This window comes from Hemicordylus capensis, chromosome 13 (assembly GCF_027244095.1).
Source record: "Hemicordylus capensis ecotype Gifberg chromosome 13, rHemCap1.1.pri, whole genome shotgun sequence".
Lineage (NCBI taxonomy): Eukaryota > Metazoa > Chordata > Lepidosauria > Squamata > Cordylidae > Hemicordylus > Hemicordylus capensis.
This window is the reverse complement of record NC_069669.1, coordinates 10501344-10562291: the sequence shown is the minus strand read 5'-3', so window position 1 is coordinate 10562291 and position 60948 is coordinate 10501344. Positions and strand designations below refer to the sequence as shown.

The 60948-nt window shown below is 47.7% G+C and overlaps 3 protein-coding genes across 13 annotated transcripts; 2 read left to right on the top strand and 1 right to left on the bottom strand.

Annotated features, from left to right (window-relative positions):
• The first annotated feature begins 272 nt into the window (after nucleotides 1-272).
• Nucleotides 273-35183, top strand: GLYR1 (glyoxylate reductase 1 homolog). Of its 10 annotated transcripts, none has more exons than XM_053275776.1 (17): nucleotides 1587-1629; nucleotides 3957-4092; nucleotides 5729-5765; nucleotides 7304-7383; nucleotides 13861-13999; nucleotides 14444-14665; nucleotides 16530-16616; nucleotides 18709-18765; nucleotides 20283-20333; nucleotides 20437-20510; nucleotides 23338-23437; nucleotides 25063-25173; nucleotides 27933-28034; nucleotides 28844-29006; nucleotides 30533-30712; nucleotides 31612-31736; nucleotides 32164-35183. In XM_053275776.1, the coding sequence occupies exons 1-17, from the start codon at nucleotides 1602-1604 to the stop codon at nucleotides 32236-32238; spliced, it is 1767 nt and encodes a 588-aa protein (XP_053131751.1). In that variant the 5' UTR covers nucleotides 1587-1601; the 3' UTR covers nucleotides 32239-35183. The 10 variants fall into 10 exon arrangements, with proteins under 10 accessions (XP_053131754.1, XP_053131758.1, XP_053131757.1 ...); XM_053275774.1 differs by having other exon boundaries at nucleotides 3891-4092; XM_053275779.1 differs by lacking the exons at nucleotides 1587-1629; nucleotides 3957-4092 and adding an exon at nucleotides 273-550 and having other exon boundaries at nucleotides 25081-25173.
• Nucleotides 35184-37814: 2631 nt separating this feature from the next.
• ROGDI (rogdi atypical leucine zipper) lies at nucleotides 37815-54834 on the top strand. The gene is made up of 11 exons (XM_053275785.1): nucleotides 37815-38102; nucleotides 43036-43107; nucleotides 44209-44291; nucleotides 47205-47259; nucleotides 48516-48596; nucleotides 49742-49837; nucleotides 50221-50319; nucleotides 51142-51255; nucleotides 53188-53237; nucleotides 53366-53492; nucleotides 54095-54834. Exons 1-11 carry the CDS (start codon nucleotides 37929-37931, stop codon nucleotides 54134-54136), a joined length of 993 nt encoding a protein of 330 aa, XP_053131760.1. The 5' UTR covers nucleotides 37815-37928; the 3' UTR covers nucleotides 54137-54834.
• A 2190-nt stretch (nucleotides 54835-57024) lies between these two features.
• SMIM22 (small integral membrane protein 22) lies at nucleotides 57025-60854 on the bottom strand. Of its 2 annotated transcripts, none has more exons than XM_053276576.1 (4): nucleotides 60704-60854; nucleotides 58772-58931; nucleotides 58379-58464; nucleotides 57025-57521 (listed from the first exon to the last, which is right to left on the bottom strand). In XM_053276576.1, exons 2-4 carry the CDS (start codon nucleotides 58905-58907, stop codon nucleotides 57468-57470), a joined length of 276 nt encoding a protein of 91 aa, XP_053132551.1. In that variant the 5' UTR covers nucleotides 58908-58931; nucleotides 60704-60854; the 3' UTR covers nucleotides 57025-57467. The 2 variants fall into 2 exon arrangements, with proteins under 2 accessions (XP_053132551.1, XP_053132552.1); XM_053276577.1 differs by lacking the exon at nucleotides 60704-60854 and adding an exon at nucleotides 60114-60644.
• Between the last annotated feature and the right edge of the window lie 94 nt (nucleotides 60855-60948).

Genomic DNA, 60948 nt, shown 5'->3' with positions numbered 1-60948 from the left:
GGCCTGCATTAAGCTGCTGCTTATCATCATCCTATATCTAAGGGTCGTTGGACTTCAACCCCCATAAGCCCCAGCGGCAAGGTCCTGAGCGTCGCTGAAGCCCGACGACGTCGCGGAGGGAGGGAACCCAAATCCGAGAAGCCCATGAGGTCCTAAAAGGACCGGAAGTTACGCCTACTAGGCGCGAACTCCACGAGCCAGCGCCGTCGTTGTCCGTCACGAGGTGGCCCGCCTCACGTGCGGGGGCCCGGCCTATCGGCGCGCAGGTTGGGCGGCTCCCCTGGGTCTCCTCCTCCAATCGCGTCGCCGTCGCTGCTGCTGGGGCCGCCGCCGTTGCGGGGTGGGGGCGCTTTGGCTGGGTGGTGCGCGAGCCCGTTTCCCGGCAGCCTCCGCGCGGTCGAGAGGGAGGAGGTGGGGGGGCGGGCGACGCCGGAGGAGGGGCGTGGCGGGGCGGCGACGGTGCCGGCTGGGTGGGGAAAATGGCGGCGGCGGCGGCGGCTCCTGCTCCTCCTCCTCCGCCCGTGAACCTGCGGCTCGGAGACTTGGTGTGGTGAGTCTGAGGAGGAGGAGGAGGGAAGAGGAGGAAGAAGAGGGGCCCCACTGAGGCCCAGCGGAGGAGGAGGAGGCCCGAGGCCTGGGCGGCGCCCTTCCCCCTCCTGGGCCGTGGGGGGGTTGGGAAGGAAAAAGAAGGGGCTGGCTGTGGGTGGGCGGGCGGGGGGTCGCCCAAGAGTCGTGGGAGAGGAGATCCTGCTGAAGGGGGGGTGGGGGTGAGGGTGAGGTGGGGTAGCGGTCCCCTGAGAAAGTGGGGTGGGAAGAACTTGTAGAACAGGGCTGCACAACAACAGCTTTCCAACTGTTTGTTGTTGTTGTTGTTGTTACTACAATGCCCATCACCCCCAGCCAGCCACATTGGCCAGTAGTCAGGGAGGATGGGAATTGTAGTCCAATATCTGCAGCGGGGGCGAAGTTGTAGAAGGAGACAACTTTTTTTCTTTGTTTCATAGCTTACTGCCGAATTTCTTAACCTTGGGTGCCAAGAAGCTATTGGAACTACAACACATGGCCCCCCACCAGCCATGTCCTCTGTGGCTGGGGGTGATGGGCATTGTGGTCCAGCCGCATCTGGGGACCCAATGTTAAGAAACACTGGTTTACTGGGTGTACCTGAATTTGGGAGTGCTGTTCCTTTTGAGCATAACCTGTATTTAAGCTCTGCCTTTTAAGGGGTGGGGGTTGTCTTAGGTTTATGGGCATCTTCTATTGGGGCAAATACAGGTAATTTCTATGCTGCCTTTCGTAAAGCTCATCCCAAGGCAAAATTTAAAATGCAGGAAAACTCCCTAAACATGATAATAAAGCATTAACATCAGTTAAAACAATAAGAACCATGAGAAAAAATGGATAGAAGAAGAGGGTTTTTAAAAAGCTTTTGGGGGTGGAGGGCACGTAGAGGGATTTGGGGTCACTGGCAGTCTTGGGGAGGAGGAAGCAGAGGTCTTTCTCCTGGTGGGGAGGAGAGGGTTGGGGCCAGCCTGTGATGATGGGAAAGGAACCAAGGGCAGTTTCCTGCCAGTGGGACAGTCCTAAAGGAGACCTTTAACATGTATACCACCAGCCTTATGCATGAAGGTAAGGTTTCTTTCCCCCACCCTGGCTGAATTTGTTGGGGCTTTTTTTGGAAGTAAATGTGCATAGGATTGCAGCTTAACAGTGTGATCCTTTGCAATTTCACACAGAAGTCCCTTTGTGTTCAATAGGGCTTTCTTCCTCAGAAGTGTGTTTTAGGTTTGCAGATCTTTGTAGTCGGTATGGCAGTGAACCAGATTCAAATCTGAATGGAGAAGAATAACTGCTGTAGGAGCAAGTGTGTTGAAGTTGTTCAGTTGTTCAGAGGGTGGTAGGTAAGAATGAGCTGGGACCCAGGAAGGTCCTCGTTCAAAACTCACCTTGGCCACAGACTTACTAGTTGGTTGTAAACAACCCACTTTTGCTTAACTTCAGCCTCCTCTCTCAACCCACCCTCCCACTTTTGCATTCCAAGGATGATACTGTTTTTTTTTAACTGGGTGGTTGTAAGAATTGCCATGATGTATCCAAAGCACACTGGATGTTCAAAAAGTGTGTCCATGTGTGAAGGAGTGTTGTTAAACAGAATTGCAGGTTGGAGCCAGGGTGAAGTTTTTATAGGGCCAGCTAACTTCAAGATAAGTTCTGGGAGTTGTTGTTGTGTTTACTGTTATTATCTGGATTTTAGCATGACATTTTCTATTATTGCAAGTCTCAATGAGTAATTGAAGCACAACAATCCTGTGACATACACAAAGCTATGAAAAATTATAGCACATTTAATGCACAATTTTTGCCATATTTATTTTCCACAACACTCCTCTGAGTCAAGTTGCTATTCCTGTTTTGAGGATCTGAAGTTGAGATGCAGTGACTTAGCCAAGGCCATCCAGTGAGTCTATAGCTGATTTAAACTCAACTCCAACACTCAGTCCACCAGTCCTCATGGGCTCTCTTTTCTCATCACCAACAATTTTGTGAGGTAGGTCACAGAATGCAACCATTTAATGGATAGGAAACTTAGATGCATTGCATTTTCTCTGTCAAAAGAACTGTGCAAGTCAGAAGTTCGTGACTTTTAAAATACAAATATGGAAAGTGCCACTTCTATGGAGGTTCATGTCACCCCCATTAAAACCAGTATGGCAGTTACTCCAGGTCAGATTCTAAAGGAAATAAAGCAGTTACTCTTAAGAGCAGGTGTGCCTTCCTAAGTTTGGAGCACTTCCAGCACATTAGTGGCACAAAGGGGTGTGTGGTTATTGCTACTTTAGGAGAGGGAATATAAATTGGGCTACATTAGACTCTCCTGAATGAGTGGATGGCATGATCTCACTCAATTATGACCTGACCTCATCAGGTCAGACTGCAACTTCTTTGAAAGTCAGCATGCAAGGCAGGTTCTTTACCTAGGTTTTGCCAAGGTTAGAGATTCAGAGGGCCATCTCTTTCTGATTTTCTGACTTCTTGCAGTCTTATTGTGACTAAGAACCACACAGAAGCTGATCCATCAAAAGGTGTGACATGTAGTAATACCTTTATAGCTGACCCATAACAAAGGTTCTCTTGGCACTTGCAAAACAAAGCCCCCGACAAAACCAAACAACTCTGTACACTTAGAACACAAATAAAACTTCAAAATATCAAAGCTATGAACTTAAGTTTTAAAAAGCCTGGGTGAATAAAAAAGTCTTCAGTTGGAACCTTGAAGACCATTATGATGGCGCCAGACGAACCTCGCGGGGGTAAGGCTATTCCATAATGGGGTGTTGCTGCTGAAAGATGTCATCTTCCAGTAGCCAACTGACTTGCTTCATTTGGTGGAGGTCCTTGGAGCAGGGTCTCAGAAGAGGTTCTTAAGATCTGGGCAGGGATGTTTGGGGCAAGGCACTCGTTTAGGCCCCCAGGCCCCAATGTTAAGGGCTTTAAAAGCTAAAATCAGTGCTTTGAATTGGGCCTAGAAATGGACTGGGAGCCAGCACCGGTGACAAATCGCTAGTGTCATATTATCAAAATGCCTAGTCCCAGCTAATAATCTAGCAGCCCTATTTTGGACCAGTTTTCCGAGCCCTTTTCAAATCCAACCCCATATACAGCAACATATTGACCACCTCATCGCTATGTACCTAACAAGGCTCAAGAATCTCAAATCTTGTTCTTATGTGAGGCCATTGCAGAGGGATCTAGTCCTTATCTATGAAGTTAGTAGAGTTGGAGAGCAAGTCCAGAGCTAGAAGCGGAAGAGTTACTAATGTAATGAGAGCATCAGTGGAACAGGGTTGTCAGCTGATACCAGTGCTACAAAAGTGGGATTTCTTTAGCAGGTTTGAGTGTCTTGGTTGGAACTGTCAAAAGTCAGATGTGCTTCTTGGTCTCCTCTTTGAGTACAGCCACTGTTGGGGCCTTTGTAATGAGACATTCTGTGGCTGTGATTGGCAACACGAGGCTCATGGTCTGCATCTATCCCACAAGGTCTTCCAGTTCTGCAAGCAGGGCGCCCGAAGGGACTACACGAGCAGTGGGTGGGTGAGTAGTCAGTACTAGCTTAACTGTGGCTAGAAGGAGCTGGGACTTGCGAGTTTCAGATGCAGTGTGACAAAATCCTAATTTTTGCTCAGTCACAAGCGGCAGCTACAAATTTTCTCCTCTCGTGCATGAGCTCCAGGCTCACGCTGTGGCATAACCATGATTTAGCAGGATCTCTGAGCTTGGCTTTAGCCAGGGCCAATGAATTCTTTTGTGTTGAACACAAAAACCAGTCTTAGGCAAAGTCAAGTTGCATGGCCATCTTACGCGAGGCATTGAAAGATAAGTTATACTTGGGAGAATGTGAATCCAAGCAATATCTTGATCTGCGATGTTTACAATAAAATGCTTCTGTCATGTTGTCTTGGGTGTGTTGTCTATAGAATCTTCTCTTGAAGCTATTTCTGTTCTGAATTCTGAGGAGATAAATGATTATTTATATAGTGCCAGCTGCAGACAAATTCTCTGCTTTCATGTAAAACCATGCTGGTTATGTAAGCATTGGGTTTGCTGACTCTGTGTGATTAGGTGACAAATCTCTCCCCCCCCCCTTCCTGTGAGGAAGGGACGTGATGGTTTTCGCAACAAAAGAATTTGATAGGGCGTGAATTGAACATTTCTTGATCTCTAAATGAATCTTCACATGAAGTGTGAGCAAAACTTGTGTACGGCTTTTGCCTTGGAAATTACATGTCTGTTTCGCCATGATTGCGTGTTTGAGTGCTACTTTGTGTTGCAGCTTGGGGACACCTGTAATTGGGCCAGAATATGCCTGTGTGATTTCTTTCATGTGTGATGATGTACACAGGTTTAAATATTTTTCCCTACATAGCAATGCTCTTTATATGAAAATTGTGGCCTGCTCCTTAGCTTTGGGCATTGCAGCCGTTGCTATTGAGAGGTACTGTGCTAGATTGACCCAGGAGATAATTATTTTAATCTGAAAAGTAGTTCATTGAAGGAGTTGCCACTCTCTGCCCAGGGAATACATGTGTAGTTCAATTAGTAGATTCAAGATTGTTTAGTCCTGAAGCCATTTGTACTAATTTGAAGTTAAAAATGAAAGCAATGAATGGTCTTGCTAGGAAGACTGGAAAAGGACCACTACCCAAATGAGGTTGGTTAGGAACAGTGTTGCCTCGAGCAGGGACTCCCAGATGTTGTTGACTACAATTCCCAGAATCCCCAGCTGCAATGGCTTTTGCTTGAGGATTATGGGAGTTGTAATCAACAGCATCTGGGAATCCATGTTAGAGGGAACTCTGGTTAAGAAGCTTTACTAAAGTCAGTTGGATCTGTGTATGTGGTTTTACTGTAAGGCCTCAAATGACTAACAGGTGGGCAGGTGGTCTCCTTGGATGGTGTGGGGGCTAATAACCGTTTCTGGGCTACTTTGCAAGACTTCTTATCCCAGGGAGGAACTGTATCCATGCAGGTGTTAGCGAGAGTCCACCTCGGCTCAGGGAAGGAGATCTGATTGTATGTTCTTCATTGAGAGGAGTGATGTCTTGGGTCCCACTTTTCTTTCACTAAATAGTTCTTGGTTTTTTCTTCTAGTAGTACTGTGTAGTGGAAAGATGTTGAAGAGTTGCTCCTTTGTTTGATAACCATTAGCTGACTTCTGGTTTTTCCATAGGGGGAAGCTGGGCCGATATCCTCCTTGGCCAGGAAAGGTGAGTTTCTTCAGTGGATTCTCGTGTTCGCTTGGGTTATCTTGTGGGATCTTCCTCTTCATGTTGAGGGAAGATATTTCTGTTAATACCTAATCCAAAATGTGCATCAAAGCCCTTGTGCATTTCTCAGTTCAGTAGCTTGGATTAAGAAAAAGCAATGTAGGCAAATTTAGGTGGTCTTGCTACTCTTTCCATGAAACAGGCACTCATTCTCCCCCCCCCCCCTTATCTGTAAGTAAGTCCTGGCACTTTTTAAAAAAATGAGAGGTAGAGCCTGATCCTATGAATTGACCATGCTAGGTTATGCCACATTGGTACAAACCTTTGTGCTTGGCCTTTTGTATCAAAACTATTATGTGGGTGGTTGAGGAGCTTGCGGTGATCAATCTGTCCAGCCAAATTTACTTTAAAGGGGGGAAGGTCCCCAAAGTGGTGTTTGTGCCTTGGAGATGCATGTTCCTGCATCTTACGTCATTATTTGGCTTTGATTGTCCTTCAGCAGAGCTGTCAGCTCATCTTCTCAGTCACTGTAGCAGCACATCTTGGTAGAAACAAAATTGCAGTAACCATGGCATTGATTCTCGCACATAGCCCTTGAGTGGGAATCCAACAGTCGAAGCCCTCCCCCTTAATCTCTTGGTAAAATCCTCTGCTTCATTACTGAAATAGGGTCTCTAGCGCAGGATTTCCAGGTCCTTGCTCTGAGAGAAACCCAAGAAATGGTTGGTGGCTGCGACACACGGCTGGATTTACTTCCAGTGATTCTGTTAAGTTTTTGCTGCATTTTCCTTGGAATAAATTGGTTACTCTGGAGAGAGATGCATTCTATTCTGATGCTGGGGAAGGGAAGCTGAGCTTATTTGCAGAACTACCAACTAAGCTTAGCGTCGAAGTGATTGATATGACTCCAGATGATACAAACGGCACAGTGCACACACACATATTGCAAACTGCAGTATCAAAAATGTTGGGGTACTTCCTGAGGAACCAGAACCTTTAAAATCTGGTATGTACATAGTTTGAGGCACTCTGAATACTAGAAAAATTAGAAAGAGGACATTTGTACTCCTTTCTGTTCAAATGGGGAATTCGGGAGTGCACCCCCAAACATGTACCTTTGAGACCCAGAACCTTGAAGCCATGACACACTGAATACTTGTAAGTCTGAGAATTTTTGTGTCTAATAGTCCGAATTTGGAGCATTAACTTTGTCCTCTAAGGGGACTACTATTCCAGTACAGAGCAAGCCGGAGCTCCACATGGGAATATTGGACTATGGAATTTCCAATACCTCTTCAGGTTTTGTTTGGGGAGCAATGTGCTTTCAGTGGCAGCCAGGAACACGTATTCATACTTGCAGAGTGTAGCCTTCCCAGTATGAATCTGTCTTTAGTCACAAGGTGTTTTGCGTGAGGCTGCTTGTAATCTTTCAAACAATGTACAAGAGATGGTGTATAGAGGGCCGTGAAAATATTTAGCAGTGGGAAATTGAGGTCATTGTAACCTCTTCAACAGTGGTTCTTGTTTTTGCTTCTCAGATTGTCAACCCGCCTAAAGACCTGAAGAAGCCTCGTGGGAAGAAGTGCTTCTTTGTGAAGTTTTTTGGGACTGAAGATCAGTATGTACCCATATCTTCTCTGCCGGGGGAAATATCTATATTTAAACTTCAGGGCCTTTGTGGAAAAACTCTGTGCTGGCACACTGCAGTTTCATAACTTCTTGCAGATACAATTGTTAAAATCATCATCTAGCAGCCCAAACCTCTCTAGTGCCCATGCGGTCAGGACTAGAAAAGCCCAGGTGCCCGGTCAGCGGGGCTTCTAAAGTTGTCTTGCTGCCTTTTGACTTCTGTATCAAGGGTTAATTTCCCTCCTCAGGATGAGGGAAAACTTGGCAACATGTGTCCATGTTGATATTTACAACAGTTTGGATGTAGGGCTTTCATATTGGGTGTTGCTGCAAAAAGCATTGGGGCAATGCAATTAAAAGGGAATATGAATATTTATGTAGGACAGATATTTATATATCGCTATTCAACAAAAGTCCCCAAAATGGTTTATATAGAGAAATAATAAATACACAAATAGGGCTTACAATCTTTAAAGAAACATAAGATAGACACCAACAATGGTCACTGGAGGAATGCTGTGCTGGAGTGAACAGGGCCAGTTGCTCTGCCCCTGCTAAATAAAGAGAATCACTACATTTAAAAGGTGCCTTTTGGCCCAGTTAGCACAGGTTAGGGTTAGCAACAGCCCCTCAGGGGATACTGTGCTGGGGTTGGATAGGGCCAGTCACTCTCCCCTGCTCAATTAAGAGAATCACCCTTTTAAAAGGCGACTCTTTGTTCAGTTAGCAGGGGAGCCACTTTGTAGCACTGAAAGCCCATCTAGCCCCAGATCCCTGCCCCCAAACAGGACCACCAGATCCTCTTCTTGTTCCTCCCCGTCAGCCTGCACAATCCAGACTTCTTTGTGCCATAGATGGAAAGTAGGTGTGCTGCAAGAGAACATGTAAAGCTTGGCTCAGCAGCTATTTTTTCCAACTTTGATGAGGGGATGGAGGGCAGAGATCCAGGTCTGTTCCCTCTAAGGCATGCACACGTGCGTGCATACATGTTTTTTGATGTCCGCTCAGTTAATTTTAGATCCCACTCAGGTTTAATCAGGAAGGTCCCACTCCAAATGCATGTGTGCACATGCTGCCTTGATGCTGCCGCCCAGAACAAAACTCATTCTGCACAGAGATGAAAAACATTAGAGAGAACACTGATCCAGGCTTCTTGCTGCATCCCCAAGAGTGAACTGCTAGTGGAGTTTCTGTGCCTCAGCTGCCGTTCCATCCTCTCTTGCTCCAAGTTGGCAGCCTGAAAGCCAGCTGACATGACTCAAGTTCAGGGGGGACCTGAGAAAGCAGGCTTATCTGGCAATTGACTTGCAAACTCAAATCCAGTCGTGGGAATTCTTAAGCCAGGAACTGAAAATAAAAATGCCAGTATCAGACTGCCGCGCTGTAAATGTTGTAGCGGCGTTTTTGAAATGCTGTGCACGGTTTCAGACTGCCCACTCTCCCCCCACCCCCCAATTTTGGAAGGGTTGTCCTAGCACTGCAAAAGCTAACCCCACCCCCCCCAAAAGAGCAATTAAGACAACTAGGAGATGGGAACACCTTCCCTACAAAGAAAGGCTAAGCATTTTGCGGCTGTTCCTTTCAGAATAAAGATTGTGGCGGTCACAGAAAGAATTATGAGATCAGTGCAGATAACAGGAGTAAACATTTGCCCAGATGGGCCTTTGGTGACTCCCCAGTGCCATGTAGCTGAAGCACATGACATGATGTGCTGTTCGATGCCTGATGCAAATGGTTCCCCCACCCCACTGTAGTTTCTTTACAAAGAAAAGCAGCTTTTCATAAAATTCAGTTCCAGAAGATGATATGCTTGGGTTAACTTCAGATCTCATTTTAAACAAGGTCATATTTAATAGAGAAACCTATTATAGCCCACACTTCTTAAAAATGGAATTTAAGTCTCTAAAAATCATCTCTCTCTATCCACCCTGCTGAGGGATTACTTATTTTCAGAACGCATGCTATATGTCTTGTAGTGATTGGGCCATACCTGTCAGCACTTGAAAATGGTTGCCAGTCCTGATTTTTAGGTGGTTCCGGGAAAGCAATAGGTGAGGGTTGGAGAAGCAAGCAAGGTGGAGCGACGCTCACACACGGTTTTTATTTACAACGGAGGCTTTTGAAAAGTGGGTCGGCTGTCTAGAATGCTGTTTAGTCCCATCATAGATTAGTGAACAGATTGCAGGTGAAAAGGTCGATGCTATTGAACAAATCTGTTTCAGTGTGTAGTTTAGGCTTGGAAAAACCCTATCATCTGGTGGAGGAGGTCAGGCAAAGAGTGTAGTCCTAAGAAACTTGTTATTCATGCCTGTTGGATGATGCTGTATCCAGAGAGGAATTCATAATGTAGCCCAAGAGCTGCTTTCCCCTCCTTATATAGAAGGGATAGACCACGTTTGCCACGGTTCTTGCAAAGCATAGAATTTGGCACTGGGAGCAGAATTCAGGTGTCCCAAGAATTGTGACTTGCTGCTTTTAAAAAAAAAAATAAGTTGCCTACAGTTTGCAAAGATATGCTTGAAAGTGTGTGTGTGGACAGTATCTTCTGAAATCTCAGAAGCCAAATACGTGCTGAAATAGATTCCATGCCTATCATTGAATGTCTGTAGAGATGTGAATTTTAGAAACAAAATCCAACATCTTTACAGTTAAACCTTTTTTGGTAAAACTCTCAAAATGTGAAGTGTGTTCGTTTGTTTCTCTCTGACATAAGTTTTTTTTTTAAAAATCAAGATTAATGTTCTGCTCTTCAGAACTTTAAAGTCACATGATTGGAAATCTGGTGTTCAAAAGATCCAATCTGAATAAAACAAGAAATAAAAGCAAACCTGGAAAGGGGCATTATGTTCCAAACTGAAGTTCATTCTCTCTCTCTCTCATGTGCGTGCGTGCATTCACACACATGCACACATCCCTATGTGTTTGGTGGAGGGACTTGATTTTGTCTGAATTCCCAAATACATCTGTCCTGCCTTCAGGCCCCGCACACAAAATGCAGCTATGACAAGTGCTATAAAATAATACCAAAACACATGAAGAAATTTTAATGCAGTGACTAGAAAAATTATTAATATATGCCAGTAAAAACTGTCAGTTGGTGTAATAGACCATAGAGGAGAACAATGGGTAATGAAAGAATAATATAAACCAAGCCAACATGTAGCACTAATAACTTCACATGGGTCGGGCCTTATTTCAATATTGTGTGTACTGTGTAGGAGTCAGGCCTGCCTTAATGCCCAATTGTATAAATATTTTGTCTTCTCGGAGGCAAACTTTGCATTGTGAGATAGTTGGGCAGGAGAGCTGGTCTTGTGGTAGCAAGTATGACTGGTCTCCTTTGCTAGGCAGGGTCCACTCTGGTTTGCAATTGAATGGGTGACTGCAAGCGTGAGCACTGTCTGCTGTAAGATCTTCTCCATAGGAACTGGGCCGTCCTACTGCGATATATTCCCATCTCTTTCCCCCCCTCTTTTTTTTTAAGCAATGGATGTCCTGTGCAGTCATAAGGTACCTGCACGTAGGAAAAGATGTTTTTGTCCTGCAAGGTGGCCTTGGATAACTAGCAAGGCTTGCATTACTCTTGTTTCCTTGCAGTAATGTAACACTTGCTGTGTGTCCTGAGCCAGCTTCAAGTCTAGAGATGCTTTTGCATTAATTATTAGCAAGATCTTTAAACTGGCAATGATAGCTCGAATGAGATAGTTTTGTGGGAGTGGCCATTGAATCCCAGGAGCGAGGTGTTGTGCTTCAGCCTAACAAATCCCTCTTCATCATATTTTGGACACAGTGGCCTCAGTCCAAAGCTCTACAGGGTTCTGGTGCTCACACAGAGTTCTGTGCAAGCAAAGGCGGTTCTTTAGACTTTGCTGCTGGAAAATGCTTTGACTTCTCATATTTAAAAATTTCTCATAATTAAAAATATGAAAAACTTCTCATATTTAAAAATGAGGTTTGTATCCATTTCCTAGTGGATTGGGGTGAGCGAGGCTTCTCAGATCCTGTGCTTTTCTAATCTATTACCACGTTGACTTTTCACCAGCACTTTCAGCTCACATGCCAGCAGTCAAGACAGCAAAACATAAGTTGTAGAAAGGAGGTAGAACAATTGGTGGAGAGTGCCATAAAGCCACATCTGATGCATATTTCCTCAGAAGGAAACCCTGCTGGAATCGGCAGTTCTGCTTACTCCTGAGTAAGCATGCATAAGTTTGTGGCCTTGAAATGTGGTATCTGGTTTCTTGTGATTTGAACTGAAGCTAATGCCACTTTCCACTGTTCTAACCGGCGCCTTAAGTGACGCAGTGGGGAAATACTTTACTAACAAGCCGAAGGTTGCTGGTTCAAATCCCCGCTGGTCTGTTTCCCAGACTATGGGGAAACACCTATATCGGGCAGCAGTGATATAGGGAGGTGCTGAAAGGCATCCCCTCATACTGTGTTGGAGGAGGCAATGGTCAACCCCTCCTGTATTCTACCAAAAGAAAACCACAGGGCTCTGTGGGTGCCAGCAGTCAAAATCGACTTGACGGCACACTTTACCTTTAATTGGCTCCCTGCAAACCATCCCTTGCAAACTGGAAGCAGGCCTTTGGAATGCAAGTGCCACCTCCCTCGTGCAGGGAACTTCACTGTTTCGCAAGTGGGGGCTACTTTGGCAAAAAAACAACAACCCCTGAGTGTAAGAGCCATTTCCCACTCTGCTGACCTCTGCACTATGCTGTGTTTTTCTCAGTGCTGGCAGTGCCCTTTAAGACTCTTCCCCCCACCTGAGCTCGCGTGCACGCCTTCCAAGATAATGCAGGGGCTCCGTTTCCCATTTGATGGGCAAAGCACAGCATGGGGCGGTGAGAACTGACCGCTCCACATGGTGCCCCCGAGGGACTGTGCAGAGTTTTCAGCTTTGGCCGGAGCTTTGCAGAGGCCCAATTAGTCAGGGAGACATGCTTAGGATTGATGGAAGCTGCCACTGGCCCTCCGGCCTTACAGTGTAGAATGCTGCCCTAGTGAGATTTCAGATCCTAATTAAAGGAATCCTAGCTAATGCGAGTATAGCACTAAACCCTGGCTCAAGCTCTCGGAGGGAGATCGGGGGAATCTCTGTTGGAGAGTGACTTGTTTCCTCATCTGGCTCCCAGTTTCCAAACTGCTTTGCTGAGCGTCTGTGTTTACAGCTCCGTCAGACTCCACTGCATTATTTGTGGGGGGGAGGTAGGAGAGAGAAACACCACTTCATTGTGGTCCTGTCATGCTGATGACTAAGCCCTTAATAAAAAGCATTTAATGTATCCCACACGGCAAATTTAGAGGCAAAATCCTTAGCCGGCTCACATGATGCCAGCTTGAGAGACTGTAGTCTCTATAGACTACAGGGTGCTGGGGCACAGATGTGTGTGTTGGGACTGTCCTGGTGTGTGGAATTTCTTGCATATTCGGAACTAGCAAGTTGGGCCAAAGGCTGCACCAATACCACCATCGGATTAGAAAATGAATTCTGTAGGTTTCTCAAAAGAGAGCGTTGTGTATTCCTTGCTCTACATAAGGAGCAAAATGCCTAGAAAACACAGCCGCTTGGAAAAGGTCAAAGGAAAAGAGCAAATTTTAACTTGCCTCCAGCGGTTGCCACCTTGAGAAATGGCTGGTTTTTGAGCACGCCCATGTGACTCCTGCTCTGACCACTCCGGCTGTTGCTCATCCAAAGTAGCACTTAACTAAAATAGCTATGAAGCCGCTCCACCCATCGCCAAAATTGGTCACCGCAAAGAACAAGCAGGAACAAGAAAGCAGAGTCTGAACTCTGGATAAGAAATGCTGTTGGTAAGAGAATGCTTATCCATAAACATGTTGCTGGAAGAGAAGCTGGAAAATAGTACGACGTTTGCACTGCTAGCTCGGCCTACATAGGCTGTGTCAAGTCAGACCATTGGTCCACCTGGCTGAATATTGTCTGCCTGTTTTCTGGTCTCAGGCTGTAATAATAAACTTAACCTGAATCTACGCTAAAAGGCCTGAGTAAGCAAAAAGGTCTTTACCTGGCATCTAAAAGAACAAAATGATAAAGCCAGATGAACTTCACTGGAACTATAAAGTAGTTCCTTCAATCACTCAAAAGGGCTCCTTTTTAAGTTGGGGTGGGGTTGGAAGTCTGCACAGCTGCTTCTTTGGCAGAGTTGTAAAACTCATTGAGGGTGCAGGTTGGCCAACAGTGGGATCATTGGCTGAGTATAAGGAGGGTGCCATTTGTGCAGGTCATTATGTTGCTTGTGGGAGTGCCTATGAAGGTTGGTGTTAAAAGAAAACTCAGGTGGCCCCTTCTATAGGGGGAGGAATTGGCACTTGCTGTTGGGATAAAAGCAAGGGCTTAGGTTTTTGCTTACACATTGGATTGCACTGCATGTTGGTTTTCTCTGGGAGTGATATTGATGTGCTTTTGACTGGCAAATACCATTTTGATATCTCCTGTTAGTGCTTGGATTAAAGTGGAGCAGCTGAAGCCTTACCATGCTCACAAAGAGGAAATGATCAAAATTAATAAGGGCAAGAGATTTCAGCAGGCTGTGGATGCTGTGGAAGAATTCCTCAAGAAAGCCAAAGGCAAGGACCAGGTAAGTGCTTCCAAGCCCTGACGACTGAATTTGGAGATAATCTCTGTTTTCCCCCTAAGGGCTCCGGTCCTTTGTAGTAGTGTTTGAGAGAGTTTCCTGCTGCTATTTTGCTCTGTTAGTGGAGGTGAGACAGAGGTTAGGATTCCATTTGCATTTGTAAAGCGGTTAACTTCCACAGTTGCCTCTAATTTGCTTAAGGTGAACTGAAGCAGACCCGGTCAATTGGTCTGCCAGCCTTGGAAAACACTTGCTGTGCTCTATAGAATCAGAATCCCCTCTTCCTCCTAATGTGGGTCTGTGCTTTGCCTCTCTGTCAGTTCCCCTAACTAGCAGCTTGCACCTGTATAAACCCTAACTCAGGGGCCTTGGCATACGTCCAATGTCTGGCTAGACTCCTCATCGGCTCATGGCCCTCGTTTTCTTCATCCTTCTGTAATCTCTCAGGCGTCTTCTCATAACTCCACTGAAGAGAAGAACCGGCGGAATTCTAGTGAAGAGAGAGGCAAGCAGTCCGTGGGAGAGAAGAAACGCAAAGCCGGGCTGACTGAAGGGAAGCCGAAGAAGAGAGTGTCTTCAGTCTCCTCGGAGCGTGGCTCAAAGTCCCCATTGAAGAGGACGTATGAGCAAAGCCCCCGGAAACGAGGTCGCCCCCCCAAAGATGAGAAGGTTGGTGTTTCGCATCTCTGCCCAAGCTCTGTGAGCTGGTCCAGTGGAATGTAAACCTCTAACAGCCAACCGAGCAGCTTCCCTGTGGTGGCCATTTTGGAATATGTATTCTAACCCTTCAAGAGTCTACCAGCCAACTTCATTATTTTGGCAGCCATAACTCCTTATTTGTTTGGTCCTTGTGGAATGGTTCTTGCTTAACATTTCCCTGAGCAGAACCTGTTCATTTCTTTCTGGGAAATCATCAAGGAGTATATCATTTTTCCATCTTGTGGCACACTAGTGAAGGAACCTCGAAGAGCAGCGCATCGTCAGTAGTCATGTGACATCCCGTGTTAACATCTCCATCTCATTTGTATGTTTGGTTGGATGACCACCCTTTCTCCAGTATTACCAGACGGGGGTAAGGGCCAGTAGCTTGAGTTGAGTATGGATGAGGGTGAAAAAATTCTCCTAGAAGTGAATGGTCCAGCCAGAAGACTTCGTTTTCTCTATGCATGGGTGTGGTTTTTGTTTTTGGTGGTCTGTCCCATCCTTGGAAATGTCTGCGAGCTGAGTCTAGCTAGCTCTGCCCTCTTGAAGGGAGTTGGAACCTCCTACTGTTCATCTTGCTGCCGTCATCCTTAACACTGGATTGGATATGCTCCTCAGGCAACTGAACCTGAAGACTATTAAGAAGCATATAAGATAAGATCACACAATAACTGAAATTTAGTAGAATTACCCGCCATTCATTCCTAGACAAATGGTGCACAATACTTTTTTCTTACCTCTTCAAGTTCAGAGTTGTGATTCTGATCTTCGTTATCTCTCTGGGGTTTAAACCTTGGTGTTAAAGGAAAAGTCATTCTAATATTGTAGCACTAATACTCAAAGCAATTCCCTGCTTTTTGACATAAAGGAGTGACTTGCCATAGCATTTGGGGTTTGTTAGCTCTTTTTCTTGAAGTTCATACTATTCTTTTACATATTTTAAAGTTCTTGTTTTCAGGGCATATGTATTTACTGTCTGTTGGTTTGTTTTGGAGGGGTGTATCTGAATGGTATGGGATAGTAAAACTGTCATTTTGATTCTGGCCTGGAAGAACAAAAAGCATGCTATGTGGTTGGCAAACTAAAGGTAAAGTAAAGTGTGCTGTCGAGTCGATGTCGACTCGTGGCGAGCACAGAGCCCTGTGGTTGTCTTTGGTAGAATACAAGAAGGGTTTACCATTGCCATCAGCACATACACGGGTCAGACTTTAGTGGAGGATCCAGGGAAGTGAATCTTCTCAATTAGGGGGCATCCACTGAAGAAGCTTTTCCAAGTCCTTGTGGTCAATGTTCCTTGTATGGGATGCCCAGATATTGTTGACTAGTACTTCCAGCATCCCCAGCTGCAGTAACCTTTGGATGGCAGTTGTAGTCAACATCTGGGAATCCCTGTTACAAGGAATACTGTGGAGTGGCATGTGGATTGACCCTCCCCCACCATTCACCCCCTGCTCACACATGGGGGTCTCCTCTCTGCTAACCAGCCCAAACCAATCTCCAGGGGTGAGGAAATGTTGGCTCAGCCAGGCAAAACATTTTATTCGTCGAGCTGTGTTGGTACATTGCTCATTGGGACTCCTTTCACTCATCGTGGACTAGTAGACTAGTGGATTTCTGCAGCCCTGCGACTCTCGCTCCCACTGTGGGTCTTTCACATGCTATTCTGCAAGCCAGTTGCTTCTCGGAGAGGCGTTCCTCTTTCAGAGGGGCCTCTTCCAAGGAGGACATTGAGGAATGTCTAGGAGAAGAGTGCTTCGTGGTGCCTCCAGAATTTTCCTTATGTTGCTCTTTGCTGCGCATGGTCTTGATCAGTCTCCTCTCTTTCCCACAGGACCTGACAATCCCTGAATCGAGCACAGTGAAGAGGATGATGACTGGGACCGTGGCTGGCTTCAAATGGCCCCCAAGTGTCAGCGAGGTGACTTGTGCCTTTTGTGTGTTTCCTGGTGGAAGTGACCGTTAGACACTGTGCTGTAGAAGGAAGGAAGTACTGTGCGGTGGGTTCCAGAAATCTGGGGCCATGCCCATACTAAAGGTTCCTTCCTAGAAGGCTTGACTCCAGGATTTGGGGATGGGTGGGTGCCTAGCAAGAGGCTGGAAGGTGAAGACCCTTGCCCTGTCTCCTTGCTCTTCTATGTCTGCTCCTTTTCCTTGCTTGACACTTCTCTTGACACCTTTGCTACGGCAGCTAGTTTGGAATCCCTCCCTCCTTCTACAACCCCCATTTTCTCATGCTGGGCTTCTTGTCCTCATCCCACTCTTGCTTCTAAACCCCCATTATTATTATTTTTACTTTATGAACCACCCTGAGCAACATTCTACTGAAGGTGTGGCAGGTGGGGGGCAGGATATAAATATTTTAAATTGGGGAAACAGATAGCTTCCACTTGACTGAAGGGAGCTGCAGTCTGCTTCCCCCTACTTTGAGCATCCCACACACCCCAAAGGTATCAAAGTAGATTAGCCAACAATTTGGTTCACTTGCCTTGCTAGCCAGCAGCTGCACTTCCAAGAAGGCAGTTACCTTTTTTCCGGTCGCTGATAGTAGCAGTTCGGAGCATTGGTGTGTGTTGTTGAGTTTGCCCTTCTAACTTTAAAGCTGGATATTGTACTAGGATTACTTTAGCGGAACTCTGTCAGGCTAACTAGCTTTCTGATGGCTGGCAGTAAATTAAAAGGGCCTTGTTCACCTTTGACGACCTGTTTAGGAGGGGCCGGAAACAGGGTTTTGCATTGGCAGGAATCAAAGCACAAAAAGAGGCTGTTAACCCAAACTATTAGCAGCAGAGTTGAGAGCAGTTGCTGTGTAGCTGCCAAGAGACAGGAGACAGAGAGAACTGTGTTTCACAAAACCAAAATTATGGTGGTTTAGGAGGTGGTAAGCTTTCGTGTTTCATGGGAGCACAAAGCCACATATTGACCCTATTAAAATACCATATATCGTGTTGCCTAGTTATGTGCCCTGTAAAGGAAACAGCTCATCTAATCTTTGTCTCTTTTTGGAAATGTTGCAGTATGCACTGCACTGCAACGTTCTCCTGCCCTGAACCCACTTCTAGAACTTTGGGTAATGCAGTTGTTTGAATGAAGGGCATCGTCTGCTGCCCAGTCTTAAACAGAAGCAAGTCTTACCTTTTTCAGTGGGACTGACTTCTTAAGAGATGGGCTTAAGATTGCAGCCTCAGACAGAAAATTGTTTTCAAATGGGTCCAGTTTAGACTGGAAAGTGGTCCCATGGGATATGTGAAAGTCTGTCCAGAGGAGTAATTTTTAAGCATACTTTCTGTGCTTGAGTTGCGGGGCATGATATTGTGGGTAAAGTTATCAAGCAATGTCTTTCCGACATTGATTTACAGTCTGAAGTTGCTAAAATTCAGAAAGGCTCGTACTTAAGAGATCAGATTTTCAGTAGTAAACCATGTAGTGTCCAGGTTTTGTCACATTTTATGTAAATTGCGATTGGCTATTGTGTAGTGTAATATTTTTGGTCAATGACTGAAATAAATTGATTGAGTTGTGGGAGGGCCAGAGTGGGCCTAGTATCCCCCCCCCCCCCGCAGCTGCTGTTTTTAGAAGGCTACAGAGGGGAGGCCCATGATGTGGCTGCAATGGGAGGGAGTTGGGTTAAGGCTTTTGGCTTTCATTCAGGTCCGCTAACTGCCTCCTCAAATCTAAGCACTGTTCCACACTCTGCTATGGGTGGTTTATTTTCAGTAACCGGCCCAAAAGTGTGCCACATCCAGGATGTTTTCCCTCCTGTCTGTTGTTTGCCGGCTTAATTCCCCAGCCTCTTTCTTTCAGATACTCTCTAGTTCTCACCTCTGCTGCCAGGCATAATTATCCAGGCAACCTAAACTAGGTAGAGAGATAAATAAGACTGTATTTAGCCTCAGGAAAATATTGAGGAGTTTTCTTGGAACCGAGAAGGCAGCGGCCACCCACTCAGCATGCATTTAGAGGCTTGAAGTGTGGTTATCTCCGTGTCTCAGTTTGCCGCTTTGCCATTTCAGCCTGTGAAGGATGGCGACCCACATTTCCATCACTTCCTGCTTAGCCAGACGGAGAAGGTGAGCCTTAGAAGCGTAGGTTTGGACATAGCGAGTTAAGCTAGCGTGGCCCTCTGCAGTCATGGATCTATTTCATCCAGATGGCAAGGACTTAGTCAGATGTGTGTGGGGTGGGGGGTGGTGTCATTTTGGGGTAAGAAGTTCTGAGAGACCCTTGCCCTGGAATAGAACTCACATTTAAATGTAATTTGGGAAATATTAAATTTTCTAGAATAGAAATGTAACAGAAATTTTATTTAATGGAAATTCTTGATTCAACAGGCAGCATTTTCTAGGTGGGTTCCATTCCAGGGGAATGTTCTTTCAGAACTTCCTGCATGTTTGGTGGAACCCTTTTTGGTCGTCTTGGTTGTGGATTGCAAAATTTTGGGGACTCCCAACAGCCAGGGGGCAGGTTGCTAGAAACCGAGAAGACACTAGCCCTATTCAGATGTCATGCTCAACTCTGTCACATGATTGTACAGTCATTCAAGTGCAGGAGTACACTTCCTGTCCATTCCATGCATTGGAGGGACTTGTATCCGGGTTCACTTTTAAAATAAGTGCAGGTACAGTCACTCACACAAACACATGTACAAGTGTACAGACACTTGTACAGCATAATGTCTGAATCGGGCTAGAGATGCCTCTGCAAGTCTTTGAGAAGGGGGCTACTCGGGGCCTTTTTCACGTGCCATTTGTTACATCCCCATATATTTATTTTTTCCCCTTATAATTCCTCCGTCCTAGATTAAAGGAGTTGGGGGTATCTGTTCATCATGACCACATCTAGTTATAGTTTTCTGTGGGATACCTCTGCCTTTCTTTGCTGATGTGTTTGCAATGTATCTATAAGAATGTACACATGTATCCCACCTTTCAATTAAAACTTCCAAGGTAGCTTTCAATGCCAGGCAATAAAAACAATGCAAATTTGTATAAGCCCTAAAAACCATTAAAAAAAAAAAAGGCACCAGAAAACCCCACAAACATAGGAAGCTGCCTTATAGTGAGTGAGACCCTTGGTCCATCTAGCTCCGTATCATCAACACTGACTGGCAGCGGCCCTCCAAGGGTTGCAGGCAGGAATCCCTCAGCCCACCCTGGAGATGCAGCCAGGGTTTGAACCAGGGACCTCCTGCATGCAAAGCAGGCGCTCTGCCCCTGAACTACGGCCCCATCCCTTTTCTGAGGCAGAAAGCAGCTTAAAAACTTGTCAGTTGCTGTTCACTAAAAGCCTGGCTAGATAGAGAATCCTTAGCCTGGTGCCTGAACATCTGTAAAGATGGTGCGTGGCCTTAGGCTGTGTGCTGTGTATCTGGCTCTGCAGTTGGTAAAAGGGCTTGAGTGGGGAAAGGCTTGTGGTACCCTGCAGCAGAAAGAGCTGCAAGGTGGCTCAGAGTGAGGGTCCCTGCTGCTGTGCTCATAATGAATCTCTGCTTGGTGCAAAGGATGTGGTGTGCTTGCCCTGCCAGAGGGTGGAAGGGCTTGCTGTACTGACCCCGGGCACGTTTGCTTTTCTCTCCCTCTCCATGCAGCCGGCGGTCTGCTATCAAGCCATCACAAAGAAGCTGAAAGTGTGTGAAGAGGTACAGCCGACTTTGCTGGGGCTTCCTTTCCCTGAGCTCTCGAGAGCCTGCCTGTTTCTCTAAAACCAAAGGTTCTTTTCTGGGTTTTTTCTTCTCCTCACAGGAAACCGGGTCCACGTCCATCCAGGCAGCAGACAGCACAGCCATCAATGGCAGCATCACTCCTACAGACAAAAAGTAAGAGCTGCTCTGCCTCCCTCCCTCCCTCTCTCTCTCTCTCTCTCTCTCTTTCTCTCATTCATTCTGAACCCTTCCATGGTTGCTTCTGACTTGAGGAGGCTGCCAATGTCCGGTTAAATTCAGACCAGTAACCTTGCCCACCCCTTCACCGTGAACCTCGGAAGCCTCTATTTTGTTCAGCTCAAGATGCCTGGATAAGTGGTGCCCCCAGTAGCTTAGTGCTCAGATGTCTGCCCCTCCACTTGGAAGGACTAATGTCTGATAGCCTGTGGGGTGTGCATAGAGGGCTGGATAAGGGGACACCAAAGCAAACGGCCAAGGTGGTTGGGTGACATGTATTGTGCGGAAATATATTCCCTTTTGGGGATGGGGCCATAGCTCAGTGGGAGGGCATCTGTGTGCTTGCATCCAGAAGATCCCCGGTTTGTTCTTGGTCAGCATTTCCAGGTAGGGCTGGGAGGGACTCCTTGGATTGCTGTTGCCAGTCAGATTAGACAATAGAGAGCTAGATGAACCAATGATCTGACTCGGTATAAGGCAGCTTCCTTGGTTTGGGGGAGGACCGGAGCTCAATGGGAGAACATCTCCTTTGCATGCAGAAGGTCCCAGGTTCACTCCCTGGCAGCATCTCCGGGTAGGGCTGGAGAATGCTCCTGCTTAAAACCTTGGAGAGCTGCTGCCAGTCAGGGTAGACGGTACTGGGCTAGATGGACCAAGGGTCTACTCGGTAGAAGGCGGCTTCCTGTGTTTCAGTGTCTCCCTGGGGTGCAGCTGTGATCAAGTTAGCCTAAGGCTTCCTGGGTATTCCAGCAGGTCTCTCTCCTGATCTGGTGAATGCCTTTGAAAAGTGTGTTGTGGCCGGCATTGTTGCAAGACTCTGCCAGGAGTTGTCTGGGTGGGTGAAGACCCACCCAGTCAGCATTGCATCGCTCCCCCTAGCGAATCAGATGGCCAAGTTTCTCTTAACCACTAACTCCAAGCCAGCAGAAGGAGGGGAAGAGGCAGGACCCTCCTACCTCCCAGGAACGGCGCTCGGCAATACGCGTGTCTTCTGGCACTTCCTGTGCTTCCCCCTCTCCTCCTCCTCCTCCTCCCCACAGTGACAGGAGCCCCAGCTGCACTTCCTGCCTCTCCCTCGGAGGCAATTTCCCTCCCCCTTCGCTGCGGCCTCTGTGTGTGGCTGCAGCCATCTCGGGATGTCAGTCTTTCAGGCTTGCTGAAGGGAAGCCGAAGCCACGATGAAGGCATTCAGGTAAACTCGCTTCCCATCCCGACTTGTACGCTGAGAAGTGCAATCCAGGCGAGCCCTGGCGGCGGCGCCGTCCTCACAGTGGCTTGGCCACAACTCTTTCAGATTGGTTTCCTTGAGTTCATCAAGTGCCGCCAGCTCTGAGCCGAACGGCAGACATACAGGAAGCTAAAATGAGGGTGCGCCTGCTTGGTTCGGATCAGCTTTGAGAAGCCTGCATTGGGGCACAGTAGTTGCGTCTACTGCGGGTGGCTTTCCGGGGGTGGGGGAGGGACTTCTTCGTTGCCGCCAGGTCGTTCTTTATATTTTGCTGGCAAGTGTGCATAGGATCCAGCTAGCTCCATCTGCAGCAGGACTGTTTCCCTCGAGCAATGGGTTGTGTAAGGATTTCACCTGCTAGCAGTGGCTTCCTCTCCTTGTAAAGCCACTGACGAATGAATGGAAGTTGGAATGAGGAAAGCCTACAGTGTTTGAGCCTTTGAGTTTAGGAAGCAGGTGGGTATCGGAGGGACGTGATAAAGGTGCATGAAACTAGGCACAATGTGCATCAAGTGGATGGAGAGGTTTTCTCCTGTAAGAAAGCCACTTTCGGGAGCAGATATACTGAAAGAGGGAATTACCCCACGGTAACTTCATAGCTGAGCTGGATTTGAACCTGTGTCTCTTGCATACCCACCCTGGGACAATTTCCACCCTTCTTTGCTAGTCCTCTTCTGCTTCCTCTGGCTTCTGTGTGCATGCAGTTCTCTCCTATGGGCCTCCTTGGATGGGTGGCTCCCAAAATGAACCTTGTCCTTCTAGGAGGAGGTTTGCTTATCTTGCTCAGCAGAAAGAAATGCCTCCAAGTCAAGATAGTGTGCTAGTACGTGCTGCATAGAGTAAAGTTGCAATGTTGGTTGAGTAGAGATATTGGCAGGAGGAGAGCTTGTCTTGTGGTGGAGAGTGTCAGTTGTCCGCTTTGCTAAGTAGGGTTTGCCTTGGTTTGCATTTGAATGGGTGACTACGTGTGAGTGCTGTAAGGTGTTCCCCTTGAGGGGTGGGCCGTAGCTCAGTGGGAAAGCATCTGCTTTGCATGCAGGAGGTCCCAGGTTCAGTCCCTGGCAGCATTTCCAGGTAGGGCTGGGAGAGGCTCCTGCCTGAAACCTTGGAGAAGCCACTGCCAGTCAGTGTAGTAGACAATCCTGAGCTAGATGGAGCGATAGTCTGACTCGGTAGAAGGCAGCAGTGTTCCTCCTAACAGGGATTCCCAGATGCTGTTGACTACAACTTCCAGAAACCCCAGCTGCAATGGCTTTTGCTTGAGGATTATGGGAGTTGTAGTCAACAACATCTGGGAATGTCTGTTAGAGGGCACACTGGAAGGCAGTTTGGAACTTAATCTGTTTCCTCCTGAGAATGTCGGTTCTCGCAAGAAACCTGCAGTTCTTGTGAACAATGTGTCTTGGTGCTTTCCTTGGCTCTCTGCTTTTCTCTCCATGAGGTTTGGATCAGGTGCTTCTACCCTGAAGGGAGACCAGCTGCCTTTCTAGACAGACTTCTGACACTCTCTCTCTCTCAATCTCTCCCCCTACCCAGGATAGGCTTCCTTGGCCTCGGCCTGATGGGGAGCGGCATCGTCTCCAATTTACTAAAAATGGGTCACACCGTTACAGTCTGGAACCGGACTGCCGAGAAGGTGAGCTATTTCCCGGAAAGCATGAGGTGATCGCGGAACATATGGCTGGGCTGGGTCACCGTGGTCTGCAAGGAAAGCCACTTAAGCAGGGCACAGAGTTGCTTCCCTCAGCCAGAGCTGGGCCATGGGTTTTGCCAAGTTTGTGCTAGGGGCATGGTACGAGATGAGCCATTTGGGCAAAGTACATCTACGGATATGGCTAATATTTATATGCCTCTTTTCAGCAAAAGTTCCCCAAGTGGTTTACATCGAGATAAATAAATAAAATGGCTCGCTGCCCCCAAAGGGCTCTCGGTCTAAAAAAGAAACTTGAGATCGACCCCAGCAACGGCCCCTGAAGGGCTGCTGTGCTGAGGAGGGATAGAGAGGCAGTTGCTGCCAGTCGCGGTCAGCATAACTGCTGGAAGGATGTGTTTTGAGCTCCACTGTTGCTGTGAGAAAGCTAGCTTAAATCATCACACTAGTTCTTAGTAGCCATGGTAACCCTTTTCCTTTCCTTGGCTTCATTCCCCCACCAGTCTATGCTATCTTTGGGTCTGGTGGCAAAAGCTTTCCTCGGGGATCTATGATGAAACAGCGGTGCCCATGTCATTTTGGTGCCCAGGTCTGGTAGAGAAATGACCGGGCCCCAGATTGTTTAGGAATAGCGGAGGGGATAGAGACGTAAGTTTGGGGCGGTATAAAAATATGTTAAATAATGTGTCTCTCTCGTCCTTGGCCTCTTGCTATCCTGCCTGGTTGAGAGCAGTCAAGAGGCAGAAGGCACGAGTAAGAGGGTCTGGCAAGAAACAGAGAGGAATAGATTACGAGGCCTCCTGGCTCTGGAGCAGCAGCAACCACGGCTTTCTCCATTAGGTGTGGCGTGCACCCAAGTGTATGCCCTGTTGCCTGCAAGATAGCCATGCCCTCATCCTGCTGCACTCTGAAGCAGTGGATGCTCGTGCAAAGTAGCTGTGTGGCATGTGTGAACGGCTTGGGCCCATGGCATTTGAGAGAGTGCCCTCACCTTGATGAACCCTGCCGCCTATTAAGATAATCGGTGGCGGTCCGCTTGCAGTTGCCACCGGCCCTCGAGGGTTGCCCCAGGGCTCCGGGATGCAACCCCCCCAAGTGAAATCATAACCTCCCCATCTCAGGTTGTGTTTAGGCGACTCTTTGAAACACACCTGTGTGGTCAGGCTCTTAGTCTGATGTTGGTGGTGGTTTTTTAAAATTTGTTTTCTATGATTTAAAGCTCCATGGAACCTCCAGTTTCTCAGGAATGCCACTTGAGGGTTGCTGCCACAAAGAGAAGGCAGAAGGCTACCTTTCTAGAAAGCAGGTTATTCTGACATAGTTTCACTTTAACCTGACTTTCCTAATAGTTTCTAATACTTTTAATGTTTTAACCTTTTAACTTGTTTTTATTTTGTTGCAAATTGCCCAGAGACTTGCGTTTGGGGCGATATATAAATGTGTTAAATAAATCAACGGGGGGAGCCCACGTGTAAGCACAGCCTTGTCCACCTGATGCAGACTGCAGCCCTCCCTCGGGCATGTCAGGTTTCCTGGCAGTGCAGAGGCCAGGGTGGCCAGCCTTGTCCACTGGAGTGTGTTTCTTACATGTGGGTCTGTGACTTTTGCAGTGTGATTTGTTCATCCAGGAGGGGGCACGGCTGGGAAGAACCCCCGCTGAAGTGGTCTCCACCTGCGACATCACTTTTGCCTGTGTCTCTGATCCAAAGGCAGCCAAGGATGTAAGGGTTACCTCTTTTTCCTTGTCTCCTCTCCTTTCTCCTCTCCTCCTGTATGCTGAACTGATCTTCCCAAAACTATTCTGTGGCTGGCTCCACATGAATAACTCCTCCAGGTTATTCCAGGTTATTTGTTCTACATCATTCTAAGAGGTTGCAAAATACAGCTCCTGCTTTTAAATGCTAATAATAGCTTCCTAACAGGGGGAGGTTGTGGTAGCAAGCTTGAATTGTCCTCTTTGCTAAGCAAGCTCAGCCCTGGTTTGCATTTGAAAGGGAGACAACATGTGAGCACGGCAAGATATTCCCCTCAGGGGATGGGGCCGCTCTGGGAAGAGCCGGAAGGTTCCAATTGCCCTCCCTGGCAGCATCTCCAAGACAGGGCTGAGAGAGAGACTCCTGCCTACAACCTTGGAGGAGCTGTTGCCAGTCTGGGTAGACAATACTGAGCTAGATAGTCCAAGGGTCTGACTTGGTAGAAGGCAGCTTCCTGTGTGCCTAAATATGCTATCCCAATGACTGACATGGGGATAGCTACAGATGCAACCAATAAATAGGTCTCAGGGTGGGGAGCTGGTCTTAACAGTAACAAGCATGACTTGATCTCTTTGCTAAGCAGGGTCTGCCCTGGTTGCATATGAATGGGAGACTAGAAGTGTGAGTGCTGTAAGATCTTCTCAGGGGATGGAGCCGCTCTGGGAAGAGCATCTGGGTTCCAAGTCCCCTCCCTGGCAGCATCTCCAAGATACGACTGAGAGAGATTCCTGCCTGCAACCTTGGAGAAGCCGCTGCCAGTCTGTGTAGACAATACTGAGCTAGATGGACCAATGGTGTGACTCAGTATATGGCAGCTTCTTATGCTTGAAGGGTGTGGTGTGACTCAGTATATGGCAGCTTCTTATGCTTGAAGGGTGTGCTGCAAAAGTGGCTGCCTTATAAAGCATCATCACCCTGTGAGGCACATCTCCATTCAGTGCCCTGGAGCAGGAAGGTCCTGGGCTGTATTTCTCTCCCTCTCCATCACCTCGGCAGATGACGAATACGACGACGAGTATTCAAATGCCACTTTTCAGTAAAAGTTCCAAAAGCGGTTTACATCGATATAAATAAATAAAATGGGCCCCCATCCCCAAAGGGCTCACCATCTAAAATGACAACATTCTGAATGGTGATCCAAGGTCACCCCATGGAGTCCTCATGCAGTTGGTGCAGGAGAGTCCCAGAAGTATCAGCATTGCCCAGGAAGCTCAATCCTGTGCTCTTTACTGACTCAGCAGAAGGGAACAGAATTTGGACTGTTTCATAGTTGCAAGAAACATGGATCTGAGAACAATGGATAGGCAATGGAGAAAATTAATATATTGAGAGCCCTTCTCGTCTTAATTCCGGAAAACTGTGCCCTAGGTTTCAAAAGAGTGGGAGATGTTGCTTTAAGACAAGGTCAGTTTGCTTTTGCAGAAGGTTGACTTCTAGGTTGTTTTTCTCTGCCACACGTTGGAGCCAAATCCTTAATTTCCTTTCAATGACTTTACTATCAAACAACCAAAGAGTCCTTCAAGTTAGTTTGGGCCCTACAGCACTGTATGTTCTACTATCTTTAAACATAAAACAGGTTACCAGAAACTGCTGTTGATGCAGCTTGCGCCACTTATAAGTTGCAAAATGCTTTAGAGGATTATTTTGTGGTTTTCTGTGAAAAGTCACTGTTTTTCCTATTTTGCAGTTGGGGGAACAGAGTCTGAGAGAGTGACTTGCTAAGGCCATCCAGAGGTGGGGTTTGAACCTCAGTCACACAGGTTAAGGTCAGCTAGAACTTTACCAAAGAAATCTTGGCCAAGTCCTGTCTGTACTTTCCTTACATCATGCTCTAAAAATCTGATTGTCACAGACGGAGCAATAAAGGCTGGGTCTGTTGTGCAAGTTTCCAGCTCTCGTAGCTGTAGGAATATACTTCAGACGTCAGTGCTTGATCAAATCTCAGGTGCCGATGATCAAATCTCAGATGCTGATGGCACAGCTCAGGACATCCCTCCCCCGCATTCCCCCAGGTGATTGGGCTTTATTGTCTTTCCTAACTCTTTGCCTTCCTTGCAGTGCACAGAAAGCAGAATAATTTGTGCAAGATAAGGAACACAAAAAGAACCTAGCAGGTGAAGGGGAAGCATTATAGTCCAGCTACTTAAAATGTGCATAGGATCTGAGACCCGTCTCTCGCTTCCCCTTCCATACCACACACCACCTCCCCTCGCCTTTTGAGCAGCCTGCCAGCCTAACTAATTGTCAGCCTGGGCTCGTGTTGCAATGTCAACACAGTCAGCAGAATACGTCCCCTGCTTTCCATACAGCAAGATCGTGCAAGTTAGCTGCAGTAGATTCTGCCTTGTGGCATGACATTGGGCTGCATGAATTCTGGTTCGTCTGCAGTCCATGGCACACTGTATTCTTCCACACCCTGCTGGACCTTCAGCCAACTCTGCCACCTATCCGGGCCTTAAGGCTGTCCTGGCAGAGCCCTGACACCACCCCGGTCCTCCCTGGTGTAAAGTAGGGATGTGCACGAACCGGTTCGAATGACCAACGGTTCGGCTGGTTCGAAGGGGAGATATCCCCTCTCTCACCACCTTTGAACCAGCAGGTGCCCGTTCCATACACACCACTAGTGTAAAGCATCACCCTTGTGCAAGAGGAGACCTCTTGGCTTTGGTGGGGTTGGCGTTGCTTTGCAGACACCCTATTGCTTTACCGCTCTTCTGTTCCCACAGCTGGTGCTTGGTCCTAGTGGGGTGCTCCAGGGTATCCGTCCAGGAAAGTGTTACGTGGACATGTCGACTGTGGATGCAGACACTGTTACAGAACTAGCCCAGGTAATCCTGCTGGAGTGAGGGGTCTGACGTCTCTCAGGATAGGACCTCTCCCTTGCACTCTTCAATCCAAGGGGCCCTCACACAGAAGCGACACTATTTTTCAACTTTTTTTGCCAACTTATCCACCGTGAGCAGGAGTGGTGTGTTCAGGGTCATTTGGCAAAGAATGTGCAGAAAGGCTTCAGGCTCAAAGGGGGCCTCGGATTTACTTGTTAATTTTCTGGCATTGGATAACATTCACAGCTACTTCTTATGCACCTCCGTCAGCCCAAAATGTGACACATTCTCTCAGCTAAGAGCTGCACTTTTAAACAAGCGAGCTGCGATTTGGTAAAAGACACAATTTTTAAAAAACTCTTACAGATTTTGTCATGTTAAAGAGTTAAAAATGTTTATAAATATTGATTAAAAATATATATTGGTTCTGATGACACAAGATTAGACTACGTGTCCTGTCAGATTTTTTAATTTTTTTTTTTTTTACTAGGGGCCTCAAAAACCCAAAGTGGCCTTAGCCTCCCCGGACCCCTGAAAGGGCCTGAGCATGCTTGAACTTTCCATATTAGCTACGAATTGCTTTGAGACCTAGTTATATAGGCATTATAACAATGTTAAATATCACAGCAGCTCAGCCGGTGACTAGAGACACATACTATCGTGGGTATTTGGGCTTTCTGTATTTCCTGGTGGATTTCAGGATGGCCACATGGTATTGCATTCCTGTTTGGCCTCTTGACTTATATAGCCTCTGTGTGATCTTTGTACCCATAACCAGGATTATCTCTCCCCCCCCCACCCTTTTCTTCCAGGTGATCGTGTCCAGGGGTGGTCGCTTCTTGGAAGCACCAGTCTCGGGGAACCAACAGCTTTCCAACGATGGGATGTTGTTGATCTTGGCTGCTGGAGACAGGGACTTATATGAAGACTGCAGTAGTTGCTTCCAAGCAATGGGGAAGACCTCTTTTTTTCTAGGTAAGAACCAGGGGAGGAGAGCTGGTCTTGTGGTAGTGAGCATGAATTGCCCCCTCTGCTAGGCAGGGGCTGCCTTGGTTTGCATTTGGATTTGAGCACCGTCAGATCTTCCCTTAGGGGATGGGATCATAGATCAGTGATAGAGCACCTGCTTGCATGCGGAAGGCCCCAGGTTCACTCCCTGGCAGCATCTCCGGATAGGGCTGGGAGAGACTCCTGTTGGAAACCATGGAGAGCCGCTTCCAGTCTGGGTAGACAATCCTGAGTTAGATGGACCAGTGGTCTGACTCAGTATATGGCAGCTTCGTATGTTCCATTCCTGTTCTGAAAGGCTAGGCTGATCCTAGTCACTGATTTCAGTGGCTCAGGTGCCCCTGTCTTGGCCTAGGCTCAGGCTCTGAGAAGGGAAAGTAACTCTTTGCAGAACGTAGAGAGGAGCATGTGATCCTCAGGTGGAGAGGAACAGGTTAGGCAAGAGAACAGCAAACAAGTTATGTTCCACAACCTTGTCATTTCTCTGAGAAACAGGCTTTTGCTCCCAATTGCGGACCGGAGCCCAGCTGATTGGCTGCAAGCAGCTGCCTATGCAAGCAGCTGTTGACCTCAGCTGTTTCTGCGGAAAGAGGTGCTGCAGAAAAGAGTCTTCTGTTGATGTATCATCTGTTTGTTTGTTTGACATATTTGTGTGCCGCCCAAAACTTGCATCTCTGGGTGGTTTACAATAAAACAATGCAAACAAAGTAAAATAAAATTAGAAATAAATAAAATTAAGGACATTACTATAATTACTATAATAACAATATTTAAACGATTAAAAAAGTATCTGATTAAAAGCCTGGGTTGAAGAGATGGGTCTTGACTGCCCTTTAAAAAGTTGCCAGAGATGGGGGGCTGGGGGGGGTGAGTTTCTTATTTCAACAGGGAGTGCATTCCAAAGCCCAGTGGCAGCAATGGAGAAGGCCCATCCCCGAGTATTTATTTATTTATTTAATACATTTGTGTACCACCCAAAACGCAAGTTCTCTGGGCGGTTTACAGGACAATAAAAACAGCCAATAAAAGATTAAAACATTTCCACAATTAAAATTAAAAGTTAAAAGTTATTAAAACACAGTTAAGATGAGCAACTGCAGACGAACCTTTCCTGATGATTTCAGTGGGCGGTGGGGTTCGTGGTGAAGAAGACGTTCCTTTAAATACCAGGGATGGGCAAATCTCCAACAGTTGTGGAACTACAATTCCCATCTTTCCCAGCCACAATTCATTGCGGCTGGGGAACATGGGAGTTGTAGTTCCACAACTGTTGGAGGTTTTGCACAAGTTTGACCGCCCTTGTTAGGTTCTATCCTAAGCCTCTGCTTTGAAGGGTAGATACTCGAAAGAGAGAGGAGCCTTAGTCTCTCCCCCCGTTTCCAAGGGAAGGAATAGTGAGGGGTCTTTCAGAAGGCTTGGATTGCCTAGACCTAGGGTGTAGGGCCTTGCTTTTTCTCACAGGGGGCTCTTCAACGATGTCCCTCTTTCTGCAGGGGAAGTGGGCAACGCTGCCAAGATGATGCTGATCGTGAATATGGTCCAAGGAAGCTTTATGGCCACAATAGCAGAAGGACTGACTCTAGCGCAAGTGACTGGCCAGTCCCAGCAGACCCTCCTGGATATCCTCAATCACGGACAGCTTGCCAGCATCTTCCTGGACCAGAAGTGCCAAAGTAAAGCACGCTCACGCTCTCTCCCCCGCCCCTCTTTTTTTAAAAATCGTCGCTTCCTCCCTTGCACAGGACAATGTTGCTGAGCATCTGCAGAGTGGGGTTTAATCCAAGGGGCAAGAATAAGCACTGCTCTGGGACCCTTCACATCACCCTAGAACCATGGGTCATCCCATGAGATTGCTTGCCAGGAAGCTTAGAACCAATCAACAGAAGTACCTTTTCACACAATGCATAAGCAACGTGTGGGATTCTCTTGACAGCCAACAAGCTGGATGGCTTTAAGAGGGGTCTGGATAACTTTGTGGAGGAGAGGTGTATCAATGGCTACTAGTTGGAGGGCTAAAGGCCACCTCCAGTGCAGGAAGGAGGACATGTCCTCATCCACCCCTTGTCTTTGGGCTTCTCAGAGGCATCTGGTGGGCCACTGTGTGAAACATGATGCTGGACTAGATGGGCCTCCTTGGGCCTGATCCAACTGGGCTGTTCTTATGTCCTTCATGGTTTGGGGTGGATTTGCCTCAGTGAGACAATTTCGGTCTCCCATACCCAAGCCAGATACGTTACCTGTTAAACTTTGCTTGTTGCTAATTAGGTGGCTTTTTAGTTAGTCCTAAAATGGAAGGGAGGGTGGTAATTCTGTAGTAGAGCACACATGCTTGGCATGCAGAAAATTCCAGGTTCAATCTTTGGCATCTCCAGTTAAGGAATCTTGAATATAGCACTGAGAAAGACCCCAGCCTTTGGCCCTGGGGAGGTACTTGGTATAAGGGGGCTTCATTTGTTCAGGCGAGTGGAGTTTGACACTGGAGATTGTGAAACTTGTAAGGGATGAGAGAGGAGTTTTGACAGCCCCTGGGAGAATGGAATGTGAACATGGGTTTGTTCCCTTTCTCTTCCAGACATCTTGCAAGGAAACTTTAAACCGGATTTCTACCTGAAATACATCCAGAAGGATCTCAGATTAGCCATTGCACTAGGCGATTCTGTTAACCACCCAACTCCTATGGCAGCTGCAGCCAATGAGGTATGTGATGCTTCAGCTCCCGAAAGTTCGGTCCTGCCTTTAGGACAGTCTCGCATGTCCCCATTTGGAAGTGGTTGGTGCTCGCGACTAAAAGTCTGTGAACAGGAGCAGAGATGGTTGAACTCCCAAGAGGGTATAGCTCTTTTAGGAAGTCCTAAGAGATGAAATCATTACTTTAAAAATAAAATAAAAATAATTTGTGTTTATAATCTATCCCCCCCACCCCCCTGGCAAAAAAAAACCCCACGGTGTGTCTCGTACTGGGTGTAGGCTGTGGCCACAATTCTGTCCATGTAGCTTTGCTCATAAAAGGATGTGTAGATATGGGTGAGGATGGTTCTGAATTTGTTCTCTTGTGGCAAACTGCTAAATAGCAGGAAATGATTCTGGTGGAGACTGACCCCCGACTGTCTTATCTCTCCCTCAGGTCTACAAACGGGCGAAAGCATTGGACCAATCTGACAATGACATGTCCGCTGTGTACAGGGCCTATATCCACTAGGCTATCCCGTTCTTACTGTTAATACCATGATTATTAATTATGATGATGATGAATACTGGGTTTTAACTCTGGACCAGTCCATCTCTGCCTGTCTGTTTCTCTCCCCCCACCCCTGCCACCCCCAACTTTCTTTTTCCATTTTTTATTACAAAAACTCTTGAGATCTGCCAGGAGGACAGCTGCCACAAGCAAGCCTTCCTATGCTGGCAGCAGCAAGAGTGGACGCAGCGGGGCCCAGATCAGTCTCCATCTTGATCACCAGCCGATACCACAGGCACAGAACAGAATTATCAGCAGGTTGCCCGGAAACTCCTGAAGCGCCTCTCTCCAAGAAATCCGCCACGTAGCCGCTTTGGTGACTCGAGTGTTCTGTTTCTCATTGCTGTTCCACTTCTTTGCTGTGGGTGATGTATGCTTTGACTCCTTCGTGTGTTAGGGACAGGTGAAAGGGCGAATGTCCGCTACCTGTGAACCTTGGTGTGACTTAATTGGTAATCTTAATTGGGATGAGAACCCGGTTCCTGCATTGTCCTTGGAGGAGATGAGCAGATCACGATGGTGACGGGGCTGAAATCAATGTTGTTCTTGGGAGTTTTCCCACTCCTGGCCCAAACATCTCAGTGGAATTAATTCTCAGAAGAATAAGGCTGTATCCTTGTCTTCCCCACAGAAATGACCTTGTTTGGGGTGGGGAATGCAGGCCTGGTATAGAAGTGTTGGACTCAAATACGTAAAATGCATCTAGAGACGCCAGTTCCCAAAAAGTTAATCCAATCTGCACATTGCTGTAAAACTATTTGAGTTTTTATATAGTTCAGAGAATGAAAAGTGTTGTTGTATTTTAGAGGAATGAAGGAGCTTGGTGTCCTCCTTCTGGTTTTAAGTCTTGGCAGCACACAAGTTGACGTGCACTGTTCCGTGACTGTTAGTCCTTGCAAAGGTTGTCTGGATTCATGTAGCATTCCCAGATTGTCACGACAGGAAGAAAGTGTGGGAATGGCTTCTGATCATGAGGCCTCTTGTGTAGATCCCATAGAAAGGACTTCCGATCCCGTTGAAGCGGCTTTCGAGCTGAATGAAGCATGGTTGTGCGAAACATTTTGAAGATCCTCCTGCAGCCCTCCAACTGCCAAAGCAGACAGTAAGGGGATAAGCACAGGCTTGTGCAGCAGTGGAGGAAATGGGCATCTGTAAAGATGACTGAGCTTTTTCAAACTCAGAAGAGTTTCTTAAAAAGAAGTCAGTATTAGCCCTTTTGAAGAGAGCTTTAGGTGCTGAGTGCAGTGCAGTGAGCGACTGGGGCGATGCCAGCCTGACTTGCTGAATTTCAATCTGGAGTCCAACATGCATCAGCCCAGCCTGTCTTGATTTTGTGGTGTATAGACACCACTGCCTACATGTGTCCGCCTCTGCAGACGCGGAAGCCAGCAAATGAACATGGGCGGAGAGAAGAGCCCTGCAGGTGTGCCACAGTTTACCTTCCAGATGCCAGCAGAGGGCTGTGGTGCTTGTGTGTTGAGATGTCCAGAGTGGAAGGCTAGTGAACCCCAGGCACTAACCGGGGACATCTTTCTTAGTGTGCTCAGCTCACACTCCTTGCTTAATGGCGCAAGCTAACAAATGAGCATACTTTCCCCCAGGGGTAGGCATCCTTGGTTCTCCAGCTGTTGTGGAACTACAACTTCCCTCATCCCCAGCTGCAATTTGTTGCAGCTGGGGATGTTGGGAGTTGTAGTTTGAGCTAGAGAGCCATGGCTGCCCACCCCTGATCTAACGCTGCTTGCTGGTACAAATAACCCATCAGAGCCCATTTGTTCCCTACAAACAATTTCTTAAGTTTAAGAAATTAAACTTCTTGTGGGAGAGGGGGAGGGAGGCAACACATGCTAGACAAAATCTGTAGTTCCATATGGATTTTGGGAGGACGGCTGGAGTCCACAGTGGAAAGGAGCAAAGGTGTCTTGGATACCCTTGCACGGGCAATTCTTTGTAGCCCTCGTGCAGGACAGTTTACAAACAGCAGGTCACAGATCTTTGCTAAAGCTCCTGCATTATTCTTCAATTAAACCCACTTCAAAAGGCGTTAACAGAAGTAGCTTATCCCAGAGTGCTTTATTCTGCCTCCTGCAGAAAACCCCACCCGGAGCTGGGAGTGGGAGAGCTTCCATTGAAGGTCTGTCTTGCAGCCTCTTGAGCGAGGAAAACAAAACGTCTGTTAAAGGGTGGGGTGCTTCCTGCAGGACTAGACAGTTACTGAGACACCATCTCTCAGGACGTGCTCTGAGATAATCGGTGGGCTTGAACTGTCAGATGCAAATTCAGAGGCCATGGGTTGCAGCCAAAGCAGAGACGTGTGACGCCTCAAAGACCCGGATCGTGGCATAAGCTTTTGTGAGCATGTACCACAATATAAGTCTTTAAGGGGCCACCAGAGTTGGCTATTAATGCTGTGTCAGACCCTCTCCTCCAAGAGCCCAAGATTCTGTTCAGTTGTTCTTTTGTGGGTCTCTTCTATGGTGATGGGGTGGGGAGGGGTGGGAAGTTGAGTTTGGATTAAAAGAGAATACGATGGAACTGGCTTAGTCATTGTTGTCTTAATATTGTTGACAATACTGTAAAGTTCCTTTTTAATGAGGATTTCTGTTTTAGCAATTGCTTTGTTTTGTTCCCTCCTTTTAAAAGAGAGAAATGTGACACTTGTGAAAAGCTTGTAAGAAAAAGCTGTTTTCCTTTAATCCCCACCCTCTCCTTTGACGACAGATCTATAGGTAATTAAGGTTGTGAATTTTTTTAAAATTTTTTGGCCTTGTTTTTAATTAACGTTTTGTCATTCAGAATAGGATGTGTGGTGATGATTAAATGGCAAAAAGAGAATGATTTTTTTTTCTTGTGCAATTAACAAAAGCTACTGGCAAACAGAAATAAAAACTTTCTTGGTAACACAATGCTACTTGTCGGTTGCTAAAGTATCCCTGCCCATCTCCCCTCAGGCTCTGCAAGATCGAAAGAAATGTGTGAATATCCACACTTTGCATGCATCTGTTAACTAAGGCAGTGTGTTTTTCTGGATTAAATTAGGAGTGTGCTTCACTGTTGCATGCATAAGCTCCCGGAACAATGGGCAGACATAGGAAGCTGCCTTTGACTGAGTCAGACCCTTGGTCCATTTATTATTATTATTTATTATTTTACATTTTATATCCCGCTCTTCCTCCGAGGAGCCCAGAGCGTTGAACTACATGAGTTTCTCCTCACCACAACCTTGTGAAGTAGGTTAGGCTGAGGGAGAAGTGGCTGGCCCAGAGTCACCCAGCTAGTATCATGGCTGAATGGGGATTTGAACTCGGGTCTTCCTGGTCCTAGTCCAACACTCTAACCACTACACCACGCTGGCTCAGCATTGTCTACACCGACAGATTATATCTCTACTTACCCCCAAGGAAGAGGTCTCAGAATTTAAGATGGACCCCCCCCCATTTTTAACATCAAATAACTTGGGGAGCGGGGGGACCTAGTGTTGGATTCCGGTAAATATAGTAATGTTTCTATACTAGAATAGGATTAATTTGGCTTCTTTGCCACTTTTAGCAAGAAACAGACACTTCACGTGGTCTATAGGGAAAAAGGTGAAAGAACATTTAGTCCCAATTGAATTTCAGGAGACAACTTCCCTCCTTCAAATCTACGTTCTTTTCCAGAAAACCACACCAGTCAGATAACATGTGAACAGCATTAAGCTTTTATTCCTAATCTAATTCAGATAACAAGTATCAGAAGACTGCAATCAACCTTGATCAGATTTGACTCTGAAAACCTTTCCAGCAAAGCAGTTATCCAAACTGCAGTTAAACTCTTCAAATCATTAGTGCAAATAAAATTCCCCAACCTTCTATAATTAACTATTGCTGCGTTTTAAACACAAACTCTCTCGGGATAGAGCATTGCTTGCTTTGCTGAGTCCTGACTTCTTCCTTGGTCAAGACGAAAACCCCAAGCCCACCTGATTCTGATTCACAACTTCCAATCACTTTTCTTCTTGTTCAAAGCTAAAGTTTCACCTCCTAAACTTCAGGCAGGAGTCTTTCCCAGCCCTTCTGGAAGATGCCGGGGACTGAACCTGGGACCTTCTGCATGCAAAGCAGATGCTTTCCCACTGAGCTGTGGCCCAAAGATCAACACACAGTGGTCACTCATCAGATGCAAATTGAGGTGAACCCTGCTTAGCAAACAGGACAATTCATGCTTGCAACAGCAAAAACCAATCTTCTTTCTGTTCTTATGTCTCGTTGTATATTATTATTATTATTATTATTATTATTATTATTATTATTATTATTATTATTATTAAACTTAATCTTCTAAATCTTGTGCTGATTAAGCTTTCATTCTAAACCTTACCTAAATGTCATCTGCCATTCAGAGCAGTCTGCCTAGCAAATCTTGATTCCTGAGAGAGGTCACCATTGGCGTTCTTATAATTGCCACTTAAACGTTTCTACTAAGGCAAAGCTCACACTTTCCACTAGGGATGCCTTCAAAATGTGGTTCGGCTTCCGAATCGCAGCACAATCCCTTTAACATCGAGGGCTTACCCAGCCACTTTAATGTGGAGGAGAGCAGGTCCATGCTGACCACGCAAATGGTCGCTGTGCATGTGGAGGACATGTACTTGCCAGTGTCATGTGCTGATAGCTGCGGGGAACACTGCCAGTATGTAAATAGCAGTGAGTGGAGAAAGCTACTTGCATGGACCTGCTCTCCACCACGTCAAAGGGGCAGGGTAAGCCCTCAATTTTAAAGAGAGTGTTCTGAGATTCGCAGCCGAATCGTGTTTCGGCACATCCCTACTTTCCACTAATGCAGGAGTGGGCAAACTTGTTAAACTACAACTCCCATCATCCCCAGCCACAGCAGATTAAATTTCAACAGCTGGAGGGCCAGGTTTGCCCACCTCTGCACTAGCGTCTTGGTGCTGGAAGGAGATTCTCTCACGCATCCTGGTAAACAATTGATTATTAATTTAATGAGATTTCCTATACCACCTCACCCAGATGGATCTAGGAGCTTAACCTATATTACAAATAGATTTTAAGAAACACACAATTCATTAAAGCAACATTAAAACCAGGTTTAAATAGCTGTTAATATGTCATGTTTTTTGTCTTATGGGATGCTATTGACCAATCAGCTGCCACCTGCCCTCGTTGCTAGGCAGGAATCGTAAAAATACGCTTTGAACCTAGAGATAAAGAGAAAAAGCAGAGGCCTGCAATTTGCACTTCCGGTGAAACCCCGCAGTCGGCCCCATTTCTGGCAGCAGTCGCTCTTGGTCTTGGAGCATCCGTAGTGAAAAAAAATCGCTCAGGCCTTTTGACCGCTGTTGCTGGGGATGATGGGAGTTGTAATCCAACAGTCTCGGCTCCCAAGAGTCAGCCCCCCTGAAGCGTGGCTCAATGTGTCTACTAAGGCAGTGCTCCCACTAGTGCAGGAGTGGGCAAACGGGGCCTTCCAGCTGTTGTTGAACTACAACTCCCAGCAACCGCAGCAACAATAGATAAAAGCGGCGCAAAGGACCCAGCCAGCCGATGAGGTCGGGCAATACTCCAGGAGGGCGGGCCAGCCGTGCGCGCTAGGCGGGCCCTCGGGCGGCGCCCCACGAATCAGAGCGACGCTTCGGAGGCAGCCGCCCAATGAGGAGCGAGGGGGGCGTCGCCCGCGCTTCGTCTTACTCCTCAGTCGGAACGCTCGGGGCGTCTGGAAAGCGGTTTGTGGCGAGCGCCGCGGAGGGCGAAGGAAGGGGCAGCGGTGGCGGCGCGGTTATGAGGATGGCAGCGCTGGCGAGCCCGGGCGAGCGGGCTGTACTGGTGAGGGAGCGACGCCGTGGTTCTTAGTCGGGGGCCCCATTAGCTGTCTTTCCCACCCCTGACGGGCCGCAGCTTTGAAGGGGCGCGCGTGACGTCACTGCCCGCCGTCCGTGACGTCTCGGCCGGCTGTGACGTCACGGGCGCTGGCCTCTCCACGCCCCCGCATCCCACTCCCAGGTGCGGAGTGATGGGGTCCCTTTCCTCATCTCTCTGGGCATCCCTGTTTCTCTTTTCTTTTCTATCTATCTATCTTATACAATAGATCTTATTTATTATGTACATCATATTGTGTAATTGCATGAAATATACAATAGAGATACAATATATCCTATTCAATTGTACAGTAAGGTGTGTGTATATGTATATGCTTACAAAATTGCACCATGCAGCTTGTATAAATTTATGTACTGTGTATTGTATAATTGTATAAATTATCATACAATATAGTATATCACACATACAGTGAAATATATCATACAGTTATTGTACCAGATCTTATTGTAGAAATCTGTTATATTGTCTAGTATAATTTATTATATAAATTCAGTATATCTTATTATACAATAAGATGTCTATTCTGTCATACAATTATTTATTCATTCCCTGCTTTTCAGCTGGATTTGTTCCCTCCCAAAGTAGCTTATGGTTTTGCAGGGGTGCAGAGCCTCCCTGCCCCACAAGTAGGAATGCTCCCGTTCATTTTAGAAACATACGAAGCTGCATTATACCAAGTCAGACCTTTGGTCCACCTAGCTCAGTAATAGTATTGTCTGCACCGACTGGCAGCAGCTAGCGCTGGTCTAGGACTGGGGAGACCCGAGTTCAGATCCCCATTCAGACTTGCTGGGTGACTCTGGGCCAGTCACTTCTCTCTCAGCCTAACCTACTTCACAGGGTTGTTGTGTGGAGAAACTTAAGTATGTAGTACTCTGGGCTCCTTGGAGGAAGAGCAGGATATAAAAGGTAATAATAATAATAATAATAATAATAATAATAAATAACAACAACAACAGTGGCAGCTGAAGACCTCTGCTCACCTACGGCAGGGTGCCAAATGCTGGTCCCTTTTGTACATACCTCTGTTCCTTTTTAGAAGCAAGGACAGAACATCTTGCTTTACCCCAATAATCTGCTTCCTGAAGGACTGCCCGTGCCTGCCTGATTCCTCTGGGGAGTGTGCAAGTGGCAAGCCTCATTCCCCTGTGGCTTGCCCCCTGCACTGTATGCTGAAAGAGAGAGCATACACCTATGAATGTGGAGGGGGGGGCATTGAATCCCCACAGTCAGTCTCATTTCTGGGCACAAGCACATCTCACAGCTGTGTCCATGCACCCAGAAAACCTGCTGCCCACAGGCACATGGATTCCCTCTTGCAGGAAGGTTGATCTGAATTGGAGGCAGTTGCATTGAACCCATACCATTGTGCTGCTGGGCTCCTGTTCCTTGATACCCAAATGGTAGCAGTGCCGGGGGGGGGAAATGATTTGGGGGGACACACAGAAGGGGCGACGTGCGTTTCTGGGCGAGCAAGCTGTGTCCCATATGTTACATTTCTGAAACAGAAAAGAGAAGGGTTGGTGGTAGGGAACTTCTGAAAGGGTGCTTATCTGCCTTTTTGCCGAAAAAGGTCTGCTGCTCTCTGGCTTGTGAGAGCAGTTAAGATCACTCGATTAGATTCTACTATCTTTTTCAGACTGAGTGCTTATGACTCCTGCTTCTCAGGCTCTTGTAGATACAAGAATGCTTTCTTCTGCTTCTTCCATGAGCGCTTTTACAGCAAGCCCAACTAAACCTTGCACTAGCAGACCACAGCACTTCAATTTCAGCTGACTTTATTTGATAAGCTAGCATTTCCCGTAGCTGTACAGTATTGTAGATTTCAGTTCTTTGGGCATGGGGTTTCAGATTAGGGTCTTAATGGTGCTTGAATTCAAGCTTTTGCCATAACAAAGTTTTTGGTCTTTAAGGTGCCACAGCATTCCTTTGTGTTTTATCATCAGCAGGAATCCAGTATCTTAAAATGTTTGTTTAATCTGGCAGTCTTAATAGTTTGATGTTTATACGTACACACATATTTATGTATTCTGGTTGTGTCAGTCATCAATTACCTATGGCCGTTAACATGCCCTGGAGCCATGTTCGTACAATAACTTGAAATGTTTTATGCTGTGCGCTTTCCATTCATGTCATAGTCATTTGGTCACAATGTCTAAAGCGAATTAAAGACATCCTTGTCTGTTTGCGTTTAACCTTTTGGGTGCTAATCTGTTTCTCATAGGGACTGGGAGAGAATATATTGTAAGATGGTATTTTCTCCTCACCGTGGGCAGGATGCAAAGGACCCTGTGTTCAGGAGAACCTTTCTGAGCCACTCTTTCCCCTACAGCCCCACATGAAACAGGAAAGCTGCATGTGTTGGTCAGGGGAGCCAGCTGGAAACATCAAGCACCCAATCCTGCCCTCTCTGTGTGCACAGAAGTGTTCTGCCTGGGCACATGGCGCTTTGGATCCTGGCCAGTGAGCAGTGGCTTCTGTTTAACTTGCAGTTTCATAATCCTTGAGCTTATGTTAGTATCTTGCAAAGAGGGTTTGGTAACATGCAGTTGTATTTCAATGTAATTCATCAGCTGCCTTTAAATGACCAATCAGCTATTGTAACTTTAGGATACGATAGGCCTAATTCCAGTGCTCATGGTGTCTTTAGGGTGAGGAAGAGTAAGGGCTCCTTAATGTTCTTGGTCTCCAGTAGGGTAAAGCAGATCAGTGGAAGTACTGCTTCTGTGGGTTGGCATTTTTACCATCAGTCAGCCACTGAATCCTTCAGCTCTCTGCCCCATCCCTCTGAAGCTAAGAGCCTGAACCTCTACTGTACCGCTGACTGCCGGGGCCAGAAGAAATGGCACTATCCCTTGTCTCTTTGTCTCTCTCTCTCTCACTCACACACACACACACACACCCCTAATTATTTTGCACAGTTATGTGGATTCTAAAGTTATTTGAGAACCACTCTGGGCAGAAAAGCAGGGCATAGATTTAAAATAAATATATTTGTCCCTCTCCAGTGATGACGAATCCCATGTCCTGTGCCCCCCCACCACCTGCACAACAGGTGGAAAACTCAACATCAAGTTGTCTGTGTGCCCCTGACAGGCCCAGAGCACCACATTCCTAATAGTCTCACAGTCTCAGCAGGACATTGTGAGGAGCTTCACTCAGCGACCCATTGCTAAGTGGGTAAGACCAGGGAGGAGGAGGCAGCTGCGATTAGGTGGGAAAGGTGCAAGTGCAGAGTGACCAGGCAGTTTGGCCCTAAATAAGCGCCCTCGAGTCCTAAAAACCAGAGATGAGTGGCTGAAGTGAAGATCTGGTTCCTGCTCTGGGCTGCTCTTCTTAAAAATAAACCAGAGCCACCACCTAGAAATGGGTGCAAGTTAATTATTAAAACGGTGTCAGCGATCATGTGCCTCTGAGAGAATTAGTTTGTGTTCATAACGGCTGGAGAAGAATGTCCTGGGTGCCCTCAGGGAGACTCTCTGACTGGCTCCATCCTCCTGTTGGGCTAATGAGGCGTGCTGTTCTTGGATGCACTCCTGTGTAAACGAAGAGGGGCTCAACAGCATTCCCAGTTGTTGACTTTTCTCTTTGAACCTCCCCATCCTAGAACTTGGGGAAATTCCAGCAACTTTGACAAGCAGAAATGCTAGGGTTGGAACATGCATCTAGTTGGCAACTTCTTTATTACAGGTGGACCTCGCTATACACGGATCCACCATCCACGGTTTTGCATATCCACAGTTGGGTGATTGACACTCGACTTCGGCCTACGTGGAGAAAATCCAGCCCACAAGGGGTTAAGTCTGCGTTTCTGCAGGTTGGAGGTAACTGGAAATGACCACGGAGGTCATCTCCAGCAGTGTTCCTTCTAACAAAGATTCCCAGACGTTGTTGACTACAACTTCCAGAATCCCCAGCTGCAATGGCTTTTGCTTGGGGGTTATGAGAGTTGTAGTCAACAACATCTGGGAATCCCTGTTAGAGGGAACATTGATTTCCAGCTGCCATTTTGTGATGATTATTACCCTAATAATGGGTAATAGTGGAGCTCACAAAAATGATCTTTGGAGTGTGGAGGTGTTCTCACCATGCTGATTTTTTTCATCTGTGAAATGTGGGAGAGTTTGCTATGGTTTCTTGACTTGGGTTGGGGAGTAGCCACATAAATTTTAGGGAATAAAGTTAAATAGAAAGTGATCTGCTTTACTTGAATAACTGGTTCCTGGGCAAGATGATAATTTTAAAAAGAAACATTATCAGGGATCTACAAATAATGATGAATATTTATATACCACTTTTCAACCACAATCTCCAAAGCAATTTACATAGAGAGATAAAAATAAATAACTGAGATGTCTCCCTGTCCCCAAAGGGCTCACACTTTAAAAAGAAACATAAGGCAGACACCAGCAACAGCCACTGGAGGGATGCTGTGCTGGGGATGGATAGGGCCAGTTGCTTTCCTCCTGCAAATAAAGAGAATCGCCACTTTTAAAAGGCGTCTCTTTGCTCTTTTTGCAGGAGGAAACATCCTTGATTAATGTAGTCTGATTGGGGCATAGCTCAGTGGTAGAAAATTTGCTTTCTATGCAAAAGGCCCCAGGTTCAATCCCTGGCAGCATCTCCAAGTAGGGCTGAGAAAGGCCCCTGCCTGAAACCTTGAAGAGCCGCTGCCAGTCTGGGTAGACAACACAGAGCTCAATGGACCAATGGTCTGATTCAGTATAAGGCAGCTTCCTGTGTCCCTGTGAACTCCCTCGTCCCTTATGCTTCTGCATGTCAGTGTGAGTGGAGGAGAGGAGAACAAAGTCCCAAACGGCGCCTTGTGAAACTGTTCCGTGCCTCATGCTCTCTCTTCCTACTTTGTCTTTCCACACAGGAAGAGGAGTTCAAGTGGCTTTTACGAGAAGAAGTTCATGCTGTCCTCCGGCAGCTGCAAGATATTCTGAAGGTAGTTTAAAAAAAGAGACCAACCTGCTTTCTTGCAATTGAGTGTCTTTCTGTCTGCAGCACGGGGGGAGTGTCTTCCAGTCCCTGGGCTTAGTGGCAACTTTGCAGGCCTGATTTCCCCACCACAAAACAGTTTCCAGTCCGCAGTGGGCTCTTTAGATACCTGGCCTCTAGTTACGCTGCCGTGAAGATACAAGCATAACCAAGCCGTGGGCACAAACTAGAGCCTTGGACACAGTGCTCTCTCTAAGGCGTGTGCACGTGCTCACACGTTTTTTTAAATATCCGCTCAGTTAATTTTAGATCCCGCCTAGGTTGAATCAGGAAGGCCCCATTCTGAATTTCAGGTGCGCACACACTGTCTTGATGCTGCCACCCCGAAGAAAACTTACTCCGCGCACAGATGAAAAAAATTAGAGAGAACACTGCTTTTTTTTTTTTTTGGCCAGTGAAGAGCTAAACATATACTCCTGGCCAGGCGAGTTTTGTAGCAGAGAGTGAAAAGGACCCACTGGCCACCAACTGCGAACCCACAGCGGATATTTATATACCGCTTTTTGACAAAAGTCCCCAAAGCAGTGTACATAGATATAAATAGATAAAGTGGCTCTCTGTCCCCAAAGGGCTCACCATCTAAAAAAGAAACATAAGACAGGCACTAGCAACAGCCAATGGAGGAATGCTGTGCTGGGGACGGAGAGGGCCAGTTGCTCTCCCCCTGCTCAATAAAGAGAACCGCCACTTTAAAAAGGTGCCTCTTTACTTAGTTAGCAGGGGATGAAAACTGGCGGTCGGCCCTCTTCCCCCACCCCCCAAAAGCTATTCCATTCCAGGATAACGCCTTTAAAGAGGGAAAGGCCCCATTCGGTGGCTGTAACGGCGTGCCTGTTCAGGTGGGGAAGTGAAAGTGATGGTATAACATTTCCAGCTGGATGTTAAGACTAGTATTTTGCGGCTGGAAAGTACCTGAGTCTCACGAGGTGAGTGGAACTTCCAGACAGAGTGCGCTCTGATGTACCTGATCAAAGCCTTTAGACAAAGGGCCACCGTTTGGGCCCTGGGGCCAGCTGTCTTCCTCTCCCTTCTTTGCTTTCTTACCCAGGAGGCTTCTCATCGGTTCACTTTGCCCGTGAGCGGCTCAGAGGGGCCCATCAAGCAGGAGAACTTCATCCTGGGTAGTTCAAAGTGAGTACGGAGAGCTCTGCCTCTTAATGTGCTTTGGGGTTGCTGTCTCCCCGTCGCGGCCGGGGAGGCTAGGCTGAACAGCCTTGGCCACAGCCAAGGGGGGTGTTGAACCGGGCGGCGTGACTCACATCCTGACCAGGCTCACTGCCACTATGCTGCTTGTGCAGGAACGGCTTCTCGGCTTCTTCACGGGGACTGGAAATCTGCTTAGCTCATGTCTGTGTCATTCGGTTTTAGAGGCTAGCGTTGAGCCGGCCTCGCCTTTCTGTCGCTCCTCCCAGTGCCCCTTGCTCCACTCCTCTTATGGCTGGAGCTGCCCCCGTCCTTCAAAAGTCTCCCCACCATTTCACGATGAGCCCCACTGCCCATTGAGATCATCCAGAGAGGTTCGTTGGCAGCTGCCACCGGCTCGTCCGGTGGCTACCAGGGCCGGGCCTTCTCGGTTGCCGCCCCCAGACTCTGGAATGCATCCCCTGCCGAAATAAGAGCCTTCCCATCTCTGACAACTTTTTAAAAGTCTCTAAAGGCACGTTTGTTCCTTCAAGCTTTCAACTGGACTCTGCGGTTTTAAATCGTTCCCTTTTATGTTGATGAGAGCCGCCCAGAGATGGAGGTTTGGGGCAGTGTAGAAATATAACAAATAATATTTTGTGCAGTTATTGGCTGTATTCCTTTAGTCTTCACTCTTGACTGTAACCAAGCTTGAAATATGTATAAAAGCACTTCCCCACACACTTCCCTCTCAATCCTTGTTTGGCCACCTGCCCCACTCTGCTGTATTCACCACTGTCTATTTTAGATTGTAAGCTCCTTGGGGGCAGGGACTGTCTGTGCCTGTGCAAGTGGGCAAGGTGCCTTATAAATTAACAGTAATAATAATAATACTGATCAAATAAAAGGATCAGGGCTATATGTGGGATGATGTGCTTTAAAGCCAGGGCAAGTGAGGGAGAGATTCTAGAGCAGTGTTCTTTACTGTAAGATCCAGGAGCCAGCTGGATTGTTTATAGGGCCTGTGCGAAGCTTCGGCTGACACTGAATACTCTGTACATGTCCCCTGGCACCATGGGGAGATGTCCCTTCTCACTCTGCAAAGCTGTGCTGTGCCCAGTGCCAAGGTCGGGGCTGTTTGAAGGGGGAAAGAGTCCACTGGAGCCCCTACACCATCTCGGAAGGTGTGCATGGAATGCTGGGAAGTGTAGTCTTTCCTAGGGCTTTCCTCCGAGAGCTTTCGGGAGGGCTCCATCTCTCTTAAAAAGTGCACTGAGAAAAGTGCAGCACTGTGCGGAAGTCAGCCCAGTGGGAAATGGCTCCCACACATAACGGTGTTTGGGGTTTTTGTTTGTTTATTTGTTTGTTTGTTTGTTTGTTTGCCAAAGCAGCCCCTGCTTGAAAAATAGTGAAGATCACTGCTCTAGAGAAAGAAGACCAGAGGAGAGCTGGTCTTGTGATAGTAAGCATGGGTTGTCGCTTTTGCTAAGCAGAGTCCACCCTGGTTTGCATTTGAATGAGAGACTACATGGGTGTGCACTGTAAGATCTTCCCCTGAGGGGATGGGGCTGCTCTGGGAATAGCGCCTTCATGCTGGTGTGCAGAAGGTCCCAGATTCACTCCCTGGCATTACCAGATGGGTCTGGGAGAGACTCCTGCCTGAAACCGTGGAGAGCCGCTGCCAGTCAGTGTAGACAATATTGAGCTAGGTGGGACCAGTGGCCTGACTCGGTAGAAAGCAGCTTCCTCTGTTCCTAAAACCACAAGGAGAAAAAGTGCATTTCCTCCAGCATGTGGCTTCAGACAAGGTCCAGATGTCAGTGGCGGGAAAGGCAGGTCACCTCCCTGCTCGTAGATCGAGTCCTGCAGCACCTGTGCGGAGGTGGGCTCAACTGTGCTAAAGAGAACCTGCCCTTCCTAGCGACATGTTGCAGATGTGGCTACGGCCAGATGGCGAGGGCTGGAGGTGAGCCAGGTGCCCTGTCGCAGCGGGCCCAGAAGGCCGGGTTCTCTGCGGAGGAAGGGCGCACCCCATGGCTGGATCCTCTAACCAAGCCCTGTGTGTGTGTTCGTGCCAGTTCGGCGCTCAGCCTCCTGTTGTGGAAATAGAAGGCTTTGTGTCTAAACAACAAGCCGAGCTGGGATTGCTGAACAGGTTTGGTGTGCTACTGCAAGGACAGAAGGCTGAGCAATAAGACGTGCCTTTGTGCTGGTTATCACGGATGTCCACGGCAGATGTTGCAGTTGTAAACATCCCGCCTCTAAATGCTCTTGATCTGCTCTCTCTGCCTTTGAGTTTGCCCTTGCACACATGCCCAGAGGCCTCTGGGCCCCGGATGACTCTTTGCCATGTGAGTAGGCAGCTAGGATTTTATCCGGAGCTGTCTGCTGGGACCGTATCACGCCCCTTCTGAAAGAGCTACTTTGGCTGCCCATTTGCTTCCAGGCCCAATTCAGGGTGCTGCTTTTGATATGGGCCCTGGATATCTGAAGGACCGCCTCCTCCCTGTGGGTTTCTGCTCTTCAGTCTCTGCCTGTGGGTTTCTGCTCTGCCTGTGGGTTTCTGCTCTGCCTGTGGGTTTCTGCTCCCTGTGGGTTTCTGCTCTTCAGCTCTTAGCAAGCAAGCAAAATCGTGGCTTTTTACCTGGGCTTTTACATGAATGTTGTTTTCTTGCTGGTGTTACTGCTTCTGTGCTGTGTCTCCTGGCTTTATTGTGTATATGTCTTCCGACTTTTTAAATAGATTTGTGTTTCCCCCCCTCCCTTGCATTCCAGTAGAATATTTGTACTGTTTTTACTGCTTAATAGTTCTGCGTTGTTTTTAAATTGATTGTAAACTGCCTGGAGATCATTTTCACGGAGAGCGGTCTATAAACCGATCAGCCAGTCAAGAAATCAAAACCGCTCTGCCTCTTCTTTCAGTGCTGACCAGGTGAAAGGAGTCCTGACACTCCAAGGAGATGCCTTGTGCCAGGCGGTGAGTATCTGTCCCTGAAAGTCTGGTGGGCTGGGACGTGGGCTGTTTACCAGGCAGGAGACGTGCATCAGCCTCGGCCCCTCTTGGAAGCCGGTCTCTCCTGGGTGATCTCAGCTGTCCTCTTGGGTGATGTGGCTGGCAGCTTGCTGTGTACTTGCAGTAAACAGCTACATCACCTGCCGATTTGCTTATTTAGGCCGTTGTCATTTACCTTGCCTGGCAGCCTTTCAGACAGCTCAGCCTTCTGTTGTTCCTCTGGCTCTCTCCCCTGCCTCTTAGAAAAGGAAAAGCTGTCTGGTGTCCTTAACCCAGCACAGCATTTCTATAGGTGAGATCTGGGTGCAGATGTTTTCGCATCTGGGCACAGCTGTTTCTTTTCACATTTATAATCCCACTCGTCCGAGAAGCCCGGAGCAGTGTACGTGGTTCTGTTAATCCTCACAATAACCCTGTGAGGTAGGCTAGGCTGAGAGAGAAGGGACAGGCCCAGAGTCACCCAGCGGGGTTCATGGCCAAATGAGGATTTGAACCTGGGTCTCTCTGGGCCTGGCCCAGCGCTCTAGCCACTGCACCATGCTAGCTTCCCTCGAGGTTTCTGTTCCCTGTCTGTAAATTCAGGCCTGGACCACGCATGCAACAGGATGAGGTGGTGAAGTGGACACTCCAGGTAGAGGGTTGCCAGTTTGGAATCTTCAGCATTAAAAGCTCCCTGCATGAGAAACCAGTGCAGCAGTCAAAGGTCCCTCACCCTTTACTTCTGATGCTGTGCTGTTATGATGAATAGGACAAATATTTATGGAACATTTTTCAACAGAAGTTCCAAAAGTGGTTAGGAACATAGGAAACTGCCATATACTGAGTCAGACCATTGGTCCATCTAGCTCAGTATTGTCTACACAGGCTGGCAGCGGCTTCTCCAAAGTTGCAGGCAGGAGTCTCTCTCAGCCCTGTCTTGGAGATGCTGCCAGGGAGGGAATTTGGAACCCAGATGCTCTTCCCAGAGCGGCTCCATCCCCTGAGGGGAATCTCTTACAGTGCTCATACATCAAGTCTCCCATTCATATGCAACCAGGGTGGACCCTGCTTAGCTAAGAGGACAAGTCAGGCTTGCTACCACAAGACTAACTCTCCTCTCCGTTCACATAGATATAAACAATCCAACAAATAAATAGATAAAATGTTGGCAAGAAGGTTGTGCTTTGACGTGAATATGCCCTGTCCCCTCACCCTTTCCAATTCTCTTCCCCTCCTCTCAGGATATCAACTTGAAAATCCATAGGAGTAACCAGCTCCTGCACTTTGCATTCCGGGACGACAAGCAATGGAAACTGCAACAGGTATTGAGACTGTGTCCCCCCCTCCCCGAAAGGGGAGCTGGACAGCGTTGCTTCTTTGCAGCGGTTTAAGCAGAGAGCCCTTGTGTCACGAGTTGCCCCACCACGGAGAGGAGCCAGAAGACCCGATCCGTTAGCGGGCAGGAGGAGCAGCAGGAAAGCAAGAGAGATCCAGGAAGAAGCTTTAATGTGGCCCCTTCCAGTATCTCTGTTAGCAGGAACAGAAGGGCACGGTAGCTGCTTAATGGATGTCGTTTTAGGTTGTGTTCTTTAAAAAAAACCTTGCCGTTGCTTCCTCATGAGTACCAAGCAAAAAATAACACTTCTGAGTTTGTTGTTGATATAACAAATGAGGAAGTGGAGTTGGTTGGGAATTCTAGGGGCTTACAGAAAGGAATATTGGTCTAAAGGGCTCACCTTTGGTTCTGATTATAGCGGGGGAAACTTGAGGACATGTGGGAATCATTTGTTGAAGTTTAGCTGCAGGAGAAAGAGGGTATGGACCTGGGATTCAATCCCAGCTCTGTATCCATTCCTAAAGTTTTTGTGGATTTGCCTTCCTCAATACCTGGCAACAGTGAACTAGAGCAAAATCTGCATTTTTCTGGGGGAAAGCCTGCATTTTTTTTTTTTTTAATTCTTTCTGGAAAGCCGTGCATATTAGATCTAGGAGGAACTTGCGAGGTTTAAACTCTGAAGTAGAAAATAATAATAAAAACAATAAACTTTGTTAGCTGCCCCATAACAAATTGTTCTCTGGTCGGCACTCAACAAGACAACAGTAAAAAAACATCGGTATAAACACATAAAATAAGACAAACAAATTACAAGAGAAAGCAGAAAATACAAAACATTTCAGAACTTTTAAAAAAATCAATTTTAAAAGGCTTGAGTGAGCAGAAATACCTTCACCTGGCATCTAAAAGCACGACAGCAGGTGAGCCTCCGTGGAGAGGCTATTCCATAGACGAGGTGCCACCACCAAAAAGCCCGCTCCCTTGTAGCCACCCACTTCACCTCAACTTGGCCAGGGCCTCTGAAGATCTTCAGGAAATAGGGCTTTCTAGTTCAGGATTCTGGACCTGTTTTCAGGCCTGCCTGACTTCCAGCCAAGCTGTCCTAAGAGGCTGCCCTTCGTGCTTTTGCAGATCCAGGATGCAAGGAACCATGTTAACCAGGCACTCTACCTGCTGACCAACAGAGGGGCCAATTACCAGTTCAAGACTGGCTGCGAGGTCCTCAAGGTGAGCCGATGAACGCCTCAGTTTCTCCAGTTGCCTTGGGAATGATCGCTTTTGGAACTGCTGTGGGGCAGAGCCATCTTGTTACTGAAAAGGGACCCACAGCAAAACTTGGCTTGTGTCTGCAGCCCCTAAGAGGAGCATTTTCTGTTTGGCCCTGCTGCCAGTTAGGGATGTGCACGAACCTGTTCGAAGGCCCTTTTTAAGGGCCTCCAGACCGGTTCGAAAGACCAGTGGTTCGGCCGGTTCATAGGCAGCGGGGCGGGGGGAGGAGAGGATGCTCTTTAGGGTTCTTAACCTCTGAATGCCTTTTGAGTAGCCTCTTTCATCTGGGATGCTGGGCTCATCTGCCCAACAAAACAGTGTGTGTCTTCTCTCCGTGTCAGCTCATGGACGCCGTGATGCTGCAGCTGACGAGGGCTCAGAATCGACTCACCACCCCAGCTACCCTGACCCTTCCAGAAATCGCCTCCAGCGGCCTCACGGTAACTGAATGCTGCCTGTGTTGACACCTTGGGGATGAGAGGGTTCAGTCTGCCTCTCGCCCCAAGCTACTTGTATTTTGTGCCAAAGGAAATCTCCGCTCTGCTCTTGGAATAACACTGGTTTTTGGTATGTCCACATTAGTTTGCTTCTAATCTCTGAATTGCATAGAACTTAAAATGTTAGCAAGGCTATCCAAGACAGGAGAGATGTGTATTGGACAAGGGGAGGGATGTGACTGGAGGTATAGCCCCCCACCCCACCTTGGCTTAGTCTATATTCCTCTGAACAGCTGGTCCTACATTAAGCTTTCTTCAGCTTCTGAGCTTTCAGGGTACTTAAAAAAAAAATCCAACCTTTTCTTCATAGTCATGAGGACTAGAAACTTTTAAAAAAAGATGAAAACTTCAGAATATTGGAGAGCACACTGGACTTCTAGGAGGCAGAAAGGCAGGACTAGAAGCCACTAAGGGGCATTCAATGATTGCAACCTCAAGTTCCACGCCAGTTATCAAATGTGTGCCTGCTTTGCCCACAGAAGAGCCCAGGTTCAATTCCTGGCATCTCCTGGTAGGGCTGGTGGAAACCTCCTGCCTGAAGCCCCCAGTGAGCTGCTGTGAATCAGTTCAGGCAAAACTGCTCATGGGGAAACTGAATCCCATCCCATAAATCTTTTCCGCTGTTCATCAGCTGTACGACGCATAACATTGGTGGCTTTGAGAGGAGGATATGGGGAGTTTGGAGTACAGTAGTGGGATATCTTGACACCCTCAGTGACGTTTTGCTCTCTCTCTCTCTCTCTCTCTCTCTCTCTCTCTCTCCAGAAAATGTTCACTCCTGCTCTGCCTGCAGATACCCTGGTGAACTTTTACATCAACTTGAATAAGCTCTGCTTGACAGTCTACCAACTGCACTTGCTGCAGCCCAGCTCTACAAAGGTAACCCCAGTTCACGCCCAGGGCAGAGCCCCTCTCGCCTGCCCAAAGAGAACCCCCCTCGCCATTGGGGCAGGAAGATCAGCCCCTGCTAACTTGGCAAAGAGGCACCTTTTTAACATGGCGATTCTCTTTATTTAGCAAGGGGAGAGTAACTGGCCCTCTCCACCCCTAGCACAGGACCCCTCCAGTGACTGTTGCTGGCGTCTATCTTATGGGGTTTTTTAAGATTGTGAGCCCTTTGGGGACAGGGAGCCACCTTATTTATGTATTATTTCTCTTCGTAAGCCGCCCTGAGCCATTTTTGGAAGGGTGGTATAGAAATGGAATACATAAATAAATAAATAAAAATAAGATCAGTACCGACTGTTCCCTGTTCTGGGTGCAGCAGAGGATTCAAGAACAGGGGTGGATCTGACAGGACTGCTTGTACTTTGAATGTGATGGTGCTTCACTCTGGAAGCACAAAGGGATCTTTCAGTGGGAGTCGTTTTGGCCCAAGATAAGGTGTGGGTGAACTTTGGAAGAGACTCGGCAGGGTGTTTTTCTTGCATTTACCATCAACAATTTGAGGAGGTCGCTGGTGTTGTGAAAGACTATTGCACAAGCTCCGATTAGACTTCGGCAGCTTTGTAACTTGTGCTTTGGGGGTGGGTGGGTCAAGAAATGCTGACCCAGACGATAAGAGAACGCCGCAATTGGACTGAAAAATATGCGGCCAGTAAGCGCACCAGTGTTCTTCACTGTTTTTCAAGCGGGGACCACTTTGGCAAAACAAAACCCTCAACAGGATGAATCATCTCCCCCTGTGCTGACCTCCGCACAGGACTGTGCTTTTCTCAGTGCTGAGAGGGCCCTTCAGGAGAGATGGAGGCCTCTCTTCAGAGCTCGAGAAGGAAAGCCCTGGGAAGGGCGACACTTCCCAGCACTTTGTGCAGGCCTTCCAAGGTGTTGGTGCAGGGGCTCAGAAGGGCTCCGCTTCCCTTAAAGGAGCGCACGCGCACACACAGAGCACTGGGCAAGGCACAGCACTGCATGATGGGAATGGTCCCCTCCAGAGTACTTCGCTTTGGCCAAAGCGTCACACAGGCCCAGTCAGGGGGCCACACTTAGGCTTGATGGGTCCGTCACTGGCCCCTGGGCCTTACAATGAAGAGCACTGAAGTACGGTGTTCCAATTAGATAGCTAAGCTATGATTTACTCCACAGAAGCCGCTAAGGGAAGCGCATGGGATCTTAGACCGTTTTTACAAGCATCCCTAATTAAAATCTTTGAACAATCATCATCCAGGGATTTCCCCCCGCCCTCCATCCAAGGAGGAGGCATCTAATGTGGGCTGTTAGCCACAATAAGACAAAAGTGGCACCTCTGTGTGCAGGAGGAGTCTCTCTTGGATTACTGGATCCTGGGAACGTCTCTCACAGCTGTACCCTCCTTGTGCGCTTCCCAGACTCACGTGGGTGTGGGTGACGCAGTGCCGGCCTTGATGGTAGCAAGCATGAATTGTCCCTGGTTTGCATTTGAATGGGAGACTTGATGTGTGAGCACTGGGAGATCTTCCCCTTAGGGGGTGGAGCCACCACTCTGGGAAGAGCATCTAGGTCCCAAGTTCCCTCCCTGGGAGCATCTCCAAGATCAGGCTGAGAGAGACTCCTGCCTGCAACCTGGGAGAAGCCGCTGCCAGTCTGGGTAGACGATACTGAGCTAGATGGACCAGTGGTTGGACTCTGTAGAAGCCAGCTTCCTATGTTCTGTGCTCTCCCTGGGCAAGGTCCATCTTCTGTTCCTAAGCAAGACTGCATAGTCAGGCTTGTTCTGCATGAATTGTTTGTGCCTGGACTCTTAAGAGCTCCTGAGTGTGGCATGTAGAAGCAACCGTTCCCTTGTTTTGAGAGCCCAAGTGCCATCGTATTGTGTGTTTCGTTCTTTTCCAGAACTTCAGGCCTGCTGGAGGGTCCATTCTGCACAACCCAGGAGCCATGTTGTAAGTACCATCACTGCAGGCTGGAGCTGACGGAGGTGGGGGCAGTTTATATTGGCAGCCGGGAGAGGCGTCTCGCCCGCAAGCAGCCCCAATGACTCTTCTCCCCCCCCCACCGCTTCTCCCTCCAGCGAGTACGGCAACCAAAGGTATGAAGTCAGCCACGTCCACAAGGTGGAGTGTGTCGTTCCCTGGCTCAACGATGCCCTCGTTTTCTTCACGGTATCCCTGCAGCTCTGCCAGCAGCTGAAGGACAAGGTGAGGCCGGCAAAGGGATAATTCCGTGCTTTGAACCTCGGGGAGGCCGTTGACCTTGAGTTTATGTGCTTGCCGGAGCCATCGGCTCAAGGACTGCCGAAGATTGTTTTATTTTGTTATTTATTTATTTGTCGTCAACTCCTCCTGGGCCCACCGGCTGGCTGCCCCCATTTTCTTCTCCCCGCCCGTCCCTGTCGCTGTCCGGCAGCTCTCCAAACTCTCGCGAGAGCTGCCACACATGGGATTAGCAACGGGTGCGTTTAAGAGAATTAAATATATAGATAGATGGGGCCTTCCTGATCCAACTTGAGCAAGAACTAAAATCAGCTGAGCAGAGATCACAAATCCTGTGAGCGTGCGCACACCTTCGAGGGAACCCTGGTGGCTAGCAAAGAATGATGGATTCCGACTGGTGTCTCCTGGTTCACGGCTTAATCTTACACATCCCACATTTGGCAGAGGGGCACCTGGTCCAAGACCAGGAAGGTGTGGTTCTCTAGCCCTGTAAAGCAATCTGGAGTTCACGATCCCGAGTGAGCAACTCCATCTTCCCTGGGCGTGACCCTGTGTCTGCTTACCGTTCCCCATGTCGTCTTTTCCAGATTGCTGTCTTTTCTGGCTACTGGAACTACCGGCTGTACTGATCGTGACTCGAACCCTGGCCCCTCTGCCACTCTCTTCCTGGGAGGAAATCATTGCATAAGCTGTTTGAGAGCCACGGACAGAGCCCACCACTCACGGGGGCTGCTGGCTAGGGCCCTGTGCCCAGTGTTGGCGTGTGTGTGTGTTTGTGTGTTTGTGTGTAGAATGCCCTTATTTATTAGCACTTTAAGAGTACACACATTTCTTTCCATGCCTGTCGAGATGGGGGGCTTAGAAAAGCTGGTTAACTGGATCCCACCCTTCGCGGGGGACAGGCGCAGTTGTGAGCCACACTGTGAAGGAGTCCAGGATCATGACCACCCCGAGGGACTGCTCCCATCCCCAGGTGGCAAAAGGGACCAGCTCTGTGATGGACCACCCCTTCCCTAACCATTCCTTGTAACTTATTTGGGAACTGCTTCACGTGTCCCTTCATTCCTGGCACCGGTGTGACTATTTATCTCTACCATTCTCCCTCTGCGACTTAGTCTGGGAGGCCTAGGGAACAAATCCCCCTCCCCACCCCGGTGGTAGGCGAAAACCTGCTTTTCACCAGAGGCACCCTATGTGCCAGATCTTCCACTGAGTTATCTCTTTACCTCTCTGCCACCAGGTGACCGCGTGGTTGGTTGCTGCTAAACTTGTGTGAATCATTCCTTGGAACAAATCTGTCATTGTGAATAAAAGATTCTTGAACACACTGGAGCGTGGCGGTGTGGTCAGTCTTTGTGCTATACCTTGGCAACCTTCTCGTCAGCTGCGTGCGTGACGGAGGAAATCTCTCTCCTCATTGCAGGAGGTAAACAAGCCCAAAAGTCCCAGTGCCGGTGACACAGGCTGGCTCTGCCTGGAAGGTGTTACAGCCAGCTCTGCTTCAAACTGAGCCAGGGTTGCTGGAGTGAAGCCAGTCCAGGCTAAGTTCACACAATTGCAAGGTTATTCAGGATTAGTGAGTCTAGTGGAGCCGATTGAGTGAACCCATCTGTGTAAACCCAGAATCACAGGGCAATCCTGGTCAACCTACTCTGGTCAACCAGCATTTAATCTGGATCGGTTACCAAGACTAAATCCTGGTTATCCTGTTTACTGCAACTACGACAAATATTTATATCCCGCGCTTCAACACAAGTTCTCAGAGTGGTTCACAGAGAAAAATAACACATAAATGAAATGGCTCCCTGTCCCCAAAAGGCTCACAATCTAAAAAGAAACATAAGGCAGATACCAGCAACAGCCACTGGAGTGATGCTGTTCTGGAGATGGATAGGGCTAGTTGCTCTCCCCCTGCTAAATATAAGAATTGCCACTTTAAAAAGGTGTCTCTCTGATGCAGTTCAGCCAGGATTCAGTTCTGGTTAAAGCCCGATTCAGACGTTATGCTGTACCAGTGTGCAGATGGCTGTGCATTTGTATGTGTGTTTAATGTGAATGACTGTACCTGGCTCTACTTTTATATGAACCCGGATACAGGCCCTTCAAAGAAGTGTACTTCTGTGTCTGCATGTGAATGGGCCCTATATATCCAGGTTAAAGGTAGTTTAACCAAGATTGCCCTGAAATCCTGGGTTCAAACCATCAGCTCTGCTGGGCACACCAATCCTGATTTAACCAGGATCCTTGTGATTGTGTGAACTTACCTAAGCCGATCCTGGCTGATTGCCTAGGGACACACACACACACACACACACACACACACACACGGCTGTGTACACTATTGTGAGTTTCATGACGGAAGAAAGGTGGAATAGAAACCAAGTGACCAACATCCAGATCAACTTCATAGTGGCAGGGTAGCATTCTTTTAGTGTGCAAGAGGAAGCGGGTAGTTTTTGGTCATCCCCACTTCTCTCTGCAGCCAGTGTCAAGCACAGGTATTTTGCTGAGAGTTGTGGGGCCCTCGGGCCTATTTTGGGGGGGCACAGGCAGCTGCAGAGGGAGGAACTGCTGAAAATTGCCCCTCTGCCCCATGACAAAAATCCTCTGCAAGTGTAACAGTCTGGGATGTCACATCAGTTAGATACACATCAGCCTACTGTATGTACATAGGAAGCTACCTTCTACTGAGTCAGACCATTGGTCCAGCTAACTCACTATTGTCTACCCAGACTGGCAGCGGCTTTTCCAAGGTTGCAGGCAGGAATCTCTCTCAGCCCTATCTTGGAGATGCTGCCAGGGAGGGAACTTGGGACCTTCTGCATGCAAGCAGGCAGGTGCTCTTCCCAGGGTAGCCCCATCCCCTAAGGGGAATATCTGACACTGCTCATGCATGTAGTCTCCCATCCAAATGCAAACCAAGGTGGACCCTGTTTAGCAAAGGGGACCATTCATGCTTGCTACCACAAGATCCCACAGATACCCCTGCTAACTTGGCAAAGAGGCAGCTTTTAATGTGATCCTCTTTATTTAGCAGGGGGGAGAGTAACTAGCCCTATCCGTCCCCAGCACAGCATCCCTCCAGGGACTGTTGCTGGTGTCTTGTCTTATGTTTCTTTTTAGATTGTGAGCCCTTTGGGGCTAGGGAGCCATCTTATTTGTTTATTATTTCTCTGTGTAAGCCGCCCTGAGCCATTTCTGGAAGGGTGGTATAGAAATTGAATAAAATAGATAAGATCAGCACTCCTCCCTTCTCCCACGTTCCCTATAACGTAGTACTGTATTTACCTGAATCCAGGACTAGTCCCACCACCACCACCAAGCTATTTGATGTCAGGAATCAGCGGGTTGTCTTAAATTCAAATTCCTCTTACTCTCAGGTAAATACAGTATAACCTGCATTTTTTAAAGGAGATCGTCTTGAATTCAGAGTCGTGTCCTATTTAGGTAAATATGGTAGATATACTGGGGAAGGTATACTTAACATTTGACAGCTCAGCTCAAAGAAAGGCTCCCCTTGTTGCTTTCCTATCACAACCTGGTGACTTTATTCAACATAAAGTATTTAATTACCTTGTAAGAAGCAAGGAGATGGATTCACAGTGACGCAGGCCATTTCTGACATTCAGACAAGGGCCTTTGTGGTGCCCCTCCTTTCCCCCTCAGTGCTTGGCCCGTGATCTTGGCCCCAGAGGATGCCCAAGGGAGGCCTAGCAGGACGCAGGACAGCAGTCCATGGGAAACATTTCTGAGGGCTGGAATGGTGGTGCGCTTGCCCCTGGCTTCAAGGCAAGCACAAGGTGGGCGAAGGGTTGTCGTAATGGTGAGCGTTTAATCTCCGAAGGTTCACAGTTTGACAGGCGAGCTCCAATTGGTAATTCATTTGGGGGCAGCAGAGGAAATCCAGGGGAGCACACACCCTTCCTTCCAGTGGGAGATGCCATCTGCCCTGGGGGAGGGCTACGGGTCAGGCTCCATGCCCTTGTTATCAATGCCAACTTTCTTCTTGGGAACCTGGGTATGCAAAAAAAAGTGTCCTGCCTCAGGAAAGCGTATATATGAATGGTAAGCAAACCTCTCTGCCCACCCTCAGGTTGAACTCAAGGCCATTTTAAAAATTTTAATCTTGGAGAACCAGGACTGAGTCAGACCCTTGGTCCATCTAGCTCAGTATTGTCTACTCAGACTGGCAGCGGCTTCTCCAAGGTTGCAGACAGGAGTCTTTCCCAGCCTTATAGGGACATAGGAAGCTGCCATATACTGAGTCAGACCCTTGGTCTATCTAGCTCAGTATTGTCTTCACAGACTGGCAGTGGATTCTCCAAGACTGCAGGCAGGAATCTCTCTCAGTCCTATCTTGGAGATGCTGCCAGGGAAGGAAAATGGAACCTAGATGCTCTTCCCAGAGTGGCTCCATCCCCCAAAGGGAATATCTCACAGTGCTCACACTTCTAGTCTCCCATTCATATGCAACCAGGGCAGACCCTGCTTAGCTATGGGGACAAGTCATGCTTGCTCCCACAAGACCAGCTCTCCTCTCCTTATCTTGGAGATGCTGCAAGGGAGGGAACTTGGAACTTTCTGCATGCAAGCCTGCAGGTGCTCTTCCCAGAGCGGCCCCATCCCCTAAGGGGAATTACCTTAACAATGCTCACATGTGTATTCTCCCATTCAAATGCAAACCAGGGTGGACCCTGCTTAGTAACGGGGCCATCCATGTTTGCTACCACAAGATGAACTCTTGTGCTTTCAGTTCAACAAAGGGGCAGCTGGAGCGGAGGATTAGAGTCCAGATCCGAGCACAAGAAGTTTTGGATTTAGCCACACCATCCTCCAGGCTACAATGTTAGGCTGACACCCAGAAGACATACCTTTTTATACGGTCCAGGTGAGTCGCAATCACAGCAGCAGCAGCAACAGCGGATAAGAATAAGGAGCGCCATCAAGAGGACCACACCTGGCAGAGAGAAGCAGACTGAAGTGTCAGTTCTCGAGTTCCCTGCCCACTGTAACACACACACACATCCTGAGGAAGTGAGATGGTCTGTCTCATGCTGCAGGTTATGGAGGACCTTTTGAGAGGCAGGAAATGGTCATCATTTTGCTGTTTATTGTACTGTTGTATGCTCCTCACTCTGAGCCATCTTCATCGGCCGAAGTCAATAGGTGAAGAGCCACAAGGCAGAGAAACTAGAATTATCAGCACAGGAACAACAGCTGGTGAAGGAGTTGGCAACCCTATTCCTCCCCTCCCCCCGACTTACCGATGAAAGTAAAGAAAATGACAAAGGCTGCAATGTCCCAGTCGGATTGGAACAGCTGCTTGCTGGCCAGCCGGCTCAAAATATCATTGACTTGGTCTTTCAGCTCTTGGCCAAAATCGTTGCCCGAGCTGGCCATTTTATCCTTCTGCTTCTCTCAAATCTGCAGATAGAAAATGGGCACGTCAGTGCTGTGGAAGTCATGGGAACAGTAACATAGGAAGCTGCCATATACTGAGTCAAACCCTTGGTCCATCTAGCTCAGTATTGTCTACACAGACTGGCAGCGGCTTCTTCAGGGTTGCAGGCAGGAACCTCTCTCAGCCCTATCTTGGAGATGCTGCCAGGGAGGGAACTTGGAACCTAGATGCTCTTCCCAGAGCGGCTCCATCCTCTACATGGGAATATCCTGCAGTGCTCACACTTCAAGTCTCCCATTCATATGCAACCAGGGTGGACCCTGCTTAGCTAAGGGGACAAATCACACTTGCTACCACCAGACCAGCTCTCCTCTCCTATGTTGATAGCTGCTTGTTGCTAGTAGCTCCCCAGAAAGGCTCAGTGCACAAGCTTAGATTGACACAGGCAGGAAGAAGCCAAGCTCAAACTAGCCACAGGTGGCCTGTAGCCCATCTACACTCAAGCCCCTCACACGGGGTCCTTAATCGGGGGCAAATCCCAGTGGTCCATGGCAGTGTTCTCTCAATTGTTTCTCATCTATGTGCAGATTGCAGAATGAATTTCATTCTGTGCGGCAGTATCAAGGCACTGTGTACACAAGTGCATTCAGAGTGGGGCCTCCCCGATTCAACCTGAGTGGGATCTATAATTGACGGAGCGGACATCAAAAAAACATATGAGTGTGCTCACCTTAGAGGCAACACTGGTCCACGGATCATCTTTGCTGCACTGAGTTTAATTTGCTTCCCGGTGAGCCAGAATAACGTTCTTGAAAATCTCTCTCTCTTTTTGGAAAACATTAAGGGATGGGGCTGCTCTGGGAAGAGCAGAAGGTTCCCAGCTCCCTCCCTGGCAGCATCTCCCAGATCAGGCTGAGAGAAATTCCTGCCTGCAACCTTTGAGAAGCCACTGCCAGTCTGTGAAGACAATACTGAGCTAGATGGACCAAGGGCCTGACTCCGTATATGGCAGCTTCCTATGTTCCTATTGGGTGAATGAGGCTTCTTTAAACTGAGGCCTTTCCAAAGAAGTCATTCAAGCAATAGGAGCATAATATACGATGTGTCATTTCGTTGTAAAGTTCCCATCTGTTGGATGGGCGCAGTAAAAAGGGAAGGGGAGAATTTGGGAGGGGGCAGACAGCTGCCACCCTTTGGAATCATACCTGCTTTGGGGGACAGCAATGGGTCTGATCATATTCCCCCTGCCCCAGTTCTATACTGTGCTTGCGTGGACAGAATGTAGAATTCCATGCTCTAAGTCCAGCTGATCTTTCAAAAAGGAAGGCTTGGCTTAACTCCATGAACCAAAGACAACCTACCAGCCCTGTATTGTGGGCCTACAGGTGATCATTACCTCCCCACCCACCCCTTTTTAGTCCTAGGCAAACAGCAGTTAAAAGATGGTTAATACTCCCACCCCGACCTTCAGTTTTTAGCCCCTAACCCTGTCCTGCTTTCTGGCTCTCGGGACCCACCACCTCCCAGCAACCATAAACAGGCCAAAGAGTGTGGGAAGAGAGATCCGGTTTCTTTAGAAGAGAGGGAGAGAGAATGAGGAAGTCGCTTCTCCTTCAAAGCCCAGCCTGCAAAGATCAGCTTCTGCCTTAAGAAGCAACAGACACACCAACTAGCAAAGCAAGATTTGTGCAAAGCAACACGAATCCCCCTTCAAAGTGGGGATTCCTGGCTGCAAACAACGACCGGCCAGCAAAACAATCCACCCCACAGATTCCTTGGTGTCAACAACATATACCTGAAGCTATTTCTCCTGCTGCTGCTCTGCCACCGGTCAGTTTCACCTGCTGCTACTCTCACTTCCTCCTTCCTGTTGGTGCCAATTGCTCCAAGGAGGTGCTGTTTTCTAACCAGCTGCGTGAGACACACCCTCCTCTCCTCCCATGCCAGGAAAAGGTACAGCAGCCAGGCTTGGGATTGTTTTTAATGAAAGGCGGTATATCAATTTAACAATAAAAAATAAAAATAATAATAATGTTCTGC

Coding starts and splice junctions, on each gene's coding strand:
- GLYR1 (XM_053275774.1), top strand. CDS start 1,602: ATGTATACCACCAGCCTTATGCATGAAG. Junction 14,000..14,443: donor AAGCCAAAGGCAAGGACCAG/GTAAGTGCTTCC, acceptor GTAATCTCTCAG/GCGTCTTCTCATAACTCCAC. Junction 16,617..18,708: donor GGCCCCCAAGTGTCAGCGAG/GTGACTTGTGCC, acceptor TTGCCATTTCAG/CCTGTGAAGGATGGCGACCC.
- ROGDI (XM_053275785.1), top strand. CDS start 37,929: ATGAGGAGCGAGGGGGGCGTCGCCCGCGCTTCGTCTTACTCCTCAGTC. Junction 47,260..48,515: donor GAGATGCCTTGTGCCAGGCG/GTGAGTATCTGT, acceptor CCCTCCTCTCAG/GATATCAACTTGAAAATCCA. Junction 53,493..54,094: donor GCCAGCAGCTGAAGGACAAG/GTGAGGCCGGCA, acceptor CGTCTTTTCCAG/ATTGCTGTCTTTTCTGGCTA.
- SMIM22 (XM_053276576.1), bottom strand. CDS start 58,907: ATGGCCAGCTCGGGCAACGATTTTGGCCAAGAGCTGAAAGACCAAGTC. Junction 58,465..58,771: donor CATTTTCTTTACTTTCATCG/GTAAGTCGGGGG, acceptor TCTCTCTGCCAG/GTGTGGTCCTCTTGATGGCG. Junction 57,522..58,378: donor CACCTGGACCGTATAAAAAG/GTATGTCTTCTG, acceptor TTGCATACCCAG/GTTCCCAAGAAGAAAGTTGG.